This window comes from Oncorhynchus nerka, linkage group LG4 (genome assembly GCF_034236695.1).
Source record: "Oncorhynchus nerka isolate Pitt River linkage group LG4, Oner_Uvic_2.0, whole genome shotgun sequence".
NCBI classification, from domain to species: Eukaryota; Metazoa; Chordata; class Actinopteri; order Salmoniformes; family Salmonidae; genus Oncorhynchus; species Oncorhynchus nerka.
In genome coordinates this window covers 1253165-1325253 of record NC_088399.1, presented here as the reverse complement: position 1 = coordinate 1325253, position 72089 = coordinate 1253165, and the positions used below count along the sequence as shown (strand labels likewise).

The window sequence follows — 72089 nt, the reverse complement described above, 5'->3', positions numbered from 1 at the left end:
CATAGTGCCCTTGGTCTTCTTACAGAGGACAGTGTTGATCACTGGATCCTGGTTCAAGGTTGGCTGGACTTCGCTACTCTGGATGCCATCTATCATAGTGCCCTTCGTCTGCTTACAGGGGACAGTGTTGATACTCATCAATGGATCCTGGTTCAAGGTTGGCTGGACTTCGCTACTCTGGATGCCATCTACCATAGTGCCCTTGGTCTTCTTACAGAGGACAGTGTTGATCACTGGATCCTGGTTCAAGGTTGGCTGGACTTCGCTACTCTGGATGCCATCTATCATAGTGCCCTTCGTCTGCTTACAGGGGACAGTGTTGATACTCATCAATGGATCCTGGTTCAAGGTTGGCTGGACTTCGCTACTCTGGATGCCATCTACCATAGTGCCCTTGGTCTTCTTACAGGGGACAGTGTTGATCACTGGATCCTGGTTCAAGGTTGGCTGGACTTCGCTAAAGACCCATAAATCCTTGTTGTTTACATCGCCATACTTCATACATGTCTTTCTAATCTAACTTTGCTGTTGAAGTATAAACACCTTTTTGTTGCCTAACCTGTTCACAGGATTGGTTAACTCGAGGTTCCTAGGGTCTCCACCGAGCTAGGTAAATCTGATTTTAGTTTTAAAGCACCATATTACTCGAACAAAATTCAAAAATACATTTCCTCTTTATGTTCTGGTGCCGTTTGGCCAATTTAAATGATTGATTGGGAACGTATTTGTGGAGAAATGTAACTGTTTTGATTTGTGATGTTTTATTTGTGCTTCCCATGACTGTGTTTTGTATTTTAATGTGTATATTTGGGTTGAATTATAGAGGGCTGTAATGAACACGAGGGGAGACAGAGAGCTGGTTTCAATCGCAGGGCGCAGCAGGTGTTTATTGTGAAGGACCACAGGAGGAGGCAGGTAGCTGGGTCCAGGGGCAGGCAGAAGGTCATACACAGGAGGAGGCAGGTAGCTGGGTCCAGGGGCAGGCAGACGGTCATACACAGGAGGAGGCAGGTAGCTGGGTCCAGGGGAAGGCAGAAGGTCATACACAGGAGGAGGCAGGTAGCTGGGTCCAGGGGCAGGCAGAAGGTCATACACAGGAGGAGGCAGGTAGCTGGGTCCAGGGGCAGGCAGAATGTCATACACAGGAGGAGGCAGGTAGCTGGGTCCAGGGGCAGGCAGAATGTCATACACAGGAGGAGGCAGGTAGCTGGGTCCAGGGGTAGGCAGAAGGTCATAAACAGGAGTAGGCAGGTAGCTGGGTCCAGGGGCAGGCAGAAGGTCATACACAGGGTGAGGCAGGTAGCTGGGTCCAGGGGCAGGCAGAAGGTCATACACAGGAGGAAGCTGGTAGCTGGGTCCAGGGGCAGGCAGAAGGTCATAAAGGGGCAGGCAGGGTACACAGGAGGCAGGTAGCTGGGTCCAGGGGCAGGCAGAAGGTCATACACAGGGTGAGGCAGGTAGCTGGGTCCAGGGGCAGGCAGAAGGTCATACACAGGAGGAAGCTGGTAGCTGGGTCCAGGGGCAGGCAGAAGGTCATACACAGGAGGAGGCAGGTAGCTGGGTCCATGGGGCAGGCAGAAGGTCACACATAGGAGGGGGCAGGTAGCTGGGTCCAGGGGCAGGCAGAAGGTCATACACAGGAGGAGGCAGGTAGCTGGGTCCAGGGGCAGGCAGAAGGTCAAACACAGGAGGATGCATGTAGCTGGGTCCAGGGGAAGGCAGAAGGTCATACACAGGAGGAGGCAGGTAGCTGGGTCCAGGGGCAGGCAGAAGGTCAAACACAGGAGGATGCATGTAGCTGGGTCCAGGGGAAGGCAGAAGGTCATACACAGGAGGAGGCAGGTAGCTGGGTCCAGGGGCAGGCAGAAGGTCATACACAGGAGGAGGCAGGTAGCTGGGTCCAGGGGCAGGCAGAAGGTCATACACAGGAGGAGGCAGGTAGCTGGGTCCAGGGGCAGGCAGAAGGTCAAACACAGGAGGAGGCAGGTAGCTGGGTCCAGGGGAAGGCAGAAGGTCATACACAGGAGGAGGCAGGTAGCTGGGTCCAGGGGCAGGCAGAAGGTCAAACACAGGAGGAGGCATGTAGCTGGGTCCAGGGGAAGGCAGAAGGTCATACACAGGAGGAGGCAGGTAGCTGGGTCCAGGGGCAGGCAGAAGGTCATACACAGGAGGAGGCAGGTAGCTGGGTCCAGGGGCAGGCAGAAGGTCATACACAGGGAGGCAGGTAGCTGGGTCCAGGGGCAGGCAGAAGGTCATACACAGGAGGAGGCAGGTAGCTGGGTCCAGGGGCAGGCAGAAGGTCAAACACAGGAGGAGGCAGGTAGCTGGGTCCAGGGGAAGGCAGAAGGTCATACACAGGAGGAGGCAGGTAGCTGGGTCCAGGGGCAGGCAGAAGGTCATACACAGGAGGAGGCAGGTAGCTGGGTCCAGGGGCAGGCAGAAGGTCATACCCAGGAGGAGGCAGGTAGCTGGGTCCAGGGGCAGGCAGAAGGTCATACACAGGAGGTCCAAAAGGGCAACAGTACAGGCAGGGAAAAGGTAGCTTAAAATGTAGCTTAGGTAGCGTAATAATGTAGTCCGTGAGATCAGGCAAACGGTTGATAACAGGAAATCTGGCAGTAGTACAGGCAGTGAATAGGCAACAGGAATCATTAGTGAGGCAGGCAAAATCTATCATACCCGAGAGGAGTAAATGACGGGAGATCCAGCGCTCTAAAAGCCGCCTGCCACAAAACAAACAATACCTCACAGTGATGGGGTGTACAGAACTGAGCTAAACAGTGTCTGATAATGACATTCAGGTGTGTGAACAGGTGATTATAATTCAGATGATTGGGATCTGGAGAGTGAGCTGCGTTCAGGGGATCTACGTGTTTGAGGGTGTGAGTTGGAAGCAGACATTACAAAGGCGCAATTGAAAAAAGAGACCTCGGTCTTCCCTGTTAAAATAAAGATTTAGTTTTCTTTTTTTCTTTTTAAACAATGATACCTCAAATGACATACAGTAGCATAATGCAGGGACAACTTCATCAAACAGTAGTAGAACGTTACAGCTAGTCTCTTCTTACCTTGATCGTCGGTATTAGCTACTATTTTGATGACATACAGTAGCATAATGCAGGGACAACTTCATCAAACAGTAGTAGAACGTTACAGCTAGTCTCTTCTTTACCTTGATCGTCGGTATTAGCTACTATTTTGATGACATACAGTAGCATAATGCAGGGACAACTTCATCAAACAGTAGTAGAACGTTACAGCTAGTCTCTTCTTACCTTGATCGTCGGTATTAGCTACTATTTCTTCAACATTATTTGGAGTCTCATCACAAAATCATGTGTCAAGGGGAATGTTGTTCGCCACTAAGATGGCTGTTGACTGATGTTGGCTGATTTATCCCCATTTTCTGAAAGTGTAAATTCATAAAGAACTTCGCTATTGAAATGCAAGCAGCAGGTGATGAGATCAGACACAGAACGATTTACAATATTACAATCACTCAGGTCAACCTTACCAACATGATTGTAATACAGTCATCAGCACTATTCATAACCTTTACTGCACCTCCTTAGAACAGGCAAGAATACAGGGCCTCGCAAGAGTTTTTATCCTCTTTGGCATTTTTTCAGATTTTGTTGCATTACAACCTGTAATTTAAATGAATTTTTATTTGGATTTCATGTAATGGACATACACAATATTGTCCAAATTGTTTGTTTTTTTTTATAAAAAATGAAACTAAAAAGTGGTGTTTGCCTATCTATTCACCCCCTTTGATATGAAGCCCCTAAATAAGATCTGGTGCAACCAATTACCTTCAGAAGTCACATAAGTATTTAGATTGCACACAGGTGGACTTTATTTAAGTGTCACATGATCTGTCACATGATCTCAGTATATATAAACCTTTTATGAAAGGCCCCAGAGTCTGCAACACCACTAAGCAAGGGGCAACACCAAGCAAGCGACACCATGAAGACCAAGGAGCTCTACAAACAGGTCAGGGACAAAGTTGTGGAGAAGTAAAGATCAGGGTTTGGTTTAAAGAAAATAACAGAAACTTGAACATCCCACTTTGCACCAATAAATCCATCATTAAAAATGGAAAGAATATGGCACCACAGCAAACCTGCCAATAGAGGGCCACCCACCAAAAATCACGGCCCAGGCAAGTAGGGCATTAATCAGAGAGGCAACAAAGAGACCAAAGATAACCCTGAAGGAGCTGCAAAGCTCCACAGCGGAGATAGGAGTATCTGTCCGTAGGACCACATTAAGCAGTACACTCCACTGAGCTGGGAATTAAGGAAGAGTGGCCAGAAAACGCTATTGCTTAAAGAAAAAAATAGGCAAACACATTTGATGTTCACCAAAAGGCATGTGGGAGACTCCCCAAACATATGGAAGAAGGTACTCTGATCAGATGAGACTGAAATGTAGCTTTTTGGCCATCAAGGAAAACGCTATATCTGGTGTAAACCAAACACTTCGCATCACCCTGAGAACACCATCCCCACTGTGAAGCATGGTGGTGGCAGCATCATGCTGTGGGGATGTTTTTGATCAGCAGGGACTGGGAAACTGGTCAGAATTGAAGGAATGATGGATGGCGCTAAATACAGGGAAATTCTTTTAGGGAAACTTTTTTCAGTCTTCCAGAGATTTGAGACTTGGATGGAGGTCCACCTTCCAGCAGGACAATGACCCTCAACATTCTGCTAAAGCAACACTCAAGTGGTTTAAGGTGAAACATTTAAATTACTTGGAATGGCCGAGTCAAATCCAATTGAGAATCTGTGGTATGACTTAAAGATTGTTGTACACCAGCGGAACCCATCCAAGTTGAAGGAGCTGGAGCAGTTTTGCCTTAATTTAAAAAAAAAAAAAAAATAATAATTTTTTTAACCTTTATTTAACCAGGCAAGTCAGTTAAGAACCAATTCTTATGTTCAATGACGGCCTAGGAACAGTGGGTTAACTGCCTGTTCAGGAGCAGAACGACAGATTTGTACCTTGTCAGCTTGGGGGTTTGAACTTGCAACCTTGCGGTTACTAGTCCAACGCTCTAACCACTAGGCTACAAAAATCCCAGTGGCTAGATGTGCCCGGGTTATAGAGACATACCCCAAGAGACTTGTAGCTGCAAAAGGCTCTACAAAGTATTGACTTTCACAATAAAACATATGTTTTATCTTCAAAGCGGTAGGCATGTTGTGTAAATCAAATGATACAAACCACAAAAAAAGTATACTTTAATTCCAGCTTGTAAGGTGACAAAAGAGGAAAAATAACAAGCGGGGTAAATACTTTCACAAGCCACTGAAATAAAGATAATTCACTTTGTTTGAAATGAGATGTAATTTTGGATGAATCACCCATCATGTTAAATGCTTTCTGTGTTTACACCTCTCTGAGTCTCCAAAGACGGCTTTGAGTCGAGGGAGAGAGGTTACAAGGGTTGGGGAAGTAGCTGGAGGTTCAGATCTCCTGTTCATCTCTGTAGCTTATCAACCAGCTTGTTTTTAGAATCAGGTGGATTAGAAAACCTAGAAGGAGGTAACTCTCCAGGAGAGACCTACAATGTTTATAAAAATGTGGACAATCTAACCCTGTACCTATACATTATCTAACCCTGTACCTATACACTATCTACTATCTAACCCTGTACCTATACACTATCTACTATATAACCCTGTACCTATACATGATCTACTATCTAACCCTGTACCTATACACTATCTAACCCTGTACCTATACACTATCTAACCCTGTACCTATACACTATCTACTATCTAACCCTGTACCTATACACTATCTACTATATAACCCTGTACCTATACACTATCTACTATCTAACCCTGTACCTATACACTATCTACTGTCTAACCCTGTACCTATACACTATCTACTATCTAACCCTGTACCTATACACTATCTAACCCTGTACCTATACACTATCTACTATCTAACCCTGTACCTATACACTATCTACTATCTAACCCTGTACCTATACACTATCTACTATCTAACCCTGTACCTATACACTATCTACTATCTAACCCTGTACCTATACACTATCTACTATCTAACCCTGTACCTATACACTATCTAACCCTGTACCCTATACCTATCTACCTATAACCCACTACACTACTATCTAACTATACACTATCCTGTACCTATACACTATCTACTATCTAACCCTGTACCTATACACTATCTAACCCTAACCCTACATTATCTACTGTCTAACCCTGTACCTATACACTATCTAACCCTGTACCTATACACTATCTAACCCTGTACCTATACACTATCTACTATCTAACCCTGTACCTATACACTATCTAACCCTGTACCTATACACTATCTACTATCTAACCCTGTACCTATACACTATCTACTATCTAACCCTGTACCTATACACTATCTAACCCTGTACCTACATATCTACTATCTAACCCTGTACCTATACACATCTACTGTCTAACCCTGTACCTATACACTATCTAACCCTAACCCTATACCTATCTACTATATAACCCTGTACCTATACACTATCTACTATCTAACCCTGTACCTATACACTATCTAACCCTGTACCTATACACTATCTACTATCTAACCCTGTACCTATACACTATCTACTATCTAACCCTGTACCTATACACTATCTACTATCTAACCCTGTACCTATACACTATCTACTATCTAACCCTGTACCTATACACTATCTACCATCTAACCCTGTACCTATACACTATCTACTATCTAACCCTGTACCTATACACTATCTACTATCTAACCCTGTACCTATACACTATCTAACCCTGTACCTATACACTATCTACTATCTAACCCTGTACCTATACACTATCTACTATCTAACCCTGTACCTATACACTATCTACTATCTAACCCTGTACCTATACACTATCTACTATCTAACCCTGTACCTATACACTATCTAACCCTGTACCTATACACTATCTACTATCTAACCCTGTACCTATACACTATCTACTATATAACCCTGTACCTATACACTATCTACTATCTAACCCTGTACCTATACACTATCTAACCCTGTACCTATACACTATCTAACCCTGTACCTATACATTATCTACTATCTAACCCTGTACCTATACACTATCTACTATCTAACCCTGTACCTATACACTATCTACTATCTAACCCTGTACCTATACACTATCTAACCCTGTACCTATACACTATCTACTATCTAACCCTGTACCTATACACTATCTACTATCTAACCCTGTACCTATACACTATCTAACCCTGTACCTATACACTATCTACTGTCTAACCCTGTACCTATACACTATCTACTATCTAACCCTGTACCTATACACTATCTACTATCTAACCCTGTACCTATACACTATCTACTATCTAACCCTGTACCTATACACTATCTACTATCTAACCCTGTACCTATACACTATCTCTATCTAACCCTGTACCTATACACTATCTACTATCTAACCCTGTACCTATACACTATCTACTATCTAACCCTGTACCTATACACTATCTACTATCTAACCCTGTACCTATACACTATCTACTATCTAACCCTGTACCTATACACTATCTACTATCTAACCCTGTACCTATACACTATCTAACCCTGTACCTATACACTATCTACTATCTAACCCTGTACCTATACACTATCTACTATCTAACCCTGTACCTATACACTATCTACTATCTAACCCTGTACCTATACACTATCTAACCCTATCTAACCCTACATTATCTACTGTCTAACCCTGTACCTATACACTATCTCTAACCCTGTCTACTATCTAACCCTGTACCTATACACTATCTACTATCTAACCCTGTACCTATACACTATCTAACCCTGTACCTATACACTATCTACTATCTAACCCTGTACCTATACACTATCTAACCCTGTACCTATACACTATCTAACCCTGTACCTATACACTATCTAACCCTGTACCTATACACTATCTACTATCTAACCCTGTACCTATACACTATCTACTATCTAACCCTGTACCTATACACTATCTAACCCTGTACCTATACACTATCTACTATCTAACCCTGTACCTATACACTATCTAACCCTGTACCTATACACTATCTACTATCTAACCCTGTACCTATACACTATCTACTATCTAACCCTGTACCTATACACTATCTACTATCTAACCCTGTACCTATACACTATCTAACCCTGTACCTATACACTATCTACTATCTAACCCTGTACCTATACACTATCTACTATCTAACCCTGTACCTATACACTATCTACTATCTAACCCTGTACCTATACACTATCTAACCCTGTACCTATACACTATCTAACCCTGTACCTATACACTATCTACTATCTAACCCTGTACCTATACACTATCTACTATCTAACCCTGTACCTATACACTATCTGCTATATCTAACCCTGTGCCTATACACTATCTAACCCTAACCTGTACCTATCACTATCTGCTACCTATACACCTCTTGCCTATACACTATCTACTGTCTAACCCTGTACCTATACACTATCTACTATCTAACCCTGTACCTATACACTATCTAACCCTGTACCTATACATTATCTGCTATCTAACCCTGTACCTATACACTATCTAACCTATCTGACCCTGTACCTATACACTATCTACTATCTAACCCTGTACCTATACACTATCTAACCCTGTACCTATACACTATCTACTATCTAACCCTGTACCTATACACTATCTACTATCTAACCCTGTACCTATACACTATCTAACCCTGTACCTATACACTATCTACTATCTAACCCTGTACCTATACACTATCTACCAATCTAACCTATCTGTACCTATACACTATCTCTAACCCTATCTGTACCTATACCTATCTACTATATAACCCTGTACCTATACACTATCTACTACTAACCCTATACACTATCTACACTATCTAACCCTGTACCTATACACTATCTCTAACCCTGTACCTATACACTATCTACTATCTAACCCTGTACCTATACACTATCTAACCTGTACCTATACACTATCTAACCCTGTACCTATACACTATCTACTATATAACCCTGTACCTATACACTATCTACTATCTAACCCTGTACCTATACACTATCTACTATCTAACCCTGTACCTATACACTATCTACTAACCCTGTACCTATACACTATCTATCTAACCCTGTACCTATACACTATCTACTATCTAACCCTGTTACCTATACACTATCTAACCCTGTACCTATACACTATCTACTATCTAACCCTGTACCTATACACTATCTACTATCTAACCCTGTACCTATACACACTATCTACCCTATGCCTATACACTATCTACTATCTAACCCTGTACCTATACACTATCTACTATCTAACCCTGTACCTATACACTATCTAACCCTGTACCTATACACTATCTACTATCTAACCCTGTACCTATACACTATCTACTATCTAACCCTGTACCTATACACTATCTAACCCTGTACCTATACACTATCTACTATCTAACCCTGTACCTATACACTATCTACTATCTAACCCTGTACCTATACACTATCTACTATCTAACCCTGTACCTATACACTATCTACTATCTAACCCTGTACCTATACACTATCTACTATATAATCTGTACCCTATCTAACCCTGTACCTATACACTATCTACAATCTAACCCTGTACCTATACACTATCTACTATCTAACCCTATACCTATACACTATCTACTATCTAACCTGTGTACCTATACACTATCTACTATCTAACCCTGTACCTATACACTATCTGCTATCTAACCCTGTACCTATACACTATCTACTATCTAACCCTGTTACCTATACCTATCACTATCTAATCTGTACCTATACACTATCTACCATCTAACCCTATACCTATACATATCTACTATCTAACCCTGCACCTATACACTATCTACTATCTAACCCTGTACCTATACACTATCTACTATCTAACCCTGTACCTATACACTATCTGATTTATCTAACCCTGTACCTATACACTATCTACTATCTAACCTGTACCTATACACTATCTACTATCTAACCCTGTACCTATACACTATCTACTATCTAACCCTGTACCTATACACTATCTAACCCTGTACCTATACACTATCTACCATCTAACCCTGTTGCCTATACACTATCTACTATCTAACCCTGTACCTATACACTATCTACTATCTAACCCTGTACCTATACACTATCTACACCTACTATCTAACCCTATACACTATCACTATCTAACCCTGTGCCTATACACTATCTACTATCTAACCCTGTACCTATACACTATCTACTATCTAACCCTGTACCTATACACTATCTACTATCTAACCCTGTACCTATACACTATGCACTAACCCTACCTATACACTATCTAACCCTGTGCCTATACACTATCTACTATCTAACCCTGTGCCTATACACTATCTGCTATCTAACCCTGTGCCTATACACTATCTACTGTCTATACCCTGTGCCTATACACTATCTACTATATCTGGCCCTGTACCTATACACTATCTAACCCTGTACCTATACACTATCTACTATCTAACCCTGTACCTATACACTATCTAACCCTGTACCTATACACTATCTACTATCTAACCCTGTACCTATACACTATCTAACCCTGTACCTATACACTATCTACTATATAACCCTGTACCTATACACTATCTACTATCTAACCCTGTACCTATACACTATCTAACCCTGTACCTATACACTATCTACTATCTAACCCTGTACCTATACACTATCTACTATCTAACCCTGTACCTATACACTATCTACCTGTCTGTACCTATCTATCTAACCCTGTACCTATGCACTATCTACTATCTAACCCTGTACCTATACACTATCTGCTAACCCTGTACCTATACACTATCTACTATCTAACCCTGTACCTATACACTATCTACTGCTAACCCTGTACCTATACACTATCTAACCCCTACACTATCTACTATCTAACCCTGTGCCTATACACTATCTGCTATCTAACCCTGTACCTATACACTATCTACTATCTAACCCTGTACCTATACACTATCTAACCCTATCTAACCCTGTACCTATACATGACCCTGTGCCTACTATCTAACCCTGTACCTATACACTATCTACTATCTAACCCTGTGCCTATACACTATCTAACCCTGTACCTATCTACTATCTAACCCTGTACCTATACACTATCTACTATCTAACCCTGTACCTATACACTATCTGTGTGCCTATACACTATCTACTATCTAACCCTGTACCTATACACTATCTACTATCTAACCCTGTGCCTATACACTATCTAACCCTGTTACCTATACACTATCTACTATCTAACTGCCTGTACCTATACACTATCTACTATCTAACCCTGTACCTATACACTATCTACTATCTAACCCTATGTACCTATCTGCTATCTAACCCTGTACCTATACACTATCTGCTATCTAACCCCTGTACCTATATCACTATCTAATCTGTACCTATCTACCTAACCCTGTGCCTATACACTATCTAACCCTATACACTAACCCTGTACCTATACACTATCTACTATCTAACCCTGTACCTACACTATCTACCTATCTGCTATCTAACCCTGTACCTATACACTATCTATCTAACCCTGTACCTATACACACTATCTGCTATCTAACCCTGTACCTATACACTATCTCTATCTAACCCTGTGCCTATACACTATCTACTATCTAACCCTGTTACCTATACACTATCTCTACTGACCTATCTAACCCTGTACCTATACACTATCTACTACTATCTAACCCTGTGCCTATGCACTATCTGCTATCTGACCCTGTACCTATACACTATCTGCTATCTAACCCTGTACCTATACACTATCTACTATCTAACCCTGTACCTATACACTATCTACTATCTAACCCTGTACCTATACACTATCTACTATCTAACCCTGTCTGGCCTGTTGCCTATACACTATCTGCTATCTGGCCTGTTACCTATACACTATCTGCTATCTAACCCTGTACCTATACACTAATCTGCTATCTAACCCTGTTGCCTATGCACTATCTACTATCTAACCTGTTACCTATACACTATCTGCTATCTGACCTGTACCTATACACTATCTGCTATCTAACCCTGTGCCCTATACACTATCTAACCCTGTTGCCTATACACTATCTGCTATCTAACCCTGTACCTATACACTATCTACTATCTAACCCTGTGCCTATACACTATCTGCTATCTAACCCTGTACCTATACACTATCTACTATCTAACCCTGTTGCCTATACACTATCTAATCTAACCCTGTACCTATACACTATCTAACCCTGTACCTATACACTATCTACTATCTAACCCTGTACCTATACACTATCTGCTATCTAACCCTGTTGCCTATATGCTATCTACTATCTGCCCTGTACCTATGCAATCTGCTATCTGACCATGTTGCCTATACACTATCTACTATCTAACCCTGTACCTATACACTATCTGCTATCTAACCCTGTGCCTATACACTATCTGCTATCTAACCCTGTACCTATACACTATCTACTATCTAACCCTGTACCTATACACTATCTACTATCTAACCCTGCACCTATATGCATTTAATCTGCTAATCTAACCCTGTTGCCTATACACTATCTGCTATCTGACCCTGTGCCTATACACTATCTGTCTAACCCTGTGCCTATACACTATCTACTATCTAACCCTGTACTCATGCCTATGCACTATCTAACCCTGTACCTATACATCTGCTATCTAACCCTGTACCTATACACTATCTGCTATATAACCCTGTGCCTATACACTGTCTGCTATCTAACCCTGTGCCTATACACTATCTAACCCTGTACCTATACACTATCTACTATCTAACCCTGTACCTATACACTATCTGCTATCTAACCTGTACCTATGCACTATCTGCTATCTAACCCTGTGCCTATACACTATCTACTATCTAACCCTGTTGCCTATACACTATCTGCTATCTAACCCTGTACCTATACACTATCTGCTATCTAACCCTGTACCTATACACTATCTGCTACTAACCCTGTGCCTATACACTATCTGCTATCTAACCCTGTTGCCTATACACTATCTGCTATCTAACCCTGTACCTATACACTATCTATCTAACCCTGTACCTATACACTATCTACTATCTAACCCTGTGCCTATACACTATCTAACCCTGTTGCCTATGCATATCTGCTATCTAACCCTGTACCTATGCATATCTGCTATCTAACCCTGTGCCTATGCACTATCTGCTATCTAACCCTGTACCTATACACTATCACTATCTGACCTGTTGCCTATGCATATCTAACCCTGTACCTACACTATCTACTATCTGGCCCTGTACCTATATCACTATCTAACCCTGTTACCTATACACTAATCTGCTATCTAACCCTGTACCTATACACTATCTACTATCTAACTATCCTGTACCTATACCATAATCTACTATCTAACCCTGTACCTATACACTATTTGCTATCTAACCCTGTACCTATACACTATCTAACCTGTACCTATACACTATCTACTATCTAACCCTGTACCTATACACTATCTGCTATCTAACCCTGTACCTATGCACACTATCTAACCCTGTACCTATACACTATCTACCCTATAACCCTGTACCTATTAACCCTATGCACCTATACACTATCTACTATCTAACCCTGTACTATGCACTATCTGTCTATCTGTACCTATGCCTATCTACTATCTGCTGTACCTATACACTATCTAACCCTGTACCTATACACTATCTACTATCTGACCTGTACCTATATATCACTATCTAACCCTGTACCTATACACTATCTGCTATCTAACCTGTGCCTATACACTATCTGCTATCTAACCTGTTGCCTATATACTGCTATCTAACCCTGTGCCTATGCACTATCTACTATCTAACCCTGTTACCTATACACTATCTCTGCTATCTAACCCTGTACCTATACACTATCTGCTATCTAACCCTGTACCTATGCACTATCTAACCCTGACCTGTACCTATACACTATCTGCTATATAACCCTGTACCTATACACTATCTAACCATGTAACTATCTGCTATCTAACCCTGTTACCTATACACTATCTGCTATCTGACCCTGTTGCCTATATCACTATCTAACCCTGTACCTATACACTATCTACTATCTAACCCTGTACCTATACACTATCTATCTGCTATCTAACCCCTGTTATACCTATCTACTATCTAACCCTGTACCTGCTATCTTGCCTGTGCCTATACACTATCTACTATCTAACCCTGTTGCCTATACACTATCTACTATCTAACCCTGTGCCTATACACTATCTAATCTGTACCCACTATATGCCTGTACCTATACACTATCTACTATCTAACCCCTGTACCTATACACTATCTGCTATCTAACCCTGTTGCCTATACACTATCTAACCCTGTGCCTATACACTATCTGCTATCTAACCCATGTGCCCTGACCTATGCACTATCTGCTATCTAACCCTGTGCCTATACACTATCTGCTGTCTATACCTGTTGCCTATGCTGCTAATCTGTACCTATATACTATCTAACCCACTGTACCTATGCACTATCTACTATCTAACACTGTGCCTGCACTATCTACTATCTAACCCTGTGCCTATACTGTCTGCTATCTAACCCTGTACCTATACACTATCTGCTATCTAACCCTATCTAACCCTGTACCTATACACTATCTACTATCTGACCTGTTGCCTATACACTATCTAACCCTGTACCTATACACTATCTACCCTGTACCTATACACTATCTGCTATCTAAGCCCTGTGCCTATGCACTATCTGCTGTATACACTATCTAATGATCTACCCTGTACCTATACACTATCTGCTATCTAACCCTGTGCCTATCTGCTATCTGACCCTGTGCCTATACACTATCTGCTATCTAACCCTGTGCCTATACACTATCTACTATCTAACCCTGTACCTATACACTATCTGCTATCTGTACCTGTACCTATACACTATCTACTATCTAACACTGTTACCTATGCACTATCTAACCCTGTACCTATACACTATCTACTATCTGACCCTGTACCTATACACTATCTACTATCTGACCTGTGCCTGTACACTATCTGTACCTATACACTATCTACTATCTAACCCTGTACCTATACACTATCTGACCCTGTTGCCTTATACACTATCTGCTACCTGACCTGTTGCCTACACTATCTGCTATCTGCCCCTGTGCCTATGCACTTAATCTGCTATCTGACCCTGTTGCCTATGCATCTGCTATCTCAACCCTGTACCTATACCCTAATCCCTGTACCTATATCACTATCTAACCCTGTGCCTATGCACTATCTATCTGCTATCTAACCCTGTGCCTATGCACTATCTACTATCTAACCCTGTACCTATACACTATCTAACCCTGTACCTATACACTATCTACTATCTAACCCTGTACCTATACACTATCTGCTATCTAACCCTGTGCCTATGCACTATCTACTATCTAACCCTGTACCTATACACTATCTGCTATAACCCTGTACCTACACTATCTATCTAACCCTGTGCCTACACCACTAACCTCTGTCTGCTATCTAACCCTGCACCTATACACTATCTAACCCTGTATCTATACACTATCTAACCCTGTACCTATACACTATCTACTATCTAACCCTGCACCTATACACTATCTGCTGTCTAACCCTGTACCTATACACAATCTGCTATCTAACCCTGTACCTATGCACTATCTGCTATCTAACCCTGTGCCTATACACTATCTAACTATGTACCTATACACTATCTACCTGACCCTGTACCTATGCACTATCTGCTATCTATACCCATGTAACCCCTGCCTATACACTATCTGCTATCTAACCTGTACCTATACACTATCTACTATCTAACCCTGTGCCTATACAGCTACTATCTGACCTGTTGCCTATACACTATCTGCTATCTAACCCTGTTACCTATGCACTATCTGCTATATAACCCTGACCCTGTTAATGCACTATCTGTCTAACCCTGTACCTATACACTATCTGCTATCTAACCCTGCACCTTACACTATATCTGCTATCTGACCTGTTGCCTATACACTATCTACTATCTGACCCTGTGCCTATGCACTGTCTGCTATCTAACCCTGTACCTATACACTATCTGACCCATTGCCTATGCACTATCACTATCTAATGCCTATACACTATCTAACCCTGTGCCTATACACTATCTGCTATCTGACCCTATTGCCTATGCACAATCTGCTAACCCTGACCTGTTGCCTATCTACTATCTAACCCTGTGCCTATGCACTATCTGCTATCTAACCCTGTACCTATGCCTATCTACTATCTGACCCTGACCTATGCATATCTGCTATCTAACCCTGTTGCCTATACACTATCTGCTATCTAACCCTGTTACCTGACTATCTGCTATCTAACCTGTGCCTATACACTATCTGCTATCTGACCCTGTTGCCTATGCACTATCTACTATATGCCTGCACTGTCTGCTATGGCCTAACCTGTTGCCTATGCACTATCTGCTATCTAACCCTGTGCCTATGCACTATCTGCTGTTGCCTGTGCCTATACACTATCTACTATCTAACCCTGTGCCTATGCACTATCTGCTATCTAACCCTGTGCCTATACACTATCTAACCCTGCACCTATCTGCTATCTATCTAACCCTGTGCCTATGCACTATCTGCTATCTAACCCTGTGCCTATGCACTATCTAACCCTGTGCCTATACACTATCTGCTATATGACCTGTGCCTATACACTATCTGCTATCTAACCCTAATGTACCTATGCACTATCTGCTATCTGGCCCTGTGCCTATACATCTGCTATCTGACCCTATGCCTCTACACTATCTAACCCTGTGCCTATACACTATCTAACCTGTGCCTATGCACTATCTGCTATCTAACCCTGTTGCCTATACACTATCTGCTATCTGACCTGTGCCTATACACTATCTGCTATCTGCCCTGTTATATATGCACTATCTGCTATCTGACCCTGTTGCCTATGCACTATCTACTATCTGCTGTACCTATACACTATCTACTATCTAACCCTGTATATATGCACTATCTGCTATCTGGCCCTGTTATATATGCATATCTAACCCATGTGCCTATGCACTATCTGCTATATGCCTATGCATTATCTGCTATCTGACCCTGTTGCCTATACACTATCTGGCCCTGTGCCTATACACTATCTAACCCTGTACCTATACACTATCTACTATCTAACCCTGTGCCTATACACTATCTACTATCTAACCCTGTTGCCTATACACTATCTGCTACCCTGTACCTAGCCCTAGCCACTGCTTTGCCCAGTTCTATGACCTAGCCTGGCCCTTGGCTGTACCTGGCCTGGCAGGACTGATCTAACCCTGTGCCTGGCCTACCTGGGCCTGGCCTTGCCCTGGCCTGGCACTAACCCCTGCCCTATACCTATCTCCTAGCCCTGTACCTATACACTATCTACTATATCCCTGCACCTATACGGACCTGGCCACTCATCTGCCCTACCTGACTACTGCCTAAGCCTGTACCCTGGCCTATCTAACCCTGGCCTAACCTGGCCTATTTCTGGCCTATTTATCTAACCCTGGCCCTATCTGACCCTATTATCTAACCCTGACCTTGGCCTATCTAACCCTGTACCTATACACCCTATCTAACCCTGTACTTATACACCTGGCCCTCTAACCCTGTACCTATATCTAACCCTGGCCCTGACCCACTATCCTATATGGCCCTGGTACCTGGCACTATCTAACCCTGGCCTATACCTATCTACTATCTAACACTGTACCCCAGCCCTATCTAACCCTGTACCTGGCCTGGCCTAGCCTAGCCTGGCCCTATACCTAGCCTATCTAAGGCCCTAGCCGGACCTAACCCTAACCCTGGCCTGGCCCAACCCTAACCCTGGCCTGGCCCAACTTGGCCTAGCCCGGACCCGGACCTAACCTAGCCCTAGCCCAGACCTGGCCTGGCCTATTTGTGCCTGGCCCTAACCCTGGCCTGCCTGGCCCTGGCCTAACCTAGGCCCTGGCCTGGGCCTGAGCCTGGCCTATCCTCAACCCTTGGCCTGGCCTGGCCTGCCTTGCCTGGCCTAGCCTAAGGCCTGGCCCTGGCCTGGCCTGACCCTACCCTGCCTAAGCCTAACCCTGGCCAACCCTAACCCTGACCCCTGGCCTAGGCCTGGCCTGGCCCTGGCCCATTTGACCCTACCCTGACCCTGGCTGGGCCTAACTGACCCTAACCCTAACCCTGGCCTAACCCTGGCCCTTGGCCTAGGCCCTGGCCTGGCCTGGCCTTAACCCTGGCCTGGCCTGGCCTAATGGCCTAGTTTGACGCCCTGGCCTAGGCCAACCCAACCCTGGCCTAACCCTAACCCTAACCCTAAACCTGGCCTAACCTAACCTAATGCCTAAGCCTAACCCAACCCTAACCTTGCCCCTTGTACCCTGGCCCCTAACCAAACCTAACCCTAACCTAACCATAACCCTAGCTAACCCGACCCTGGCCTGGCCTGGCCTGGCCTGGCCCCTAACCCAACCCTAACCCAACCCTAACTCGACCCTAACCCAACCCTAACCTTACCCTAACCCTTACCCAACCCTAGCCTAACCTAACCTTACCCTAACCCTAACCCAACCCTAACTTGACCCTAACCCAACCCTAACACCAAAGTAGTAATTAGGAATCCACAGTACTTTGTTTAATTCTTGTATAGACTTTTTATTTATCCACATAAATAGTATAGAAACAACAATGACATATTTAAATACATGAACAGTTTGTAATAATAACATTATAGATTTTGTATTCATGACAATTGATCCATGATATGTTCTTAACTAGGAGGGGTGAGGGGCTGTTTCTACTGTTCTCTGTTGATGTACTTTGCATCCTTCTTTAACATGTGACATGTCAGGATCATATTCATGTAATCAGTCATTTAATCAGATCAGATAAACAAACACATATAGATACATTGTGATGAAAAGAGTTCAATCATTGTATTGGGACACCAACAAAGATCTGAGTCCTTCATAGCTGATTGGTTCTGTGTGTATCCTGGGACGGCAGGTGGAATATATACAGGTGGACAGGCTGTCTGCTGTAGTAATTCACTGGAGTAGTATTTAATATTGTTCTAGGTTTGGACCTGGCGTCAGAGTAGTAGACAAAGTCTTTATTTGTTTCCTCCGTGGTCCATGTCAGAGACTGTCAAGGATTGGTTGGGGGACGAGGTCACGTGTTGTATTGTCAAACATCTTCACGTCCTTTTTTTTTGTCCTTTTTCATAGTTGTCTGTTTTAGTTGGTTTCACTCCACCTCCATTTCACTCCTAAGGTTCATAGGACCTCAGGTTCTTGTCCAGATGGTTCAGGACTTCCAAGTTCCCTGGTGAGTCAAAGTTATGACATCATTACTATCATATTATACCATGTGTATCATGTTTACTATATTATATTACCTACAGTGGGGTGGAAAATGATTGACGTGGTCAGGTGAGGTATTGAAAGGTATTGAAAACAGGGGTGTCAATAATTTTGACCCCTACATTTTGGGAGAAAAAAATATTACTTGTTATAAAAATTATATTTTTCTGAGCAATTGTATTAATACAGTATATAATCAAATATAATATAATAAAAGTATAATAAATACAATACACGTTTTTGTGCATAAAATATAGTTTAGAATTTGAATTCAAATCAAATGTTATTGGTCCATACACATATTTAACAGATGTTATTGGTCAGTATAAACATATTTAACAGATGTTATTGGTCACATATTTAACAGATGTTATTGGTCAGTATAAACATATTTAACAGATGTTATTGGTCACATATTTATCAGATGTTATTGGTCCATATTTAACAGATGTTATTGGTCACATATTTAACAGATGTTATTGGTCACATATTTAACAGATGTTATTGGTCCATATTTAACAGATGTTATTGGTCACATATTTAACAGATGTTATTGGTCAGTATAAACATATTTAGTAGATGTTATTGGTCACATATTTATCAGATGTTATTGGTCACATATTTAACAGATGTTATTGGTCACATATTTAACAGATGTTATTGGTCACATATTTAACAGATGTTATTGGTCACATATTTAACAGATGTTATTGGTCACATATTTAACAGATGTTATTGGTCCATATTTAACAGATGTTATTGGTCACATATTTAACAGATGTTATTGGTCCATATTTAACAGATGTTATTGGTCCATATTTAACAGATGTTATTGGTCCATATTTAACAGATGTTATTGGTCCATATTTAACAGATGTTATTGGTCACATATTTAACAGATGTTATTGGTCCATATTTAACAGATGTTATTGGTCACATATTTAACAGATGTTATTGGTCCATATTTAACAGATGTTATTGGTCCATATTTAACAGATGTTATTGGTCACATATTTAACAGATGTTATTGGTCACATATTTAACAGATGTTATTGGTCCATATTTAACAGATGTTATTGGTCACATATTTAACAGATGTTATTGGTCCATATTTAACAGATGTTATTGGTCCATATTTAACAGATGTTCACATATTTAACAGATGTTATTGGTCACATATTTAACAGATGTTATTGGTCCATATTTAACAGATGTTATTGGTCACATATTTAACAGATGTTATTGGTCAGTATAAACATATTTAGTAGATGTTATTGGTCCATATTTAACAGATGTTATTGGTCCATATTTAACAGATGTTATTGGTCACATATTTAACAGATGTTATTGGTCACATATTTAACAGATGTTATTGGTCACATATTTAACAGATGTTATTGGTCACATATTTAACAGATGTTATTGGTCACATATTTAACAGATGTTATTGGTCACATATTTAACAGATGTTATTGGTCACATATTTAACAGATGTTATTGGTCACATATTTAACAGATGTTATTGGTCCATATTTAACAGATGTTATTGGTCACATATTTAACAGATGTTATTGGTCATTGGTCCATATACACATATTTAACAGATGTTATTGGTCACATATTTAACAGATGTTATTGGTCACATATTTAACAGATGTTATTGGTCCATATTTAACAGATGTTATTGGTCAGTATACACATATTTAGCAGATGTTATTGGTCACATATTTAACAGATGTTATTGGTCCATACACATATTTAGCAGATGTTATTGGTCCATACACATATTTAGCTGATGTTATTGGTCCATATTTAACAGATGTTATTGGTCCATATTTAACAGATGTTATTGGTCCATACACATATTTAGCTGATGTTATTGGTCCATATTTAACAGATGTTATTGGTCCATATTTAGCAGATGTTATTGGTCCATACACATATTTAGCTGATGTTATTGGTCCATATTTAACAGATGTTATTGGTCACATATTTATCAGATGTTATTGGTCACATATTTAACAGATGTTATTGGTCCATATTTAACAGATGTTATTGGTCACATATTTAACAGATGTTATTGGTCACATATTTAACAGATGTTATTGGTCACATATTTAGCAGATGTTATTGGTCCATATTTAACAGATGTTATTGGTCACATATTTAACAGATGTTATTGGTCACATATTTAACAGATGTTATTGGTCCATACACATATTTAACAGATGTTATTGGTCCATATTTAACAGATGTTATTGGTCACATATTTAACAGATGTTATTGGTCACATATTTAACAGATGTTATTGGTCCATATTTAACAGATGTTATTGGTCACATATTTAACAGATGTTATTGGTCACATATTTAACAGATGTTATTGGTCCATATTTAACAGATGTTATTGGTCACATATTTAACAGATGTTATTGGTCACATATTTAACAGATGTTATTGGTCCATATTTAACAGATGTTATTGGTCACATATTTAACAGATGTTATTGGTCCATATTTAACAGATGTTATTGGTCCATATTTAACAGATGTTATTGGTCACATATTTAGCAGATGTTATTGGTCCATATTTAATTGGTCCATATTTAACAGATGTTATTGGTCCATATTTAACAGATGTTATTGGTCCATATTTAACAGATGTTATTGGTCACATATTTAACAGATGTTATTGGTCACATATTTAACAGATGTTATTGGTCCATATTTAACAGATGTTATTGGTCACATATTTATCAGATGTTATTGGTCACATATTTAACAGATGTTATTGGTCACATATTTAACAGATGTTATTGGTCACATATTTAGCAGATGTTATTGGTCCATATTTAGCAGATGTTATTTTATTTAACAGATGTTATTGGTCCATATTTAACAGATGTTATTGGTCCATATTTAACAGATGTTATTGGTCACATATTTAACAGATGTTATTGGTCACATATTTAACAGATGTTATTGGTCACATATTTAACAGATGTTATTGGTCACATATTTAACAGATGTTATTGGTCCATATTTAACAGATGTTATTGGTCACATATTTAACAGATGTTATTGGTCACATATTTATCAGATGTTATTGGTCACATATTTAACAGATGTTATTGGTCAGTATACACATATTTATCAGATGTTATTGGTCCATATTTAGCAGATGTTATTGGTCACATATTTAACAGATGTTATTGGTCACATATTTAACAGATGTTATTGGTCACATATTTAACAGATGTTATTGGTCCATATTTAGCAGATGTTATTGGTCAGTATACACATATTTAACAGATGTTATTGGTCCATATTTAACAGATGTTATTGGTCACATATTTAACAGATGTTATTGGTCACATATTTAACAGATGTTATTGGTCCATATTTATCAGATGTTATTGGTCACATATTTAACAGATGTTATTGGTCCATATTTAACAGATGTTATTGGTCCATATTTAACAGATGTTATTGGTCACATATTTAACAGATGTTATTGGTCCATATTTAACAGATGTTATTGGTCACATATTTAACAGATGTTATTGGTCACATATTTAACAGATGTTATTGGTCAGTATACACATATTTAACAGATGTTATTGGTCCATATTTAGCAGATGTTATTGGTCCATATTTAACAGATGTTATTGGTCCATATTTAGCAGATGTTATTGGTCCATATTTAACAGATGTTATTGGTCCATATTTAACAGATGTTATTGGTCCATACACATATTTAGTAGATGTTATTGGTCACATATTTAACAGATGTTATTGGTCACATATTTAACAGATGTTATTGGTCACATATTTAACAGATGTTATTGGTCACATATTTAACAGATGTTATTGGTCACATATTTAACAGATGTTATTGGTCCATATTTAACAGATGTTATTGGTCCATATTTAACAGATGTTATTGGTCCATACACATATTTAACAGATGTTATTGGTCACATATTTAACAGATGTTATTGGTCACATATTTAACAGATGTTATTGGTCACATATTTAACAGATGTTATTGGTCACATATTTAACAGATGTTATTGGTCCATATTTAACAGATGTTATTGGTCAGTATACACATATTTAGTAGATGTTATTGGTCCATATTTAACAGATGTTATTGGTCACATATTTAACAGATGTTATTGGTCACATATTTAACAGATGTTATTGGTCACATATTTAGCAGATGTTATTGGTCAGTATACACATATTTAGTAGATGTTATTGGTCCATATTTAACAGATGTTATTGGTCACATATTTAGTAGATGTTATTGGTCACATATTTAACAGATGTTATTGGTCACATATTTAACAGATGTTATTGGTCCATATTTAACAGATGTTATTGGTCACATATTTAGTAGATGTTATTGGTCCATATTTAACAGATGTTATTGGTCACATATTTAACAGATGTTATTGGTCACATATTTAACAGATGTTATTGGTCACATATTTAACAGATGTTATTGGTCCATATTTAACAGATGTTATTGGTCACATATTTAACAGATGTTATTGGTCCATATTTAACAGATGTTATTGGTCACATATTTAACAGATGTTATTGGTCACATATTTAACAGATGTTATTGGTCCATATTTAACAGATGTTATTGGTCCATATTTAGTCCATATTTAACAGATGTTATTGGTCACATATTTATGTTACACATATTTAGTAGATGTTATTGGTCCATATTTAACAGATGTTATTGGTCCATATTTAACAGATGTTATTGGTCCATATTTAGCAGATGTTATTGGTCAGTATACACATATTTAGTAGATGTTATTGGTCAGTATACACATATTTAACAGATGTTATTGGTCCATATTTAACAGATGTTATTGGTCCATATTTAGCAGATGTTATTGGTCACATATTTAACAGATGTTATTGGTCACATATTTAACAGATGTTATTGGTCACATATTTAACAGATGTTATTTAACAGATGTTATTGGTCCATATTTAACAGATGTTATTGGTCACATATTTATCAGATGTTATTGGTCATATTTAACATATTTAACAGATGTTATTGGTCCATATTTAACAGATGTTATTGGTCACATATTTAACAGATGTTATTGGTCACATATTTAACAGATGTTATTGGTCCATATTTAACAGATGTTATTGGTCACATATTTAACAGATGTTATTGGTCACATATTTAACAGATGTTATTGGTCCATATTTAACAGATGTTATTGGTCCATATTTAACAGATGTTATTGGTCCATATTTAGCAGATGTTATTGGTCAGTATACACATATTTAGTAGATGTTATTGGTCCATATTTAACAGATGTTATTGGTCCATATTTAACAGATGTTATTGGTCCATATTTAGCAGATGTTATTGGTCAGTATACACATATTTAGTAGATGTTATTGGTCAGTATACACATATTTAACAGATGTTATTGGTCCATATTTAACAGATGTTATTGGTCCATATTTAGCAGATGTTATTGGTCACATATTTAACAGATGTTATTGGTCACATATTTTTATTGGTCACATATTTAACAGATGTTATTGGTCACATATTTAACAGATGTTATTGGTCACATATTTAACAGATGTTATTGGTCCATATTTAACAGATGTTATTGGTCACATATTTAACAGATGTTATTGGTCACATATTTAACAGATGTTATTGGTCCATATTTAACAGATGTTATTGGTCCATATTTAACAGATGTTATTGGTCAGTATACACATATTTAGTAGATGTTATTGGTCCATATTTAACAGATGTTATTGGTCCATATTTAACAGATGTTATTGGTCACATATTTATCAGATGTTATTGGTCCATATTTAACAGATGTTATTGGTCCATATTTAACAGATGTTATTGGTCACATATTTAACAGATGTTATTGGTCACATATTTAACAGATGTTATTGGTCACATATTTAACAGATGTTATTGGTCACATATTTAACAGATGTTATTGGTCACATATTTAACAGATGTTATTGGTCAGTATACACATATTTAGTAGATGTTATTGGTCCATATTTAACAGATGTTATTGGTCCATATTTAACAGATGTTATTGGTCAGTATTCACATATTTAACAGATGTTATTGGTCCATATTTAACAGATGTTATTGGTCACATATTTAACAGATGTTATTGGTCACATATTTAACAGATGTTATTGGTCCATATTTAACAGATGTTATTGGTCAGTATTCACATATTTAACAGATGTTATTGGTCCATATTTAACAGATGTTATTGGTCAGTATTCACATATTTAGTAGATGTTATTGGTCCATATTTAACAGATGTTATTGGTCACATATTTAACAGATGTTATTGGTCACATATTTAACAGATGTTATTGGTCAGTATACACATATTTAACAGATGTTATTGGTCCATACACATATTTAGTAGATGTTATTGGTCCATATTTAACAGATGTTATTGGTCCATATTTAACAGATGTTATTGGTCACATATTTAACAGATGTTATTGGTCACATATTTAACAGATGTTATTGGTCCATATTTAGCAGATGTTATTGGTCCATATTTAACAGATGTTATTGGTCACATATTTAACAGATGTTATTGGTCACATATTTAACAGATGTTATTGGTCACATATTTAACAGATGTTATTGGTCACATATTTAACAGATGTTATTGGTCACATATTTAACAGATGTTATTGGTCACATATTTAACAGATGTTATTGGTCACATATTTAACAGATGTTATTGGTCACATATTTACAGATGTTATTGGTCACATATTTAACAGATGTTATTGGTATTTAACAGATTGGTCCATATTTAACAGATGTTATTGGTCCATATTTAACAGATGTTATTGGTCAGTATACACATATTTAGTAGATGTTATTGGTCCATATTTAACAGATGTTATTGGTCACATATTTAGTAGATGTTATTGGTCACATATTTAACAGATGTTATTGGTCACATATTTAACAGATGTTATTGGTCACATATTTAGCAGATGTTATTGGTCACATATTTAACAGATGTTATTGGTCCATATTTAACAGATGTTATTGGTCCATATTTAGCAGATGTTATTTCAGATGTTATTGGTATCACATATTTAACAGATGTTATTGGTCACATATTTAACAGATGTTATTGGTCCATATTTAACAGATGTTATTGGTCCATATTTAGCAGATGTTATTGGTCAGTATACACATATTTAGTAGATGTTATTGGTCAGTATACACATATTTAGTAGATGTTATTGGTCCATATTTAACAGATGTTATTGGTCCATATTTAACAGATGTTATTGGTCCATATTTACAGATGTTATTGGTCCATATTTAACAGATGTTATTGGTCACATATTTATCAGATGTTATTGGTCCATATTTAACAGATGTTATTGGTCACATATTTATCAGATGTTATTGGTCACATATTTAACAGATGTTATTGGTCCATACACATAGCAGATGTTATTGGTCCATATTTAACAGATGTTATTGGTCCATATTTAACAGATGTTATTGGTCACATATTTAACAGATGTTATTGGTCACATATTTAACAGATGTTATTGGTCAGTATACACATATTTAGTAGATGTTATTGGTCCATATTTAACAGATGTTATTGGTCACATATTTAACAGATGTTATTGGTCCATATTTAACAGATGTTATTAACAGATGTTATTGGTCAGTATGGTCACATATTTAACAGATGTTATTTAACAGATGTTATTGGTCACATATTTAACAGATGTTATTGGTCACATATTTAACAGATGTTATTGGTCACATATTTAACAGATGTTATTGGTCACATATTTAGATGTTAGATGTTATTGGATGTTATTGGTCATATTTAACAGATGTTATTGGTCACATATTTAACAGATGTTATTGGTCCATATTTAACAGATGTTATTGGTCCATATTTAACAGATGTTATTGGTCCATATTTAACAGATGTTATTGGTCCATACACATATTTAACAGATGTTATTGGTCCATATTTAACAGATGTTATTGGTCACATATTTAGCAGATGTTATTGGTCACATATTTAACAGATGTTATTGGTCCATATTTAGCAGATGTTATTGGTCCATATTTAACAGATGTTATTGGTCCACATATTTAACAGATGTTATTGGTCCATATTTAACAGATGTTATTGGTCACATATTTAGCAGATGTTATTGGTCACATATTTAACAGATGTTATTGGTCCATATTTAACAGATGTTATTGGTCACATATTTAACAGATGTTATTGGTCCATATTTAACAGATGTTATTGGTCACATATTTAACAGATGTTATTGGTCACATATTTAACAGATGTTATTGGTCACATATTTAACAGATGTTATTGGTCACATATTTAACAGATGTTATTGGTCCATATTTAACAGATGTTATTGGTCCATATTTAACAGATGTTATTGGTCCATATTTATCAGATGTTATTGGTCCATATTTAACAGATGTTATTGGTCCATATTTAACAGATGTTATTGGTCACATATTTAACAGATGTTATTGGTCACATATTTAGCAGATGTTATTGGTCACATATTTAACAGATGTTATTGGTCACATATTTAACAAGTCTGTATACAGGGCAGTAGCCTCTAAGGTAAAAGGTCGCAAATTATTTATTTTACACAGTAATTTGTACTCATCTTTATCAAGGGTGTTAATCTTTTCAGACCCCAGTGTGTCCAGTGCATTCAGAAACTATTCACACCCTTTGACTTCTTCCACATTGTGTTGTGTTACAGCATGAATTTAAAATTGATTTTCTTTTTGTCCCTGGCCTACAGATAATACCCCAAAATAGCAAACTTTGAGTTATGTTTTTCAACATTTTTTACAAATGAATTAAACATTAAAAGCCGAAATGTAGAGTCAATAAGTATTCAAGCCCTTTGTTATGGCAAGCCTAAATAAGTTCAGGAGTAAAATAACACATTGCATGGACTCACTCTGTGGACAATAATAGTGTTTAACATGATTTCCTGAATGACTACCACATCTCTGTACCCCAAACATACATCTGTCAGGCCCCTCAGTTGAGCAGTGAATTTCAAACACAGATTCAAACACAAAGACCAGGGAGGTTTTCAAAGCCTCGCATAGAAGGCTAGATGTGGTAGATGTATAAAAAAAATCTGACGTTGAATATCCCTTTGAGCATGTTGAAGTTATTAATTACACTTTGGATGGTGTATCAATACACCCAGTCACTACAAACATACAGGTGTCCTTTCTAACTCAGTTGCTGGAGAGGAAGGAAACATCTCAGGGATTTCACCATGAGGCCAATGGTGACTTTAAAACAGTTACAGAGTTTAATGGCGGTGATGGGAGAAAACTGAGGATGGATCAACACCATTGTAGTTACTCCACAATACTAACCTAAATGACAGAGTGAAAGGAAGGAAGCCTGTACAGAATAAAATTATTCCAGAACATGAATCCTGTTTGCAACAAGGCACTAAAGTAATACTGCAAAAACATGTGGCAAAGCAATACACATTCTGTACTGAATACAAAGTGTTCTGTTTGGGGCAAATCACATCCATGAGTACCAGTCTCCATATTTTCATGCATAGTGGTGGCTGCATACTGTTATGGGTATGCTTGTCATTTGCAAGGACTAGGGAGTTTTTCAGGATAAAAAAATAAATGGAATGGAGATAAGCACAGGCAATATCCTAAAGGAAAACCTGGTTCTGTCTGCTTTCCACCAGACACTGGGAGACAAGTTTACCTTTCAGCAGGACAGTAATCTAAAATACAAGGCCAAATCTGCACTGTAGTTTCTTACCAAGAAGACAGTGTTTCTGAGGGGCCCAGATACAGTTTTGACTTGAATCTGCTTGGAAACCTATGGCAAGACCTGAAAATGGTTGTCTAGCAATGAGCAACAACCAATTTGACAGAGTTTGAAGAATGTAAAAAAAAAAAAAATGGGCAAATGTTGTACAATCCAGATGTGCAAAGCTCTTAGAGACTTACCCAGAAAGACTCACAGTTGTAATAGCTGCCAAAATGATTGTAACATGTATTGGCTCAATACTAAAACAGAAAACTATGAAAAAAAGGACAAAAAAAAGGATGTGAAGATGTTTGACAATACAACATGTGACCTCATCCCTCAACCCCCGTGCTTCATGTATCAACATCTAATCAAAATATATTAGTCTTTACAAATGTTTCTTCCACTATGACATGTTTGATGTAGTTCGTTGACAAAAAAAAAGAACAATTAAAACCAATGAATTATTAAAACAATTAAATTAAAAAAATTAAAATGAATAATAAAATAATAAACAATAAAATGTGGAAAAAGTCAAGGGGTGTGGATACTTTTTGAACGCACCGGTTCGTCTCAATCCACCGCATCCACCTACATCATGTCATGTTGCACTTCCTGCGGTGAAAGAACTACAGCCGTAAATCGCTGTCACTAGATCCGTCTGAAGATAACCAGTAACGGTTTAAAAAATGAATGGAAGTATGAAGGTAGTTTTGTGCCCAAAAACGCGTTAAGTATGTGTTCAAATAAATAAATATATATATACAGTTGAAGTCGGAAGTTTACATACACCTTAGCCAAGTATATTTAAACTCAGTTTTTCACAATTCCTGACATTTAATCCAAGTAAAGATTCCCTGTCTTAGGCCCCTGAACAGGCAGTTAACCCCACTGTTCCTAGGCCTTCATTGCAAATAAGAATTTGTTCTTAACTGACTTGCCTAGTTAAATAAAGGTACAATTAAAAATTAAAAAATAGAAAAGTTAGGATCACCACTTTATTTTAAGAATGTGAAATGTCAGAATAGTAGTAGAGACAATTATTTATTTCAGCTTTTATTCCTTTCATCACATTCCCAGTGGGTCAGAAGTTTACATACACTCAATTGGTACTTGTCCATTTGGAAGACCCATTTGTGACCAATCTTTAACTTCCTGACTGATGTCTTGAGATGTTGCTTTAATATTTCTACATAATTGTCCTTTCTCATGAAGCCATCTATTTTGTGCAGTGCACCAGCCCCTCCTCCAGCAAAGCACCCCCACAACATGATGCTGCCCCCCACCCACCGTGCTTCATGGTTGGGATGGTGTTCTTCGGCTAGCCGCCCCCTTTTTCCTCCAAACATAACAATGGTCATTATCGCCAAACAGTTCTATTTTTGTTTCATCAGACCAGAGGTCATTTCTCCTAAAAGTACAATCTCTGTCTCTATATGCAGTTGCAAACTGTAGTCTGGCTTTTTTAATGGCAGTTTTGGAGCAGTGGCTTATTCCTTGCTGAGAGGCATTTCAGGTCGATATAGGACTTGTTTTTACTGTGGATATAGATACTTTTGTACCTGTTTTTTTCCAGCATCTTCACAAGGTCCTTTGCTGTTGTTCTTTTGGATTGATTTGCACTTTTCACACCAAAGTGTGTTCATCTCTAGGAGAAAATGGGGTCTCCTTCCCTACCGGTATGACGGCTTCGTGGTGCCATGGTGTTTATACTTGCGTACTATTGTTTGTACAGATGAACGTGGTACCTTCAGGCATTTGGAAATTGTTCCCAAGGATGAACCAGGCTTGTGGAGGTCTACAATTTTTTCTGAAGTCTTGGCTGTTTCTTTTGATTTTCCCATGATGTCAAGCAAAGAGGCAATAAGTTTGAAGGTAGGCCTTGAAAAACATCCACAGGTACACCTCTAATTAACTCAAATGGTTTCAATTAGCCTATCAGAAGCCTCTAAAGCCATGACATCATTTTCTGGAATTTTCCAAGCTGTTTAAAGGCACAGTCAACTTAGGGTATGTAAACTTCTGACCCACTGGAATTGTGATACCGTGAATTATAAGTGAAATGATCTGTCTGTAAACAATTGTTGGGAAAATTACTTGTGTCATGCACAAAGTAGATGTCCGAACCGACTTGCTAAAACTATAGTTTGTTAACAAGAAATTTGTGGAGTGGTTGAAAAATGAGTTTTAATGACTCCAACCTAAGTGTATGTAAACATCCGACTTTAACTGTATACATATATAGCTGAGTTTTTTTTAGATATCCTATATTTAGGACAGACACTTCAAAACCTTGTTCATTATGATTTATGTTTTAACTGTGTTATTCTATGCTATTCTCTGGGCTATTTTGTAAAGGCCAAATTCAATACTTATTTTAAATAATTTGTATATATATTATTTTATTCTTAGGGGTCCTAAAATTGTAAATCAAATAGCAAAATTATCCTCAGTAATGACCATCTTAAAACAAGTCCACGTCAGCTTAGAACCCCTCCCCCCTATTTTAAACTCCCCCACAACAACATATTTTCCATCGCCTTCACAAAACACTGAATGTTCTAAAACCATCAAGAAGGTACTTACAATTTAGCTCTTTTTGTTAAGATGTGATGTGATCTTTTCTTTCCGGATGATGTTTGGCATCTGAAGAACAAGGTAGAAAAATAACATTAGTCCAGTGTACTTACAGATATACCTTGTTATGCAGTCATTGACATTTATTTAGCGCATTTGATTTGCAAACAAATATAAATTGATTGTTCTGAACCTCCCTTCACTCTAGGGTTAGATACTCATAACACAACCTCATACTTAAGGGTGTTCAGATCTATCATTACAGACTGTAAACTATAGACAGAACCATCAGCTCCTCCTCTGAATCAGATACATCATTACAGACTAAACACGAACACAGCTATATATAACTGGAGAACAGAGCTATATATAACTGGAGAACACAGCTATATATAACTGGAGATCACAGCTATATATAACTGGAGAACACAGCGATATATAACTGGAGAACACAGCTATATATAACTGGAGAACACAGCTATATATAACTGGAGAACACAGCTATATATAACTGGAGAACACAGCTATATATAACTGGAGAAAACAGTGATATATAACTGGAGAACACAGCTATATATAACTGGAGAACACAGCTATATATAACTGGAGAACACAGCTATATATAACTGGAGAACACAGCTATATATAACTGGAGAAAACAGAGATATATAACTGGAGAACACAGCTATATATAACTGGAGAACACAGAGATATATAACTGGAGAACACAGCTATATTTAACTGGAGAACACAGCTATATATAACTGGAGAACACAGCGATATATAACTGGAGAACACAGCTATATATAAATGGAGAACAGGATATATATAGCTATATATAACTGGAGAACATAGCTATATATAACTGGAGAACACAGCGATATATAACTGGAGAACACAGCTATATATAACTGGAGAACACAGCTATATATAACTGGAGAACAGGATATATATAGCTATATATAACTGGAGAACATAGCTATATATAAATGGAGAACAGGATATATATAGCTATATATAACTGGAGAACATAGCTATATATAACTGGAGAACACAGCTATATATTGCTGGAGAACACAGCTATATATAACTGGAGAACACAGCTATATATAACTGGAGAACACAGCTATATATAACTGGAGAACACAGCTATATATAACTGGAGAACACAGCTATATATAACTGGAGAACACAGCGATATATAACTGGAGAACACAGCTATATATAAATGGAGAACAGGATATATATAGCTGTATATAACTGGAGAACATAGCTATATATAACTGGAGAACACAACTATATATAACTGGAGAACACAGCTATATATAACTGGAGAACACAACTATATATAACTGGAGAACACAGCTATATATAACTGGAGAACACAGCTATATATAAATGGAGAACAGGATATATATAGCTATATATAACTGGAGAACATAGCTATATATAACTGGAGAACACAGCGATATATAACTGGAGAACACAGCTATATATTACTGGAGAACACAGCTATATATAACTGGAGAACACAGCTATATATAACTGGAGAACACAGCTATATATAACTGGAGAACACAGCTATATATAACTGGAGAACACAGCGATATATAACTGGAGAACACAGCTATATATAAATGGAGAACAGGATATATATAGCTATATATAACTGGAGAACATAGCTATATATAACTGGAGAACACAGCTATATATAACTGGAGAACACAGCTATATATAACTGGAGAACACAACTATATATAACTGGAGAACACAGCTATATATAACTGGAGAACACAGCTATATATAAATGGAGAACAGGATATATATAGCTATATATAACTGGAGAACATAGCTATATATAACTGGAGAACACAGCGATATATAACTGGAGAACACAGCTATATATTACTGGAGAACACAGCTATATATAACTGGAGAACACAGCTATATATAACTGGAGAACACAGCTATATATAACTGGAGAACACAGCTATATATAACTGGAGAACACAGCTATATATTACTGGAGAACACAGCTATATATAACTGGAGAACACAGCTATATATAACTGGAGAAAACAGAGATATATAACTGGAGAACACAGCTATATATAACTGGAGAACACAGCTATATATAAATGGAGAACACAGCTATATATAACTGGAGAACACAGAGATATATAACTGGAGAACACAGCTATATATAACTGGAGAACACAGCTATATATAACTGGAGAACACAGCTATATATAACTGGAGAACACAGCTATATATAACTGGAGAAAACAGAGGTATATAACTGGAGAACACAGATATATATAACTGGAGAACACAGAGATATATAACTGGAGAACACAGCTATATTTAACTGGAGAACACAGCTATATATAACTGGAGAACACAGCGATATATAACTGGAGAACATAGCTATATATAACTGGAGAACACAGCTATATATAACTGGAGAACACAGCTATATATAACTGGAGAAAACAGCTATATATAACTGGAGAACACAGCTATATATAACTGGAGAACACAGCTATATTTAACTGGAGAACACAGCTATATATAACTGGAGAACACAGCTATATATAACTGGAGAACACAGAGATATATAACTGGAGAACACAGCTATATTTAACTGGAGAACACAGCTATATATAACTGGAGAACACAGCTATATATAACTGGAGAACACAGCGATATATAACTGGAGAACACAGCTATATATAACTGGAGAAAACAGTGATATATAACTGGAGAAAACAGCTATATATACATGGAGAACAGGATATATATAGCTATATATAACTGGATAACATAGCTATATATAACTGGAGAACACAGCTATATATAACTGGAGAACACAGAGATATATAACTGGAGAACACAGCTATATATAACTGGAGAACAGGATATCTATAGCTATATATAACTGGAGAACATAGCTATATATAAATGGAGAACAGGATATATATAGCTATATATAACTGGAGAACACAGCTATATATAACTGGAGAACACAGCTATATATAACTGGAGAACACAGCTATATATAACTGGAGAACACAGCTATATATAACTGGAGAACACAGCTATATATAACTGGAGAACACAGCTATATATAAATGGAGAACAGGATATATATAGCTATATATAACTGGAGAACACAGAGATATATAACTGGAGAACACAGCTATATATAACTGGAGAACACAGCTATATATAACTGGAGAACACATCTATATATAGCTGGAGAACACAGCTATATATAACTGGAGAACACAGCTATATATAACTGGAGAACACAGCTATATATAACTGGAGAACACAGCTATATATAACTGGAGAACACAGCTATATTTAACTGGAGAACACAGCTATATATAACTGGAGAACACAGCTATATATAACTGGAGAACACAGCTATATATAACTGGAGAACACAGCTATATATAACTGGAGAACACAGCTATATATAACTGGAGAACACAGCTATATATAACTGGAGAACACAGCTATATATAACTGGAGAACACAGCTATATTTAACTGGAGAACACAGCTATATATAACTGGAGAACACAGCTATATATAACTGGAGAAAACAGCTATATATAACTGGAGAACACAGAGATATATAACTGGAGAACAATATATATATAACTGGAGAACACAGCTATATATAACTGGAGAAAACAGCTATATATAACTGGAGAACACAGAGATATATAACTGGAGAACAATATATATATAACTGGAGAACACAGCTATATATAACTGGAGAACACAGCTATATATAACTGGAGAACACAGCTATATATAACTGGAGAACACAGAGATATATAACTGGAGAAAACAGTGATATATAACTGGAGAAAACAGCTATATATAAATGGAGAACAGGATATATATAGCTATATATAACTGGAGAACACAGCTATATATAACTGGAGAACACAGCTATATGTAATTGGAGAGCAGGATATAGACAGCTATATACAGTACCAGTCAAAAGTTTGGACACACATAGTCATTTTAGGGTTTTTCCCTATTTTTAATATTTTATTCATTGTAGAAAGAAAAGTGAAGACATCAAAACTATGAAATAACAGAGAGTGATGGAGTGCTGCATCAAATGACCTGGCCTCCACAACCACCCGACCTCAACCCATTCGAGATGGTTTGGGATGAATTGAACCATAGAGTGAAGGAAAAGCAGTGCTCAGAATACTCCTTCAAGACTGTTGGAAAATCATACCAGGTGAAGCTGGTTGAGAGAATGCCAAGAGTGTGCAAAGCTGTCATCAAGGCAAAGGGTGGCTACTTTGAAGAATCTAAAATATAAACTATTTTTTGATTTGTTTAACACTTTTTTGGTTACTACATGATTCCATATGTTATTTCATAGTTTTAACGTCTTAACTATTATTCTACAATGTAAAAAATTGAAAAAAAAATTGAAAAACCCTTAAATGAGTAGGTGTGTCCAAACTATTGACTGGTACTGTGTAACTGACAAGCAGATGCAGAGTGTGACTGATTCCAATATGTTCAACTGTTCATCTCATTGGCTACTGCTACAAATGAACTTCCTAGCCTTGAAAGGCATGTCAGATGCTTGTTTGATATATATTTGAAATACAATGAAATACAGGATGGGACAATCAGAAAAGTATTAAACACTTCTTAGGGATCGGGTGCAGTATTTTCACATCCGGATGAAAAGTGTGCGCAAAGTAAACTGCCTGCGACTCAGGCCCAGAACCTAGGATATGTATATAAGTAGATTTGGATAGAAAACACTCTAAAGTTTCTACAACTGTTAAAATAATGTCTGATTTGACAGGCGAAACCCGGAGGACAAACCATCCAGGGAAAAAATTTCCCAATGGTTTTCTATGGGAAGCCCTGATTAATAGGAACGTGCTTGCAGTTCCTATGGCTTCCACTAGATGTCAACAGTCTTTAGAAATTGTTCAATGTTTTTCTTTTGAGAAATGAAGAAGTATGGCTGTTCTTTGTAAGTGTCACTCCAGGTGGACTGGAACGCGCTTCACATGCTTTTTATCCGGTATTGGAAACAGTTTATCACGTCATAATTTTGATCAATTATTTACATTTTAGGATACCTGAGGTTGGATTAGGAACGTTGTTACCTGAGGTTGGATTAGGAACGTTGTTTGAAATGTTTGGACAAAGTTTACAGGTAACTTATTAGATACTTTGTAGTCATGTTGGGCGAGTTGGAACCGGTGCATTTCTGAATCAAACGCGCCAAATAAATGGACCTTTTTTGGATATGAAGAAGGACATCATCGAACAAAAGGACATTTACATTTACATTTAAGTCATTTAGCAGACGCTCTTATCCAGAGCGACATACAAATTGGACCATTTGTGATGTTCATTGTGTCACTGAGACATATGGGATTGCAAAAAGAAGATCTTCAAAGGTAAGGGATGTATCATATCATTATTTCTGACTTTTGTGTCGCCATCTGCCTGGTTGAAAATTATTTTCATGTGTTTGTATGCGGGGCGCTGTCCTCAGATAATCGCATGGTCTGCTTTTGCCGTAAAGCCTTTTTGAAATCTGACACTGGGGATGGATTAACAAGATGTTAAACTCTATTGTGATGTATTACATTTATATTTTTGATATTTCTGTAGTTTGAATTTGGCGCTCTGCAATTTCACTGGATGTTGTCAAATCAATCCCGCTAAACAGGTTCATCAATAACAGGTTAATCACAATAAGATTAATCAGAATAGGATTAATCAGAATAGGATTAATCAGAATAGGATTAATCAGAATAGGATTAATCAGAATAGGATTAATCAGAATAGGATTAATCAGAAAAGGATTAATCAGAAAAGGCTTAGGGTCAGACAGTGTAGTAGGGGTTAGGGTCAGACAGTGTAACAGTGTAGTAGGGGTTAGGGTCAGACCGTGTAGTAAGGTTTAGGGTCAGACAGTGTAGTTGGGGTTAGGGTCAGACAGTGTAGTAGGGGTTAGGGTCAGACAGTGTAGTTGGGGTTAGGGTCAGACAGTGTAACAGTGTAGTTGGGGTTAAGGTCAGACAGTGTAGTAGGGGTTACAGTCAGACAGTGTAGTTGGGGTTAGGGTCAGACAGTGTAACAGTGTAGTAGGGGTTAGGGTCAGACAGTGTAGTAGGGGTTACGGTCAGACAGTGTAGTTGGGGTTAGGGTCAGACAGTGTAACAGTGTAGTAGGGGTTAGGGTCAGACAGTGTAGTAGGCGTTAGGGTCAGACAGTGTAGTAGGGGTTAGGGTCAGACAGTGTAACAGTGTAGTAGGGGTTAGGGTCAGACAGTGTAGTTGGGGTTAGGGTCAGACAGTGAAGTACGGGTTAGGGTCAGACAGTGTAGTAGGGGTTAGGGTCAGACAGTGAAGCACGGGTTAGGGTCAGACACTGTAGTAGGGGTTAGGGTCAGACAGTGTAGTAGGGCTTAGGGTCAGACAGTGTAGTAGGGGTTAGGGTCAGACAGTGTAGTTGGGGTTAGGGTCAGACAGTGTAGTAGGGCTTAGGGTCAGACAGTGTAGTAGGGGTTAGGGTCAGACAGTGTAGTTGGGGTTAGGGTCAGACAGTGTAACAGTGTAGTAGGGTTTAGGGTCAGACAGTGTAGTTGGGGTTAGGGTCAGACAGTGTAGTTGGGGTTAGGGTCAGACAGTGTAGTTGGGGTTAGGGTCAGACAGTGTAACAGTGTAATAGGGGTTAGGGTCAGACAGTGTAGTAGGCGTTAGGGTCAGACAGTGTAGTTGGGGTTAGGATCAGACAGAGTAACAGTGTAGTAGGGGTTAGGGTCAGACAGTGTAGTAGGGGTTACGGTCAGACAGTGTAGTTGGGGTTAGGGTCAGACAGTGTAACAGTGTAGTAGGGGTTAGGGTCAGACAGTGTAGTAGGCGTTAGGGTCAGACAGTGTAGTTGGGGTTAGGGTCAGACAGTGAAGTACGGGTTAGGGTCAGACACTGTAGTAGGCGTTAGGGTCAGACAGTGTAGTAGGCGTTAGGGTCAGACAGTGTAGTTGGGGTTAGGGTCAGACAGTGTAACAGTGTAGTAGGGGTTAGGGTCAGACAGTGTAGTAGGGGTTAGGGTCAGACAGTGTAGTAGGGCTTAGGGTCAGACAGTGTAGTAGGGGTTAGGGTCAGACAGTGTAGTTGGGGTTAGGGTCAGACAGTGTAACAGTGTAGTAGGGTTTAGGGTCAGACAGTGTAGTTGGGGTTAGGGTCAGACAGTGTAGTTGGGGTTAGGGTCAGACAGTGTAGTTGGGGTTAGGGTCAGACAGTGTAACAGTGTAGTAGGGGTTAGGGTCAGACAGTGTAGTAGGCGTTAGGGTCAGACAGTGTAGTTGGGGTTAGGATCAGACAGTGTAACAGTATAGTAGGGGTTAGGGTCAGACAGTGTAGTAGGGGTTAGGGTCAGACAGTGTAGTAGGCGTTAGGGTCAGACAGTGTAGTTGGGGTTAGGATCAGACAGTGTAACAGTGTAGTAGGGGTTAGGGTCAGAGAGTGTAGTAGGCGTTAGGGTCAGACAGTGTAGTTGGGGTTAGGATCAGACAGAGTAACAGTGTAGTAGGGGTTAGGGTCAGACAGTGTAGTTGGGGTTAGGGTCAGACAGTATAGTAGGGGTTAGGGTCAGACAGTGTAGTAGGGGTTAAGGTCAGACAGTGTAGTTGGGGTTAGGATCAGACAGAGTAACAGTGTAGTAGGGGTTAGGGTCAGACAGTGTAGTTGGGGTTAGGGTCAGACAGTATAGTAGGGGTTAGGGTCAGACAGTGTAACAGTATAGTAGGGGTTAGGATCAGACAGAGTAACAGTATAGTAGGGGTTAGGGTCAGACAGTGTAGTTGGGGTTAGGATCAGACAGAGTAACAGTGTAGTAGGGGTTAGGGTCAGACAGAGTAACAGTGTAGTAGGGGTTAGGATCAGACAGAGTAACAGTGTAGTAGGGGTTAGGGTCAGACAGTGTAGTAGGGGTTAGGGTCAGACAGTGTAGTAGGGGTTAAGGTCAGACAGTGTAGTTGGGGTTAGGATCAGACAGAGTAACAGTGTAGTAGGGGTTAGGGTCAGACAGTGTAGTTGGGGTTAGGATCAGACAGAGTAACAGTGTAGTAGGGGTTAGGGTCAGACAGTGTAGTAGGGGTTAGGATCAGACAGAGTAACAGTGTAGTAGGGGTTAGGGTCAGACAGTGTAGTAGGGGTTAGGATCAGACAGAGTAACAGTGTAGTAGGCGTTAGGGTCAGACAGTGTAGTTGGGGTTAGGGTCAGACAGTGTAACAGTGTAGTAGGGTTTAGGGTCAGACAGTGTAGTTGGGGTTAGGGTCAGACAGTGTAGTTGGGGTTAGGGTCAGACAGTGTAGTTGGGGTTAGGGTCAGACAGTGTAACAGTGTAGTAGGGGTTAGGGTCAGACAGTGTAGTAGGCGTTAGGGTCAGACAGTGTAGTTGGGGTTAGGATCAGACAGAGTAACAGTGTAGTAGGGGTTAGGGTCAGACAGTGTAGTAGGGGTTACGGTCAGACAGTGTAGTTGGGGTTAGGGTCAGACAGTGTAACAGTGTAGTAGGGGTTAGGGTCAGACAGTGTAGTAGGCGTTAGGGTCAGACAGTGTAGTAGGGGTTAGGGTCAGACAGTGTAACAGTGTAGTAGGGGTTAGGGTCAGACAGTGTAGTTGGGGTTAGGGTCAGACAGTGAAGTACGGGTTAGGGTCAGACAGTGTAGTAGGGGTTAGGGTCAGACAGTGAAGTACGGGTTAGGGTCAGACACTGTAGTAGGCGTTAGGGTCAGACAGTGTAGTAGGCGTTAGGGTCAGACAGTGTAGTTGGGGTTAGGGTCAGACAGTGTAACAGTGTAGTAGGGGTTAGGGTCAGACAGTGTAGTAGGGCTTAGGGTCAGACAGTGTAGTAGGGGTTAGGGTCAGACAGTGTAGTTGGGGTTAGGGTCAGACAGTGTAACAGTGTAGTAGGGTTTAGGGTCAGACAGTGTAGTTGGGGTTAGGGTCAGACAGTGTAGTTGGGGTTAGGGTCAGACAGTGTAGTTGGGGTTAGGGTCAGACAGTGTAACAGTGTAGTAGGGGTTAGGGTCAGACAGTTTAGTAGGCGTTAGGGTCAGACAGTGTAGTTGGGGTTAGGATCAGACAGTGTAACAGTGTAGTAGGGGTTAGGGTCAGACAGTGTAGTAGGGGTTAGGGTCAGACAGTGTAGTAGGCGTTAGGGTCAGACAGTGTAGTTGGGGTTAGGATCAGACAGTGTAACAGTGTAGTAGGGGTTAGGGTCAGACAGTGTAGTAGGCGTTAGGGTCAGACAGTGTAGTTGGGGTTAGGATCAGACAGAGTAACAGTGTAGTAGGGGTTAGGGTCAGACAGTGTAGTTGGGGTTAGGGTCAGACAGTATAGGAGGGGTTAGGGTCAGACAGTGTAACAGTATAGTAGGGGTTAGGGTCAGACAGTGTAGTTGGGGTTAGGATCAGACAGAGTAACAGTGTAGTAGGGGTTAGGGTCAGACAGAGTAACAGTGTAGTAGGGGTTAGGATCAGACAGAGTAACAGTGTAGTAGGGGTTAGGGTCAGACAGTGTAGTAGGGGTTAGGATCAGACAGAGTAACAGTGTAGTAGGGGTTAGGGTCAGACAGTGTAGTAGGGGTTAGGGTCAGACAGTGTAGTAGGGGTTAAGGTCAGACAGTGTAGTTGGGGTTAGGATCAGACAGAGTAACAGTGTAGTAGGGGTTAGGGTCAGACAGTGAAGTTGGGGTTAGGATCAGACAGAGTAACAGTGTAGTAGGGGTTAGGGTCGGACAGTGTAGTAGGGGTTAGGATCAGACAGAGTAACAGTGTAGTAGGGGTTAGGGTCAGACAGTGTAGTAGGGGTTAGGATCAGACAGAGTAACAGTGTAGTAGGGGTTAGGGTCAGACAGTGTAGTTGGGGTTAGGATCAGACAGAGTAACAGTGTAGTAGGGGTTAGGGTCGGACAGTGTAGTAGGGGTTAGGATCAGACAGAGTAACAGTGTAGTAGGGGTTAGGGTCAGACAGTGTAGTTGGGGTTAGGATCAGACAGAGTAACAGTGTAGTAGGGGTTAGGGTTAGACAGTGTAGAATAAATGTTACGGTATAGTAGTAGGTGATCTGACCATTTGTAGCTGCTGCACCATCTCCTCTCTGTACGATAGTTCTCGCTTCATCTGGTCCTGGAAATGATCTGGGATGGATAAAAATTGATTCAGTTCACAATTACACTCCCAGATAATGAGGAAATGATTTGGGATTTATGGAATAAAGTTAGGGTGTTAAGGGTAACAGTCAGGGTGTGAGGGGTTAGGGTGTGAGGGGTTAGGGTATGAGGGGTTAGGGTTAGGGTGTGAGGGGTTGGGGTATGAGGGGTTAGGGTGTGAGGGGTTAGGGTTAGGGTGTGAGGGGTTTGGGTATGAGCGGTTGTGGTGTGAGGGGTTAGGGTGTGAGGGGTTTGGGTGTGAGGGGTTTGGGTGTGAGGGGTTTGGGTATGAGGGGTTAGGTGTTAGGGTATGAGAGGTCAGGGTATGAGGGGTTAGGGTTAGGGTATGAGGGTTAGGGTGTGAGGGGTTAGGGTATGAGGGGTTAGGGTGTGAGGGGTTAGGGTATGAGGGGTTAGGTTTAGGGTATGAGGGGTTGGGGTATGAGGGTTAGGTTTAGGGTATGAGGGGTTGGGGTATGAGAGGTTGTGGTATGAGGGGTTAGGGTATGAGGGGTTAGGGTTAAGGTATGAGGAGTTAAGGTTAAGGTATGAGGGGTTAGGGTTAGGGTATGAGGGGTTAGAATTAGGGTATGAGAAGTCAGGGTATGAGAGGTTAGGGTATGAAGGGTTAGGTTTAGGGTCAGGGTATGAGGGGTTAGAATTAGGGTATGAAAAGTCAGGGTATGAATGGTTAGGGTATGAAGGGTTAGAGTTAGGGTATTAGGGGTTAGAATTAGTGTAAGAGAAGTCAGGGTATGAAGGGTTAGGCTATGAAGGGTTAGGGTCAGGGTTAGGGTATTAGGGGTTAGAATTAGGGTATGAGATGTCAGGGTATGATGGGTTAGGGTATGAAGGGTTAAGGTTAGGGTTAGGGTGTGAGGGGTTAGAGAATGAGGGGATAACGTATGAGGGGTTAGGGTTAGGGTATGACGGGATAGGGTTAAGGTATGAGGGGGTTAGGGTTAGGGTTTGAGGGGTCAGAATTAGGGTATGAGAGGTCAGGGTATGAGAGGTTAGGGTTAAGGTATGAAAGGTTAAGTTTAGGGTCAGGGTATGAGGGGTTAGAATTAGGGTATGAAAGGTTAGGGTTAAGGTATGATGGGTTAGGGTTAAGGTATGAGGGGTTAGGGTTAGGGTATGAGGGTTAGGGTTAAGGTATGAAGGGTTAGGTTTAGGGTATGAGGGATTAGGGTATAAGGGGTTAGGGCATGAGGGGTTAAGGTATGAGGGGTTAGGGTATGAAGGGTTAGGTTTAGGGTATGAGGGGTTAGGTTTAATGTATGTGGGGTTAGGGTTATGGTATCAGGGGTTAGGGTTAAGGTATGAGGGGTTAGTGTTAGGGTATGAGGGGTTAGAATTAGGGTATGAGAGGTCAAGGTATGAGAGGTTAGGGTATGAGGGGTTAGGGTATGAGGGGTTAGGGTTAGGGTGTGAGGGGTTAGGATATGAGGGGTTAGGGTATGAGGGATTAGGGTTAGAGTATGAGGGGTTAGGAATGGGGCTTAGGGTTAGGGTTAAGGTATGAGGGCTTAGGGTTAGGGTATGAGGGGCTAGGGTTAGGGTATGAGAGGTCAGGGTATGAGGGGTTAGGGTTAGGGTGTGAGGAGTTAGGGTATGAGGGGTTAGGGTATGAGGGGTTAGGGTTAGGGTGTGAGGGGTTAGGGTATGAGGGGTTAGGGTATGAGGGGTTAGGATTAGAGTATGAGGGGTTAGGTTATGAGGGGTTAGGGTATGTGGGGTTAGGGTTAGGGTATGAGAAGTTAGGGTATGAGGGGTTAGGGTATGAGGGGCTAGGGTTAGGTATGAGAGGTTAGGGTATGGGGTTAAGGTCTGAGGGGTTATGGTATGAGGGGTTAGGGTTAGGGTATGAGGTGTTAGGGTATGAGGGGTTAGGATATAAAGGGTTAGAGTATGAAGGGTTAGGTTTAGGGTATGAAGGGTTAGGGTATGAAGGGTTCGGATATGAAGGGTTAGGGTATGAGGGGTTGGGGTTTGGGTTAGGGTATGAAGGGTTAGAGTATGAAGGGTTAGGGTTAGGGTATGAAGGGTTAGGGTATGACGGGTTAGGATATGAAGGGTTAGGGTATGAGGGGTTGGGGTTAGGGTTAGGGTATGAATGGTTAGAGTATGAAGGGTTAGGGTTAGGGTATGAAGGGTTAGAGTATGAAGGGTTAGGGTTAGGGTATGAAGGGTTAGGGTATGACGGGTTAGGATATGAAGGGTTAGGGTATGAGGGGTTGGGGTTAGGGTTAGGGTATGAATGGTTAGAGTATGAAGGGTTAGGGTATGAGGGGATAGGTTATGAAGGGTTAGAGTATGAAGGGTTAGGGTATGAAGGGTTAGGATATGAAGGGTTAGGGTATGAGGGTTAGGGGTTAGGGTATGAAGGGTTAGAGTATGAAGGGTTAGGGTATGAGGGGTTAGGGTATGAGGGGTTAGGGTATGAGGGGTTGGGGATTTGTGTATGAGGGTTTAGGGTATGAGGGGTTAGGATATAAAGGGTTAGAGTATGAAGGGTTAGGGTTAGGGTATGAAGGGTTAGGATATGAATGGATAGGATATGAATGGTTAGGGTATGAAAGGTTAGGATATGAAGGGTTAGGGTATGAGAGGTTGGGATATGAAGGGTTAGGGTAAGAGGGGTTGGGTATGAGGGGTTGGGGTTAGGGTATGAAGGGTTAGAGTATGAAGGGTTAGGATATGAAGGGTTAGGGTATGAAGGGTTAGAGTATGAAGCGTTAGGGTTAGGGTGTGAGGAGTTAGGGTATGAGGGTTAGGGTATGAGGGGTTGGGGATTTGTGTATGAGGGTTTAGGGTATGAGGGGTTATGATATAAAGGGTTAGAGTATGAAGGGTTAGGGTTAGGGTATGAAGGGTTAGGATATGAAGGGTTAGGATATGAAGGGTTAGGGTATGAAGGGTTAGGATATGAAGGGTTAGGGTATGAGGGGTTGGGTATGAGGGGTTGGGGTTAGGGTTAAGGTATGAGGGGTTAGTGTTAGGGTATGAGGGGTTAGAATTAGGGTAGCCTAGTGGTTAGAGTGTTGGACTAGTAACCGGAAGGTTGCAAGTTCAAACCCCCGAGCTGACAAGGTACAAATCTGTCGTTCTGCCCCTGAACAGGCAGTTAACCCACTGTTCCTAGGCCGTCATTGAAAATAAGAATTTGTTCTTAACTGACTTGCCTGGTTAAATAAAGGTAAAAAAAATATATATATATATTTTTTTTTAAAGGGTATGAATGGTTAGAGTATGAAGGTTTAGGGTTAGGGTATGAAGGGTTAGGATATGAAGGGTTAGGATATGAAGGAGTAGGGTATGAAGGGTTAGAGTATGAAGGGTTAGGTTTAGGGTATGAAGGGTTAGGATATGAAGGGTTAGGGTATGAGGGGTTGGGGTTAGGCCATCAAGGGTTAGAGCATGAAGGGTTAGGGTTAGGGTATGAAGGGTTAGGGTATGAAGGGTTAGGGTATGAAGGGTTAGGATATGAAGGGTTAGGGTTTGGGTATGAAGGGTTAGGGTATGAGGGGTTAGGGTATGAAGGGTTAGGGTTAGGGTATGAGGGGTTAGGGTATGAAGGGTTAGGGTATGAAGGGTTAGGATATGAAGGGTTAGGGTATGAGGGGTTTGGGTTAGGGTTAGGGTATGAAGGTTTAGAGTATGAAGGGTTAGGGTTAGGGTATGGGGGGTTAGGGTATGAGGGGTTAGGGGTTAGGGTATGAAGGGTTAGAGTATGAAGGGTTAGGGTTAGGGTATGAGGGGTTAGGGTATGAAGGGTTAGGGTATGAAGGGTTATGATATGAAGGGTTAGGGTTTGGGTATGAAGGGTTAGGGTATGAGGGGTTAGGGTATGAAGGGTTAAGAGTATGAAGGGTTAGGGTTATGATATGAAGGGTTAGGGTTTGGGTATGAAGGGTTAGGGTATGAGGGGTTAGGGTATGAAGGGTTAAGAGTATGAAGGGTTAGGGTTAGGGTATGAAGGGTTAGGATATGAAGGGTTAGGGGTAGAGACAGAGAGGTAGACCTACGGAAGACAGGGAAGGGGGAGTTTCCCTTCAGAGCGTGGAACTCCTGTTCTAGTCGTCTTCGTAGATCGATCTGTTCCAATAGAACCTTCTGGAGTTCCTCTTTCTCCATGTTCTCAACATCCTCCTTTAGTGGAACAGGGGAACTTCCATCTTGTGTTTGATCCCCTGGAAAGGAGGAAAGAAAATACATTTTGAGCATGAATCAAGCACTCAATAGGACAGTGAGTTATATTATCCCTCTAATAATCTGTAGTCCTCTGATTGCAATGTAACCATTGGCCTGTAGATGTCAGTCTAACTGCATATTTCCACCTTTCTGGATGCTTGATGGGCTTTGATCTTCTATTGCCCTGTCTACTGTGTTCTCAGAGAACTACTGTCATTTACATTCTCAGTGGTCATTGCATTCCGTATAGAACCACATGTCTGTAAATGTTAAATGTCAAACTGCACTAATGATCTCATTAGAATCGTGCCCGCTATTCATTTTACTGAATATATCGATCAGACAATATGTTGTTGCATTATGTTATAAACCAATCAATAAACATGGAAAACGCTTGATCATGTAAATCACTAATTAAACCACTCGATGAATGCATTAATTAAACACTTTCCCTAAAATGCTTGAAATATCATTCACTTGAAACAATATTTTTGTTATTTATGGTGCCTGTAAAACCTATTGTTCTGTCTGCAGTCTATAGTGTCTGTAGCCGTGTTATTTATGGTGCCTGTAAAACCTATTGTTCTGTCTACAGTCTATAGTGTCTGTAGTCATGCTGCGTTTGTTAACAGTGGATTTGTATTACTGTAGTCCTGTAACCATGATAACCATATTGTTCTATCACTCTTCTACGATGTTAGTGTCGTTTCCATTATGGCCTGATTTCTTCATCTATGAACCTGAAAATGTCTTGTGTGTTTGTGTCTGAAATTCTGACAATGTGGCAAATCAAATGGCTTAAATGAAGCGATCCAGCACATTTGTGTATATAATCTCCCCCTCGCTCTCTCCCTCTCTGTATGTATAATCTCCCTCTCTCTCCATCTCTCTCTCTCCCTCTCTCTTTCCCTCTCTAGTCATTTCATGTCTTGCCTCCTTAAGCCTCCCAACACTTCCCTCATTTGGAACGGCCTGCTCTCGCTCTCTCGCTCCTCTCCTCTCTCTGTCTCATTTGACAAGCAAATCAGCAGACAGTGCCTCAGGATAACAACCTCGTTTGACAGTCAATTAACCGTGAATAGTCAAAGCCAAGGCAGTTTGCATTACATAAATGGAAAATTAGATTATTTTTCTCCCAAGAAACAGCCCTCTCCTTAAGACAGAGTCTGAGAGTCTTTGGAATCAGAACGTCTAATCACGTCGTCCATCGCCCAGGGAGACGTTTAGCAATCAGACAAAGGTGGTCTCATTTAATTTGTTTCGTGTAATTTTTTGAAATAAATTCTACATTATGTGAGGATATCATTATGGGCTACATAATAAGAATGTTGGCATAGATGTCATAAAACCCTTTTAATGTCTCTGTGACAGATATAAAAGGCAATAAGATGTGATCTTTGTAATGAAAGGTTTTGCCAAGGGAAAAGGCAATTATATGGGTTTGATATTGTTGAGATGGAGATTGTCACCTTCCCTGTGTTGAGCTGATTGTCTTGTTGAACTGTAATGGCTCCCTGTAGAACACATTCTAGAACTGTAATGGCCCCCTGTAGAACACATTCTAGAACTGTAATGGCCCCCTGTAGAACACAATCTACAAAACATTCTGGACCACATTGGAACACTGGAAACAGCCGATGTTCCTTTGCACAGTCTATCAGCTATTCCATCTATTTATGTATCTCTAGTAATCCGTAAACCTACAGTATGGTCTGTGAGAGGAGAATGAGTCTGCTGTTCTCCTTGTCTAGATAAATGTCCTATTATAGTGATGGTTTTATCTGTCTTGATAAATCAGTCAGAAAAGTTAGATATTGCAGAGGAGGTTTATCTGCCTTGATTAAACAGTTAGATATTGTAGTAGAGGTTTTATCTGTCTTGATTAAACAGTTAGATATTATAGTAGAGGTTTTATCTGTCTTGATTAAACAGTTAGATATTATAGTAGAGGTTTTATCTGTCTTGATTAAACAGTTAGATATTATAGTAGAGGTTTTATCTGTCTTGATTAAACAGTTAGATATTATAGTAGAGGTTTTATCTGTCTTGATTAAACAGTTAGATATTATAGTAGAGGTTTTATCTGTCTTGATTAAACAGTTAGATATTATAGTAGAGGTTTTACCTGCCGTCTCTCTCCAGTACTCTGGGCCAGATGATTCTGTCTCTGATACAAAGAAACTGCTGGGCTCTTTGTTTTCATCAAGAGGAGAATGAGAGAGGAAGAGGAGAACAGAAGGACATTCATTCATCTGTTTATAAGGGAACAGAGTTGATTTGGTCACCTGCACACAGAAAACTGGTAGAAAGGAACCGATGTCTTCAAACCAATAAGATGACGAGGTAACTCACGAGCTATGTTGGAGTTTTCTTTGGTTGTGTAAACAGGCAGTCCATGGTCTCTGCTTTTATGAGTCTGAGAACACAGAGAAAGACAGAGGTTTTAGCATGTGCACATCAAACCGAGAAGGAGTCTAATAATGCTACCCACAATAGAACCACTGGTGTCCTGGGATAGAGAATGCTGGTGTACACTAGAATAGCTTCTGGCCTTCACAGACTTGAAGAGTGAATGGAGTGGAACAATTCTCCTTTTGTTCTAATTTTGTCTATCATGAACAACACTCTTAATATAAGCCTGTAGTGTTACTATCCAATGGGAATCATGTAGTGTTACTAACCAATGGGAATCCTGTAGTGTTACTAACCAATGGGAATCATGTAGTGTTACTAACCAATGGGAATCCTGTAGTGTTACTAACCAATGGGAAGCCTGTAGTGTTACTAACCAATGGGATGCCTGTAGTGTTACTAACCAATGGGAAGCCTATAGTGTTACTATCCAATGGGAAGCCTGTAGTGTTACTAACCAATGGGAAGCCTGTAGTGTTACTAACCAATGGGAAGCCTGTAGTGTTACTAACCAATGGGAAGCCTGTAGCATCAATACAGCAGGACTGTCTCTCTCATCACAGTTACTATTAGACTGTGAATGTCTCCCTCATTAGTGTTATTAGACTGTGAATGTCTCTTCAGTAGTGTTATTAGACTGTGAATGTCTCTTCAGTAGTGTTATTAGACTGTGAATGTCTCTTCAGTGTTGTTATTAGACTGTGAATGTCTCTTCAGTGTTGTTATTAGACTGTGAATGTCTCTTCATTAGTGTTATTAGACTGTGAATGTCTCTTCATTAGTGTTATTAGACTGTGAATGTCTCTTCATTAGTGTTATTAGACTGTGAATGTCTCCTCATTAGTGTTATTAGACTGTGAATGTCTCTTCATTAGTGTTATTAGACTGTGAATGTCTCTTCATTAGTGTTATTAGACTGTGAATGTCTCTTCATTAGTGTTATTAGACTGTGAATGTCTCCTCATTAGTGTTATTAGACTGTGAATGTCTCTTCAGTGTTGTTATTAGACTGTGAATGTCTCTTCAGTAGTGTTATTAGACTGTGAATGTCTCTTCATTAGTGTTATTAGACTGTGAATGTCTCTTCAGTGTTGTTATTAGACTGTGAATGTCTCTTCAGTAGTGTTATTAGACTGTGAATGTCTCTTCAGTAGTGTTATTAGACTGTGAATGTCTCTTCAGTGTTGTTATTAGACTGTGAATGTCTCTTCAGTAGTGTTATTAGACTGTGAATGTCTCTTCAGTGTTGTTATTAGACTGTGAATGTCTCTTCAGTAGTGTTATTAGACTGTGAATGTCTCCCTCATTGACGTTACTATTTGACTGTGAATGTCTCTTCAGTAGTGTTGTTATTAGACTGTGAATGTCTCTTCAGTAGTGTTATTAGACTGTGAATGTCTCTTCATTAGTGTTATTAGACTGTGAATGTCTCTTCATTAGTGTTATTAGACTGTGAATGTCTCTTCATTAGTGTTATTAGACTGTGAATGTCTCTTCATTAGTGTTATTAGACTGTGAATGTCTCCTCACTTGTATTAGTACAACAGGACTGTTTCCCCTGGTTGGGGACCAACTCCCTTAGCCTTGTTAATGTGGAGTCGACAGGTTCCAGATTAGAAAGGCTAACAGGCAGAAAGTGACAAGGAGAGAACCGATATAATGTGACCATTAAACAATACCGGACTGTTCTTATTATCAGGGATCAGAGCACTGTGGATGTTTCATTTCTTCAGGGAGACGCCACTATCAATCTCTTTATGCATATTACATCAGCCAGCCTACAGCGCCAATTAAATAATAATTAGTTAAAGTGCCTTAAGGGAATATTTACATTTTTGTAGGCCTGGTCCTCCAGTGGCAGCGGGGTGTGTGTGGGGCTGGGGAGAGAGAGTGTGAGGTTCGCAGGGGGAGCAGGAGGAGAGGCAGGCAGGCTACTGCTGCTCTGGTCCTGGCTGTGATCTGCAGGGCTGCAGGGGAAGGTGACAGCCTCTTTCTCTCGGGTCTCCCATGGTCCTGATCCTTCGGTCAGCCCTCGGAGGTGCAGGCTGCTGTGTGTCTGTGGTGGGGTTGGTCTGTTGAAGCTTTCCTCTTCCTCTTCATCCTGCTTGGTCTCCACATCCACCTCTCCTTCCTCCTCACTCTCTCCTCCCTCTCCCTCTTCCTCCCCTTCTCCTCCGCTCTCAGAGGCGTAGCTGCAGCTGGTGGCGGGGGACAGGTGGCGATCCGAACCAAACTCCTCCAGGTTTCCATGGAGCTTGGCGACGCTCTCTGCATCCTTGACGACGGGTCGGAAGGCTGAGTGGTAGGAGGCTTTCCTGGCCTGGAGAGACGGGACATCCAGCAGCTTCAGCCAGCCCTCTGAGGTCACAGGGCGCAGGTCAGAGGTCAGGGGGGAGGAGTCAGGGTCAAACAGGCCTGACCTGGGTGTGGCCCTCATGTCTGGCCCTGCCCTTGGCTGTGAGGGCTCTGATAGGTCGAGGAAGGCCTGCCTGAGGGAAGGGCTCTCGGCCAATGAGGATAGGGTGTTGACGGACGGCTGTGGCTGCAGGTAGGTGGGCACTGGGAGGCCACCAGCGGTCCTAGGAGGCCAGAACATGCAGAACGGAGGGTAGAAGGTGTCTTTACGACCGGGCCACAGCAGACCTGATAGACCAGTGTTCTTCTGTCCTCCAGCCACCTCACTGTCATCTTTCTTCTGCTGACAGAGGCTGAAGGCTGGGAAGGAGTAAGGGTTGGGGAACAGGGAGGTGGGGGGGAACTTCTGCAGCATGCCGAACCCTTTACTGGGCACAGGGATCACCGGGTAGCTGCGAGGGTTCTTATGGGGAGACAGGCTGCTTCCATCCAGGTCCTCCTCCTCCTCGAAGCGGCTCCTCTTCTGGACCAGGTCAGGGGTCATCATGTGGGGCAGACCAGAGTTCACAACCTTCCCCGGCCCCATGGGGGAGCAGTGAGATGAGGGTAGACACCGCTTCCTGCTGCCACCATTAAACATGGCCTTCACGTCCTCCCAGGCAAACGCCAGGTCATCAGGAGGGGTTTTATCTGACAGCTTCAGGTGGCGTCTCCAGGAGTTGAAGTTAGCAGCGTCCGGCTGGGTGTACTTGGCTTCAGGAGTACGGTGAGAGTGGAAGATGAACTTGTTTGGAGAGAAGTACATGCTGCAGTAGGAACACTTGATGCACTTGGCTCTGCTGCTGTTGTAGCGCGCTGGGATGAAGTTACCACGACTACCCCAGGCACACTCGTGTGACACATCAAAGGCGAAGTTGTCAGGCAGTTTGGGGGGGTTGTTCTCCCCCAGGAAGGACTTACACAGCCGCTCCGCCTCTCGCTTGGTGATCATGCCACAGCGGCGAGAGGAGATGGGCATGGCGCCAGCTCGCCTCAGGATCTCCAACTGGACAGGGGTGCACTGAACACAGGTGATACCCAGCGCCACGCGGCGGTTGTGGATCTCGTTATAGCTGTAGTTCTTCAGCAAAGTGTTGGAGATCTGGGCCAGACACAACCGCTCCTGATGGTCGATCACCAAGGAGACGATGGGTACACCATACAGAACCACTTGACCCACCTGGTTGGGCTTCAGGGAGGAGTGAGGGGGTCTGGGGGGGGTCAGGGGCTCCTGCTGGAACGAGCTGGGGGGGGTGGTCATGGTAGCGCTGGTGTTGGTAACCAGGAAGTAGGTTGTGTTACCGTGGAGTCAGTCCTCCTGTCAGTCTGTCTGTCTGGATGATACTCTGCTGGAAAACCACACACACATTAACATTAAGTTCAAACTGCACATCAGTCAGACAGATTTTCAGTTAAAATAAATATCATGATTATTATTACTATTTTAATTATATCAAATTATCATTATCAAAATAAAATATATGCCTAATGGTGAAGAACCTGACGATGATTGAATAGCAATACCACATATGCTTTCTTATGTTTCTTATTTATATTATTTTATTATAAACATTAAATTAAGTTTGTATTGTAGGCGCTAAATGTTCAACTTTCAAATGTTCAACATTTTCTCGCATTTTGCAGAGTAAGTTATACGCAACTCCCGCTGAGCCCGCTGCGTATTCGACTTTAAAGCTTAAAGACACGATGTTGCATCAAAGACAAGAAGCAGCCGAACTGTTTTCAACAATGCACATCTGGGAGAATTATAGAGGCTAATTATAGAGAATCATTAGGCTTTACTCGTAAAAAAAGATCAATAGTTATTTTACTTTGGGGGTCATTTGTTGATAGCCCACAAATGTACAACGTTGATAAAAAGTTATAGAATTGCAACTGAACATGGCGAAATAAAAAATTTAAATAATTGTAATTTAACAGAACTTCCATTTCGTTGATGGCAATACATATTTTGTACTTCAAATGTTTGGTCAAAACACTGGAGGCTATATAACACCTCATTCTGAGAGGCAGTATAGAACCAATTATTAATAGTATGTATGATATTAATATATGACCTGGCTTGGTGTGAACTCTGCTGAATAATAATGTAATTTGGCACGCGTAACATTATAGGACAAAATACAGGTTGACCTGTAGATCAAACCGACATGTGAGGGTCATCCCGGCAGGGCCTAGAAAAGATACACATCAACGACATGATAGCCTACTGACAGAAGATGTGCAGTGGGGAAGGTCGAGGTATTTTACTGTGCAAGATATTCTCAATTAAAAGGCTCTATATTATGTCGCAAAATGTGCGCGGTATGCTAGTGATTTTCAGCAGATTTAGACCAGAATTCATTTTCAACATAACACAATTCTAATAATTATTGCTCATTGATGCCGATAGCAACAAAACTAATATTAAGACTCATAATAATAACAGGCCTACTCACAATAATAATAATAATAATAAGTATTATTATTATTATAATAATAATAAAAATAAAAATAATTATAATAATATCAAAAATAATAATGTAGGCTAATAACACAATAATACACGTCAAACCTCAATTGTTACACTGTGGACAGAATAGGATATCTTACCTCCTCTATAGCGTGATGTCAGAAATCCAAATGTTACGAAAATAAAGACATCCCTTATCTCTCGCCCAAAACAACCGATACATTAAAAACCACCTGCCTTACAAAACTGAAGTAAATTAATTCCGAATATTGAAGAAGATATAATATGTTGCTCTATAAAATAATATAGAAGAAGAGAATATATGTTGTTCTATAAAAGAAAGTTACCAGTCGGTGATGAGTAAGTGCGCAGCGCGCTCTGGCTTATTCCCTTTAAAGGACAAGGCGCGTGTCTAGAGGCAGGCGGTGTCGGACGGGACGTGATTGGCGCGTGGCTCTGCCCCTCTTTTAGCTCGATACTTTCCGCCAGGAGCCAATGACGTTTCACTAACTGACACTCAACACTCTAAAGAGACTAATGCAGGAGCCTGGCCCCGGGCTAAAGACGGGCTGTACACCTCCAATCTGAATGAGGACTCTGACTCACAAATCCACAAACAGCAGATATGTAGCAGGCTTACCAACAACGAGATGAACAATAAGTAGGTCGATGTCACTAACTAAAATGCCTCTGTGGCCTATTTTACACGGTGTCGGTCCTACATCACAGAACTCATGGCGCTGTGTAACTCAAACATAACCTGGAGTAGGCTAAAACAATGTGTTAACCTAAATCGCGTATAGGCTAACAATTCTAACTCATTTCATCAATATGGCTTCAGGTAATTCTACATTGCATTTTATTTGTCCTAAGCAAATTTGCCTTTCAAAACGTTTCTCTACCAAGACAGCGAACAATGCTTTTATAGGCTACCAAATATGTTTTACATTTACAGTACGACTTGTCATATATGGGCCGTCATCACAACATTGAATAGGCCTGTGAATGACTAGTAAATTAACATTGTTTCATAAATACATGGAAGAAATTGTATATTTATGACAATGAACCGTGTGTCAATAGGCTTCTAGCGGAACCAAGCAAATCAATGTTATTTAAATGTTCACTATTTCTTGATTGGCCATATGATCAAATACAATTTTATTGGTCAAATTCACGTGTTTATAGCAGATGTTATTGCGGGTGTCGTGAAATGCTTGTGATGCCTTCTGTCAGCTGACTGGGTAGTGAACATGTAAGGTAAATTATGCAGTTTGTTAAAATCACTTAACTAATTTCATGTATTCTGGCGTGAGTATTTAGCAAGTTTCTAATTGTCGTCATCACGAAGAGTTAATTTCAGGGCTTCCGTAAATTGGCCGTTAAAGACCACATAGACAACATTCAGAGAAATCCATCCATCCATCAAGTTTCCAAGCGGAGATGAGAGGAGAAGATGAGGGAGAAAAGGTAATAAAGAGCGGCTATTTCTTCATCATTGTAGAAGGCCGCATATGTCTCACCATGTCTCCCATCACTAACGATACAGGGCGGAAGAGAGAAACAGTTCATCTGAAACAGATTAAGTGTTTGTAGCCGGAACACCTAATCAATTATCTAAACAGTTTATTGATGTAAATAGTATTGATATGTAGTGAGATGACGTCATCAACACTGGATCAAACCGATTAGAATTAAATTAATTAACGACAACTAGGATGAATAACCAACAAGAGGTTCAGGTTTGACTGGATATATTTAGTCATTGGGATGGATGAACGGTATAATATAGCCTAGATATTCCAATAAAATATTTGTCAATATTTATAAATACAAATAAATGCGATTTCAGTCAATACAACAAACCCCTTTACATTTAGACTACTTTGATTACACATAATATTCAGCCTTTTATTAAATAAATACATTAAATGTAATATTAAATATACTACACTTATCAATCAATTCGTTTGTTTTCGGAATGGAATGATCATTTTGCTTGTATATATTCCCTGCCTTCATCTTAATAAATATTAACAGATCGTTTTTGGCCTAAACCGGACCGTCGTGACAGCAGCACGCAGGGCGAGCCCCATCTGTTTCTCTTTAGACCAATTTAGATGTCATTGCTCGAGCTTTTGTCTCGCCTCCGCAAAGGCACCGGAGCACGCGGCCAGGCAGCAGCGTCAACCGGCAGAAGCTTCCCACCGTCCAGGGTTAGAATAGTACAGCTAGGACTATAAGAGAGTAGGCTGTATAGTAGCGTCACACCGTGAAACACACTCAGGGTGTGAGTATACGCATATGAATGACAATGGTAAAAAAAAAAAGAGAGAATTATTTATTGAGCCAGGGAGGGAGGAATACATGTTTAAGTATTGAATAGTTCTACACTTAATAGGAATAGCCTATTTCATTAAACCAATCCACTACTAGTTTAATGCATTGGGTTATTTAAAACTAGCATTTTACAGGTATAGGCTAAATTAAGTCAAGACAATATCATAAAATAATATGTATTATTTATCTTACACTTCAACGTTTATTTTCCTTTCAATTAAGAAACTTTAATTTGGACGCTTTGCACCAGTGTAGAAGTAATGATGGGTCTGTGAAGTGTGCCACGAAATACCAGTGGAAGGAAGATAATTATACGATATAAATATGAGCTAAATACAATATTTTATACTGGACCATTTGAAGTGCGAAATCAATTCATTGTCCATTTTGATAATGCATGACGTGTCATGTTAGTGACGGTCTCCCTACTGTGAAATGAATCATGCGTTTCAAACAGAATAGCTGTTTGACCTCGCAGGGTCAATACGAAACAACGTTATAAATTAAGAGTTACAAGACTAAGTGATACGGAGACGTTTAACTTCAAATCAGTCAACAAATGAACTGCGCCCGGGGTGGGTCATTACCATATTGAAATACATCATCTGATCTCCTCCAGTATAACATCATCAACATCTGATGCCAGAGATGAGGCCGCATGTCTTTTGGCGGCAGAAGGGCGTGTGGGAGCAGTGAATAGGCTTCATTTGCTTTTGTTGGAGAATTATAATGCAGACCTATGGATTTTCTGTTTTGCCATTTTGATGTTATATCACAAGTAGGCCTAGGCTATATGTAGATTAGGAGGTGACATAGGCTATTGCTAATGCTCGAGCACAATTGACCTGGATTTGAATCCTTATTTAATGCTGCAGTCTATCACTAAATTAAAAGACCATGTGTGTCTTCATCTGTGAAGATTTACCCTGCAGTATAATCTAGATTAATCTAATCTGTGTCTCATTGAGAAAAGTGTCAGTGTTGTTTCCTTAATAACCTTTTCCATTATTCTTCTTCCATAGCTTGATTATGGTCTCAAATTAAAGTAGCCTATCAGATAAAATGTCCGGGTGTGGTGGTGGCCTCTGACGTCATGATGTGGCCTCGCTACACATCCAGATTTGTGTGTAAACATACATGTTGAATTATAAAACCATGATGCCTTTATTTAAAAAATACTGCTGGCTACATGAGCACAATAACAACAGCTGGAAGTGGACTGAAACCTTTTGGTTGAAATGAATTATGTAGCCTTAATGTACTTCTTGAAAGTCAGGCCACACGTGCAGTATATCTAGGCTATTTTATTTAGTTATGAACACATCGCTAAATTACATGGCTATATTCTACAATACATACATAGTTCTACCTCTCCCTGACGTTGAGAGAAAAACGTCTTCTGACGCAGGAGAGTTTCTCAGTCAGAAATCTGCAGGTGGAGGGAAAAACAAAGCACATGCCAAAATACAACTGGTCACAAATCAATTCTGAACAATTGAATTAACAAATCAAATCTGAATCTGCCTTTAGTAGGTCTGTTGAAGTTGCTATATTAGTGCAGGATAAATTGTGCGAGCAGGAGCACTGTTGACCAGATGGTGCTGCCTAATGGAACTCATTAGACAACCAACACCGTAGCATACTATTATGGACCAACACTTTCAGATACAAAAGGCTTCTTTTGGGCTTCTATATAGAATCTTTAGAGGCGCCATATATGAAGCAAGGATAGCCTTTTGGTTTCTTTTGAGAATAAGAGTGTAGTAGTGGTTTAACCACAGAAAGAGAAGGCTGATTCACTGAGCCATATCCCATCATAATAATTATTGATGGACTTTTCGCTATATAATAATTAAAACACCACTCCGCATGGAATTCCTTTGAACTGCAACAAACAAACTCCTGAAAGTTTAAGTGGAGATGAATCAATTAGAGACAGACAGACAACGTGGCGCCCAGCCGGCATCAGATTTCAGAGGACATTTAGTATCTCTGTTTTACAGACTCCAAGGTCGTTATAGTTATGCTATAGTATGTACATAGTATAGTTATAGTTCCAGGTATTCCTTGCTGAACATTCAGACTGTCTGAAGGATGCAGAGTTCCAACCTGAAAGGGGCTCGAGCAGAGCCCGCAACCCAAATCACGTGTCTGTAACATGGGCAGCACCTTTTAGCAGGTGCATGAATAAAATGAAACTTTTCAACGAACTCAAGGAAAGTACCAGGACAGCTCATGCAATGAAAATATGAAAATAAAACACATGTATGCCTACTCTATCATTATGTGTGCAAATGTAAACGCGGGAAACGCATATGAGATGATAGAATTCGTGCATAAACGTGTGTTCATTTATGTTATCTTATGGCAATAATTGATGCTGTCCTTTCGAAGCCACAAATCAATTATATCGAATAAAATGGTTATATGACAGTCTATAATTTCTCTCAGAGATGGCCAGTGGAAAATAGTCACTGAATCGAATATATCTTCTGGCTTAATAGTCAAACCAAAATCGGATGATACTGTAAATATACACATTTATATTTACAATTATATGTATTTTATTAGATTATATTTTACCTTCTGTCTCGTAGATGTACAATTCCTCAGGTATAGGTGTTCGGTCTGATGTGCCATCAGAATAATATCATATACCGGTTTACCCCTCTGTCTCCTCTCTCAGGTGAAAGCACCTGGGGTTTATAGCGTGACAATCATAACATATGGGACACAAAACAACCGGAGTATTTTATCGAATAGTTTTCTTGTGACCAGGTTACGCTATAGTTTACTGTACAGGTGAAAGGCATAGCACGCGATATTTGTGAAATTACTGAGCGCATGCGATTAGACAATGGGAGGATCTATGAAGATATTATTCAGCCAATAAACGGCAACCACTCCACACAGCATGCAGTCAACACCACCAAACCAAAACTGGACAAGGAGGGCTGTTATAGCTGTACCAGTACTAGGAGGCTGTTATAGCTGTACCACATCTAGGAGGGCTGTTATAGCTGTACCAGTACTAGGAGGCTGTTATAGCTGTACCAGTACTAGGAGGCTGTTATAGCTGTACCAGTACTAGGAGGGCTGTTAAAGCTGTACCAGTACTAGGAGGGCTGTTATAGCTGTACCACATCTAGGAGGGCTGTTATAGCTGTACCAGTACTAGGAGGGCTGTTATAGCTGTACCAGTACTAGGAGGGCTGTTATAGCTGTACCAGTACTAGGAGGGCTGTTATAGCTGTACCAGTACTAGGAGGGCTGTTATAGCTGTACCAGTACTAGGAGGGCTGTTATAGCTGTACCAGTACTAGGAGGCTGTTATAGCTGTACCAGTACTAGGAGGGCTGTTGTAGCTGTACCAGTACTAGGAGGGCTGTTATAGCTGTACCATTACTAGCAGGGCTGTTATAGCTGTACCAGTACTAGGAGGGCTGTTATAGCTTTACCACATCTAGGAGGGCTGTTATAGCTGTACCAGTACTAGGAGGGCTGTTATAGCTGTACCAGTACTAGGAGGGCTGTTATAGCTGTACCAGTACTAGGAGGGCTGTTATAGCTGTACCAGTACTAGGAGGCTGTTATAGCTGTACCAGTACTAGGAGGGCTGTTATAGCTGTACCAGTACTAGGAGGGCTGTTATAGCTGTACCAGTACTAGGAGGGCTGTTATAGCTGTACCACATCTAGGAGGGCTGTTATAGCTGTACCACATCTAGGAGGGCTGTTATAGCTGTACCAGTACTAGGAGGGCTGTTATAGCTGTACCAGTACTAGGAGGGCTGTTATAGCTGTACCAGTACTAGGAGGCTGTTATAGCTGTACCACATCTAGGAGGGCTGTTATAGCTGTACCAGTACTAGGAGGCTGTTATAGCTGTACCAGTACTAGGAGGGCTGTTATAGCTGTACCAGTACTAGGAGGGCTGTTATAGCTGTACCAGTACTAGGAGGGCTGTTATAGCTGTACCAGTACTAGGAGGGCTGTTATAGCTGTACCACATCTAGGAGGGCTGTTATAGCTGTACCAGTACTAGGAGGGCTGTTATAGCTGTACCAGTACTAGGAGGGCTGTTATAGCTGTACCAGTACTAGGAGGGCTGTTATAGCTGTACCAGTACTAGGAGGGCTGTTATAGCTGTACCAGTACTAGGAGGCTGTTATAGCTGTACCACATCTAGGAGGGCTGTTATAGCTGTACCACATCTAGGAGGGCTGTTATAGCTGTACCAGTACTAGGAGGGCTGTTATAGCTGTACCAGTACTAGGAGGGCTGTTATAGCTGTACCAGTACTAGGAGGGCTGTTATAGCTGTACCAGTACTAGGAGGGCTGTTATAGCTGTACCACATCTAGGAGGGCTGTTATAGCTGTACCAGTACTAGGAGGGCTGTTATAGCTGTACCAGTACTAGGAGGGCTGTTATAGCTGTACCAGTACTAGGAGGGCTGTTATAGCTGTACCAGTACTAGGAGGGCTGTTATAGCTGTACCAGTACTAGGAGGGCTGTTATAGCTGTACCTCCTAGGAGGGCTGTTATAGCTGTACCACATCTAGGAGGGCTGTTATAGCTGTACCAGTACTAGGAGGGCTGTTATAGCTGTACCAGTACTAGGAGGGCTGTTATAGCTGTACCAGTACTAGGAGGGCTGTTATAGCTGTACCAGTACTAGGAGGGCTGTTATAGCTGTACCAGTACTAGGAGGGCTGTTATAGCTGTACCACATCTAGGAGGGCTGTTATAGCTGTACCACATCTAGGAGGGCTGTTATAGCTGTACCTGTACTAGGAGGGCTGTTATAGCTGTACCAGTACTAGGAGGGCTGTTATAGCTGTACCAGTACTAAGAGGGCTGTTATAGCTGTACCACATCTAGGAGGGCTGTTATAGCTGTACCAGTACTAGGAGGGCTGTTATGGCTGTACCAGTACTAGGAGGGCTGCTTGATCATTGTAGGAGGTGTTTTATCTTCAGGTCAGACCTCTTTCTATCATCCTAATGAACATGTTTGTTCAGAGCCAGTAACGTTGTCTCATCTCATCACCAGGCCACTCTGCTGCCATTCTGCCCAGACGCTACAGTCCCGTCTCTCTTAGGTCCTCTCCTCCTTCCACGGTCTGTAAACAGCTTCCTCGTACTACGGTCTGTAAACAGCTTCCTCGTAGTACGGTCTGTAAACAGCTTCCTCGTAGTACGGTCTGTAAACAGCTTCCTCGTAGTACGGTCTGTAAACAGCTTCCTCGTACTACGGTCTGTAAACAGCTTCCTCGTAGTACGGTCTGTAAACAGCTTCCTCGTAGTACGGTCTGTAAACAGCTTCCTCGTACTACGGTCTGTAAACAGCTTCCTCGTACTACGGTCTGTAAACAGCTTCCTCGTACTACGGTCTGTAAACAGCTTCCTCGTACTACGGTCTGTAAACAGCTTCCTCGTACTACGGTCTGTAAACAGCTTCCTCGTAGTACGGTCTGTAAACAGCTTCCTCGTACTACGGTCTGTAAACAGCTTCCTCGTAGTACGGTCTGTAAACAGCTTCCTCGTACTACGGTCTGTAAACAGCTTCCTCGTAGTACGGTCTTTAAACAGCTTCCTCGTAGTACGGTCTGTAAACAGCTTCCTCGTACTACGGTCTGTAAACAGCTTCCTCGTACTACGGTCTGTAAACAGCTTCCTCGTACTACGGTCTGTAAACAGCTTCTTCTTGCTTCGTCCTGTAAACAGCCTCTAAACCCTAATGAGGCTGTTAGCTGTTATTGACAGGACTCTTAGTGTAGCCGGACACTAGAGACAGGAAGCAGATAAATCAGCCCGTTGGTTTATATTGATGAGGAGGTTTAATCACCTTGGTACTCTGCTGCTGTGGTCAGTGGAACATTGTTAGTTTGAAGTGTGGTCAGGGGAAGAGAGGTTAATGAACGATTCAGAGACTGACTTTCTATGTCACAAAAAAGCTTCATCATTTAAGGGTTAGACGGTTATCCCCAGTGATAACAGGGGCTTCATCATTAATGGTTAGAGGGTTATCCCCAGTGATATCAGGGGCTTCATCATTAAGGGTTAATGGGTTATCCCCAGTGATATCAGGGGCTTCATCATTGAGGGTTAATGGGTTATCCCCAGTGATATCAGGGGCTTCATCATTAATGGTTAGAGGGTTATCCCCAGTGATATCAGGGGCTTCATCATTAAGGGTTAATGGGTTATCCCCAGTGATATCAGGGGCTTCATCATTAATGGTTAGAGGGTTATCCCCAGTGATAACAGGGGCTTCATCATTAAGGGTTAATGGGTTATCCCCAGTGATATCAGGGGCTTCATCATTAATGGTTAGAGGGTTATCCCCAGTGATAACAGGGGCTTCATCATTAATGGTTAATGGGTTATCCCCAGTGATAACAGGGGCTTCATCATTAAGGGTTAGAAGGTTATCCCCAGTGATATCAGGGGCTTCATCATTAATGGTTAGAAGGTTATCCCCAGTGATAACAGGGGCTTCATCATTAATGGTTAATGGGTTATCCCCAGTGATAACAGGGGCTTCATCATTAATGGTTAATGGGTTATCCCCAGTGATATCAGGGGCTTCATCATTAATGGTTAGAGGGTTATCCCCAGTGATAACAGGGGCTTCATCATTAAGGGTTAGAAGGTTATCCCCAGTGATATCAGGGGCTTCATCATTAATGGTTAGAAGGTTATCCCCAGTGATAACAGGGGCTTCATCATTAATGGTTAATGGGTTATCCCCAGTGATAACAGGGGCTTCATCATTAATGGTTAATGGGTTATCCCCAGTGATAACAGGGGCTTCATCATTAAGGGTTAATGGGTTATCCCCAGTGATATCAGGGGCTTCATCATTAATGGTTAATGGGTTATCCCCATTGATAACAGGGGCTTCATCATTAAGGGTTAATGGGTTATCCCCAGTGATATCAGGGGCTTCATCATTAAGGGTTAATGGGTTATCCCCAGTGATATCAGGGGCTTCATCATTAATGGTTAGAGGGTTATCCCCAGTGATAACAGGGGCTTCATCATTAAGGGTTAGAAGGTTATCCCCAGTGATATCAGGGGCTTCATCATTAATGGTTAATGGGTTATCCCCATTGATATCAGGGGCTTCATCATTAATGGTTAGAGGGTTATCCCCAGTGATAACAGGGGCTTCATCATTAAGGGTTAATGGGTTATCCCCAGTGATATCAGGGGCTTCACCATTAAGGGTTAGAGGGTTATCCCCAGTGATCTCAGTAATGGTTAGAAGGTTATCCCCAGTGATAACAGTAAGGGTTAGAAGGTTATCCCCAGTGATAACAGTAAGGGTTAGAGGGTTATCCCCAGTGATATCAGTAAGGGTTAGAGGGTTATCCCCAGTGATATCAGTAAGGGTTATAGGGTTATCCCCAGTGATATCAGTAAGGGTTAGAAGGTTATCCCCAGTGATAACAGTAAGGGTTAGAGGGTTATCCCCAGTGATATCAGTAAGAGTTAGAGGGTTATCCCCAGTGATATCAGTAAGGGTTAGAGGGTTATCCCCAGTGATATCAGTAAGGGTTGGAGGGTTATCCCCAGTGATATCAGTAAGGGTTAGAGGGTTATCCCCAGTGATATCAGTAAGGGTTAGAGGGTTATCCCCAGTGATATCAGTAAGGGTTAGAGGGTTATCCCCAGTGATATCAGTAAGGGTTAGAGGGTTATCCCCAGTGATATCAGTAAGGGTTGGAGGGTTATCCCCAGTGATATCAGTAAGGGTTAGAGGGTTATCCCCAGTGATATCAGTAAGGGTTAGAGGGTTATCCCCAGTGATATCAGTAAAGGTTAGAGGGTTATCCCCAGTGATATCAGTAAGGGTTAGAGGGTTATCCCCAGTGATATCAGTAAGGGTTAGAGGGTTATCCCCAGTGATAACAGTAAGGGTTAGAGGGTTATCCCCAGTGATATCAGTAAGGGTTAGATGGTTATCCCCAGTGATATCAGTAAGGGTTAGAGGGTTATCCCCAGTGATATCAGTAAGGGTTAGAGGGTTATCCCCAGTGATATCAGTAAGGGTTAGAGGGTTATCCCCAGTGATATCAGTAAGGGTTAGAGGGTTATCCCCAGTGATATCAGTAAGGGTTAGAGGGTTATCCCCAGTGATATCAGTAAGGGTTAGAGGGTTATCCCCAGTGATATCAGTAAGGGTTAGAGGGTTATCCCCAGTGATATCAGTAAGGGTTAGAGGGTTATCCCCAGTGATATCAGTAAAGGTTAGACGGTTATCCCCAGTGATATCAGTAAAGGTTAGAGGGTTATCCCCAGTGATATCAGTAAGGGTTAGAGGGTTATCCCCAGTGATATCAGGGGCTTCACGTTAGCCTGATATATTTAAAAGCGTTTGAGCATCGCAGGTGTTCCTTTCCGGTGTCGTCTATCACAGTGAGATAGTTAGGGTCTGAGCCATAGACATCTCTATAGCCCTGGGTATTGTGTGGTCAGTCTCCCTGGACTATCCTAGCCTAACAGGGAGTCTGGTTTCAGTGTCACATCAGGATTCTTCCCCTCTCCAATTCCCAGACTACCAGCATGAATTGTGTAATCCCATGATCCGTGTTGTAATTCCCTGAAACATATATCTGCGAAAATAAAGAAAACAGATTATATTGTTTACTGTAGTTATTGTTCTGGTCCCACAGTCAGAAAAACAAAAGTACCAAAGGACGAAGAGGAAGTGTTCTTTTGAGATGATTCAACTGGCCCCGAACCTTCCCTCCATGGCTGGGATGTATTTCTGGTCATTGTTGGGGTGAGGGTTAGGGTTAGGGTTAGGGGTGTTGTTTTTCACATTGTTTTGGTGTGCCTACATTAAGCAAAAAAATCATTTAAATGCAACAGTAATAATCCAAATTCTAATACAAAATAAATGAATACTCCATTAAATTAATATTTTCATTAGCGTGCAACAACATTCATTTGTCTTTTCATTTTTAATTATTTGATATTTATGTTAAGTGTATTTGTCCTGAGGGGTTTGACAGTGAAGATAGTAGTGTATTTGTCCTGAGGGGTTTGACAGTGAAGATAGTAGTGTATTTGTCCTGAGGGGTTTGACAGTGGATAGTAATGTATTTGTCCTGAGGGGTTTGACAGTGAAGATAGTAATGTATTTGTCCTGAGGGGTTTGACAGTGAAGATAGTAATGTATTTGTCCTGAGGGGTTTGACAGTGAAGATAGTAATGTATTTGTCCTGAGTGGGGTTTGACAGTGAAGATAGTAATGTATTTGTCCTGAGGGGTTTGACAGTGAAGATAGTAATGTATTTGTCCTGAGGGGTTTGACAGTGAAGATAGTAATGTATTTGTCCTGAGGGGTTTGACAGTGAAGATAGTAATGTATTTGTCCTGAGGGGTTTGACAGTGAAGATAGTAATGTATTTGTCCTGAGGGGTTTGACAGTGAAGATAGTAATGTATTTGTCCTGAGGGGTTTGACAGTGAAGATAGTAATGTATTTGTCCTGAGGGGTTTGACAGTGGATAGTAATGTATTTGTCCTGAGGGGTTTGACAGTGGATAGTAATGTATTTGTCCCGAGGGGTTTGACAGTGAAGATAGTAATGTATTTGTCCTGAGGGGTTTGACAGTGAAGATAGTAATGTATTTGTCCTGAGGGGTTTGACAGTGAAGATAGTAATGTATTTGTCCTGAGGGGTTTGACAGTGAAGATAGTAATGTATTTGTCCTGAGGGGTTTGACAGTGAAGATAGTAGTGTATTTGTCCTGAGGGGTTTGACAGTGAAGATAGTAATGTATTTGTCCTGAGGGGTTTGACAGTGGATAGTAATGTATTTGTCCTGAGGGGTTTGACAGTGGATAGTAATGTATTTGTCCTGAGGGGTTTGACAGTGAAGATAGTAATGTATTTGTCCTGAGGGGTTTGACAGTGGATAGTAATGTATTTGTCCTGAGGGGTTTGACAGTGAAGATAGTAATGTATTTGTCCTGAGGGGTTTGACAGTGAAGATAGTAATGTATTTGTCCTGAGGGGTTTGACAGTGAAGATAGTAATGTATTTGTCCTGAGGGGTTTGACAGTGAAGATAGTAATGTATTTGTCCTGAGGGGTTTGACAGTGAAGATAGTAATGTATTTGTCCTGAGGGGTTTGACAGTGAAGATAGTAATGTATTTGTCCTGAGGGGTTTGACAGTGGATAGTAATGTATTTGTCCTGAGGGGTTTGACAGTGAAGATAGTAATGTATTTGAGTGGGGCCACGGAGCGAACAGGTAAACTGCAGGTCTAATGGTAATAATTACTGTTTAGCTGCTTGGCTTCATTAAATAACTCTGCCATTATCTGCCTTGGTCAAATGGGTTTAGCTGTGGTTCTGCCTTGGTATAATGGGTTTAACTGTGGTTCTGTCTTGGTTAAATGGGTTTAGCTGTGGTTCTGTCCTGGTAAAATGGGTTTAGCTGTGGTTCTGTCATGGTATAATGGGGTTAACTGTGGTTCTGTCTTGGTAAAATGGGTTTAGCTGTGGTTCTGTCTTGGTATAATGGGGATAACTGTGGTTCTGTCGTGGTATAATGGGGGTAACTGTGGTTCTGTCTCGGTAAAATGGGTTTAGCTGTGGTTCTGTCTTGGTACAATGGGGATAACTGTGGTTCTGTCGTGGTATAATGGGTTTAGCTGTGGTTCTGTCTTGGTATAATGGGGATAACTGTGGTTCTGTCCTGGTAAAATGGGGATAACTGTGGTTCTGTCTTGGTATAATGGGGATAACTGTGGTTCTGTCTTGGTATAATGGGGATAACTGTGGTTCTGTCGTGGTATAATGGGTTTAGCTGTGGTTCTGTCGTGGTATAATGGGTTTAGCTGTGGTTCTGTCTTGGTATAATGGGGATAACTGTGGTTCTGTCTTGGTATAATGGGTTTAGCTGTGGTTCTGTCTTGGTATAATGGGGATAACTGTGGTTCTGTCTTGGTATAATGGGGATAACTGTGGTTCTGTCTTGGTATAATGGGTTTAGCTGTGGTTCTGTCTTGGTATAATGGGGATAACTGTGGTTCTGTCTTGGTATAATGGGGATAACTGTGGTTCTGTCTTGGTATAATGGGGATAACTGTGGTTCTGTCTTGGTATAATGGGTTTAGCTGTGGTTCTGTCTTGGTATAATGGGGATAACTGTGGTTCTGTCTTGGTATAATGGGGATAACTGTGGTTCTGTCTTGGTATAATGGGGATAACTGTGGTTCTGTTTTGGTATAATGGGGATAACTGTGGTTCTGTTTTGGTATAATGGGGATAACTGTGGTTCTGTCTTGGTATAATGGGGATAACTGTGGTTCTGTTTTGGTGTAATGGCCTAACTGTGGTTTTGTCTCGATCTGTCTCATCTAGCCTGGGAAATAACAGCGAAGTGAACAGCGGTTATCCCCTCCCCCCACCCTCTCTTCTCTCCTGTCCCCCCATCTCCCCATTTCCCCCACCCTCTCTTCTCTCTTGTCCCCCATCTCCCCATTTCCCCCACCCTCTCTTCTCTCTTGTCCCCCCATCTCCCCCTTCTCAGTGACACAACAGAACAACACGTTGGACAAACAGGATCATATGGGCGACATCTATTGCAGCTCATAATCCAAAGACAGGCTCCAACAACACCACACTATTACCCCAACAACACCACACTATTACCCCAACAACACCACACTATTACCCCACAACACCACACTATTACCCCAACAACACCACACTATTACCCCACAACACCACACTATTACCCCACAACACCACACTATTACCCCACAACACCACACTATTACCCCACAACACCACACTATTACCCCAACAACACCACACTATTACCCCAACAACACCACACTATTACCCCACAACACCACACTATTACCCCACAACACCACACTATTACCCCAACAACACCACACTATTACCCCAACAACACCACACTATTACCCCAACAACACCACACTATTACCCCACAACACAACACTATTACCCCAACAACACCACACTATTACCCCAACAACACCACACTATTACCCCAACAACACCACACTATTACCCCAACAACACCACACTATTACCCCAACAACACCACACTATTACCCCAACAACACCACACTATTACCCCAACAACACCACACTATTACCCCAACAACACCACACTATTACCCCAACAACACCACACTATTACCCCAACAACACCACACTATTACCCCAACAACACCACACTATTACCCCAACAACACCACACTATTACCCCAACAACACCACACTATTACCCCAACAACACCACACTATTACCCCAACAACACCACACTATTACCCCAACAACACCACACTATTACCCCAACAACACCACACTATTACCCCAACAACACCACACTATTACCCCAACAACACCACACTATTACCCCAACAACACCACACTATTACCCCAACAACACCAACTATTACCCCACAACACCACACTATTACCCCAACAACACCACGCTATTACCCCAACAACACCACACTATTACTCCAACAACACCACACTATTACCCCAACAACACCACACTATTACCCCAACAACACCACACTATTACCCCAACAACACCACACTATTACCCCAACAACACCACACTATTACCCCAACAACACCACACTATTACCCCAACAACACCACACTATTACCCCACAACACAACACTATTACCCCAACAACACCACACTATTACCCCAACAACACCACACTATTACCCCAACAACACCACACTATTACCCCAACAACACCAGATAATTACCCAACAACACCACACTATTACCCCAACAACACCACACTATTACCCCACAACACCACACTATTACCCCAACAACACCACACTATTACCCCAACAACACCAGATAATTACCCAACAACACCACACTATTACCCCAACAACACCACACTATTACCCCAACAACACCACACTATTACCCCAATCCTAATAACAACACACTATTAAAACAGCTCTTCTTTTTCAGAATAATAAATAGCCTTTTATGGGAGTTTTTAAACAGGATTAACATACTCTATGACTGACAGAATGAAAAATAAATGGTGTCCTTGATGTCAGACACAAACAAACTGTTATCCTGTGATTAGGTGATAGATGGCACTTTAAAGGATTAATATTTACACAGATTGTTGTCATAGCATCTATTTATCATAACACATTGATAGAGGAGACGTGAATAACAACAAGTTGTTGCTTAAATAACTATAATTATTCCTGTATTTACATGGGTTATTGTATTGACCTTGTTACTCTATTTACATGTGTTACTGTATTTACATGTGTTACTGTATTTACATGGGTTACTATATTTTCATTGGTTATTGAATTTATATGTTATAATTGTATGTACATGTGTTACTGTATTTACATGTGTTACTGTATTTACATGTGTTACTGTATTTACATGTGTTATTGTATTTACATGTGTTACTGTATTTACATGTGTTACTGTATTTACATGGGTGATTGTATTTACATGGGTTATTGTATTTACATGGGTTATTGTATTTACATGTATCACTGTATTGACATCTGTTACTGTATTGACCTTGTTACTCTATTTACATGTGTTACTGTATTTACATGTGTTATTGTATTTACATGGGTTACTATATTTTCATTGGTTATTGAATTTATATGTTATAATTGTATGTACATGTGTTACTGTATTTACATGGGTTACTATATTTTCATTGGTTATTGAATTTATATGTTATAATTGTATGTACATGTGTTACTGTATTTGCATGTTTTACTGTATTTAAATGTGTTGCTGTATTTACATATGTTACTGTATTTACATATGTTGCTGTATTTAAATGTGTAAATGTATTGTATTTACATGTGTAAAGCACAGTTCCTCCTTGTTCGGGCGGCGTTCGGCGATGGATGTCACTGGCTTTCTAGCCATCGCCGCTCCATTTTTCATATTTCCATTTGTTTTGTCTTGTTCCATACACACCTGGTTTTCATTCCCTAACCACACTGCATGTATTTAGTCCTCTATTCCCCTCCATGTCTTTGTGTGAAATTGTATTTATGTTATGTGGGTATTGTTACGAGCCATACTTTTGTCTATGTTCCGAATTTGGGCACATTTATGCACTTTTGTGCTTTCGTTGGACCGGAATAAAAAGTGTGCCTGTTCACTACAATCTGCTCTCCTGCACCTGACTTCTCCTCCAGTACACACCCTTAACAGAATTTCACACCACCATGGAGTCAGCAAGAGCAGGTACTCCGGTTAGAGGAGTTGAGGAGTGCGCCCAGGAACACTCTGCAATGTTACATCATCTTGGTGCCATGATGGATCGTGTTGTCCAGACCATGGACCGCTGGGAGAGACAGAAAGTCTCTCCAGTGCCTCGACCAGCGCAACCGGAGTTACCTCTTCCTCTCACAGGGAAACACTACGATCCTGGTCGTTGTGGATCGTTCCTCTATGTCCTGTCGTCTCCTCCCTCTGCCCGTTCTTCCTATTGCCCTACAGACTGTGGAAGCCCCGTTTACGCCCGTCTTCCGGAACTACGTGGTGCCTGAGGATATAGTGTCTGATCGGGGTCCCCAGTTCAAGTCGAGAGTCTGGAAGGCGTTCATGGAACGCCTTGGGATCTCGATAAGCCTCACCATGGGTTTTCACCCCGAGAGTAACAGGCAGGTAGAGAGAGTCAACCAGGATGTGGGCAGATTTCTGTGGTCCTATTGCCAGGACCGGCCGGGGGAGTGGGCGGCGTTTGTGCCCTGGGCCGAGATGGCACAGAACTCGCTCACCACTCCTCCACTAACCTCTCCCCCTTTCAGTGTATATTGGGGTACCAGCCGGTTCTGGCGCCGTGGCATCAGGGTCAGACCGAGGCTCCTGCGGTGGACGACTGGTTCAGGCGTGGGGAGGAGACATGGGAGGCCGCCCATGTCCAACTTCAGCGAGCCGCACTGCGCCAAAAGACCAGTGCAGACCGTCACCGCAGTGAGGCCCCAGTGTTCGCACCGGGGGACCGGGTCTGGCTTTCGACCCGAAACCTGCCCCTCCGCCTGCCCTGCCGGAAGCTGGGTCCGCGGTTTATGGGACCATTCAAAGTCCTGAGGAGGGTGAACGAGGTGTGTTACAGGTTCCAGCTTCCCTGCGATTACCGTATTAACCCCTCGATCCATGTGTTTCTCCTCAGGCCGGTGGTGGCTGGTCCGCTCCAGGAATCTGAGGTGCGGGAGGTTCCTCCGCCCCCTCTGGACATCGAGGGGTCCCGGCGTACTCTGTTTGTTCCATCCTGGATTCGAGGCGTCGGGCGAGGGCCCTTCAGTACCTCGTGGAGTGGGAGGGGTACGGTCCGGAGGAGAGGTGCTGGGTCCCAGTTGTGGATGTTTTGGACCCTGAACTGCTGCAGGAGTTCCTCCACCGTTGGCCAGATCACCCTGCCCCTCGCCCTCCGAGGAGTCGCCGAGGCAAGCACGCCACTGGAGCCGCGTGTCAAGGGGGGGGGGGGTTACTGTCACGAACGGCTCTACTCCTTGTTCGGGCGGCGTTTCATATTTCCATTTGTTTTGTCTTGTTCCATACACACCTGGTTTTCATTCCCTAACCACACTGCATGTATTTAGTCCTCTGTTCCCCTCCATGACTCTGTGTGAGATTGTATTTATGTTATCTGGGTATTGTTACGAGCCATACTTTTGTCTATGTTCCGAATTTGGTCACATTTATGCACTTTTGTGCTTTCGCTGGACCGGAATAAAAAGTGCGCTTGTTCACTACACTCTGCTCCTCCAGTACAGACCCTTGACAACATTGAATATATGTGATTTATTATTTGATTAATTTAGTATTGGATTTTTTTTATATAGTATATACAAATGTATATAAACTCATCATTAAAAGAAACGTCCCTTTTTCAGGACCCGGTCTTCCAAGATATTTCGTAAAA

At 40.8% G+C, this 72089-nt stretch overlaps 1 protein-coding gene across 1 annotated transcript; it reads right to left on the bottom strand.

Annotated features, from left to right (window-relative positions):
• Window positions 1-18935: 18935 nt before the first annotated feature.
• skor2 (SKI family transcriptional corepressor 2) lies at window positions 18936-54291 on the bottom strand. Its single transcript, XM_065016664.1, has 8 exons — window positions 53931-54291; window positions 50755-52666; window positions 48864-48927; window positions 48637-48702; window positions 46346-46510; window positions 42238-42305; window positions 32100-32159; window positions 18936-19599 (listed from the first exon to the last, which is right to left on the bottom strand). Exons 2-7 carry the CDS (start codon window positions 52576-52578, stop codon window positions 32103-32105), a joined length of 2244 nt encoding a protein of 747 aa, XP_064872736.1. The 5' UTR covers window positions 52579-52666; window positions 53931-54291; the 3' UTR covers window positions 18936-19599; window positions 32100-32102.
• Window positions 54292-72089: the final 17798 nt, after the last annotated feature.

Excerpts from the sequence above, each read along its gene's own strand:
- skor2 (XM_065016664.1), bottom strand. The coding sequence starts at position 52,578 with ATGACCACCCCCCCCAGCTCGTTCCAGCAGGAGCCCCTGACCCCCCCC. Across the intron at positions 48,928-50,754 it reads AGGACCAGGCCTACAAAAAT|ACTCATAAAAGCAGAGACCA; the intron begins GTAAATATTCCC and ends CTGTGTTCTCAG. Across the intron at positions 42,306-46,345 it reads CTCCCCCTTCCCTGTCTTCC|ATCATTTCCAGGACCAGATG; the intron begins GTAGGTCTACCT and ends TATCCATCCCAG.